Source organism: Phocoena phocoena, chromosome 17, assembly GCF_963924675.1.
Source record: "Phocoena phocoena chromosome 17, mPhoPho1.1, whole genome shotgun sequence".
Lineage (NCBI taxonomy): Eukaryota > Metazoa > Chordata > Mammalia > Artiodactyla > Phocoenidae > Phocoena > Phocoena phocoena.
Genome location: NC_089235.1, coordinates 15,773,448 through 15,845,536, shown reverse-complemented (window position 1 = coordinate 15,845,536; position 72,089 = coordinate 15,773,448). Strand labels below are relative to the sequence as shown.

At 36.2% G+C, this 72,089-nt stretch overlaps 1 protein-coding gene across 1 annotated transcript; it reads right to left on the bottom strand.

Moving 5' to 3' along the window:
• Positions 1-53,140: 53,140 nt before the first annotated feature.
• On the bottom strand, positions 53,141-71,808 carry XKR9 (XK related 9). The gene is made up of 3 exons (XM_065895693.1): positions 71,537-71,808; positions 59,976-60,196; positions 53,141-53,769 (listed from the first exon to the last, which is right to left on the bottom strand). Exons 1-3 carry the CDS (start codon positions 71,806-71,808, stop codon positions 53,141-53,143), a joined length of 1,122 nt encoding a protein of 373 aa, XP_065751765.1.
• Between the last annotated feature and the right edge of the window lie 281 nt (positions 71,809-72,089).

Below are 72,089 nucleotides of genomic sequence, written 5' to 3'. Positions count from 1 at the left end.
CTGTTGTTTAAACCACTCAGTTTGTGGTATTTTGTTACAGCAGCCTTAACAAACTAATACAATGCTAATGAAAAAACTTGAGAATAAAATTATTAAGCTAGGAAACAGAGAGCCAAATAAGAAGGGTTAGCCCTAGATAAAGGACAGAGCTATAAAACCTAATGAAAAAAAGAGAAAAGCAGGCATAGGCCTTAACTTCTCCAGATTCTAGACTGAAAACAATAATCTTGTCTTTATAGTTGTGCTAAAAACAACATATAAGTGTTGTGTACTTGCTATGTGCCAGACACCATGCTGACATTTAAAACAGGAAAAAAATAGGGGATAAAATTAACCAAGTATTCAGATATTCCTTCTCTAAAATACACCATGGCTGAAAATGGTCTCTTTTTTCCTAAATGAAAATGATCTTTTGTATTTCTTTAGTCACTATCTCAGAGTCATAGTGTATATAAGCTCATTTTTTCCAGTATTCTCTGCAGTATTATATTTAATCCAATCAACCTGTAAAAATATTGTGCTCTAACTTTTTTCATTAAAAAAATTTTCAAACAACTACAAATTATTTTGATAATATATTCTAGTAATTCACAATTCCACGGCAAGAAATTCTTGCTACAGAAACTGGATTTCAAGTTCTTGGAGAATGGAGACTTTATTTCTATTTCAGGCAAAGTAGTGAGATGGGTAAAGTTGATTTTCAGCATTGCTAGTGCCCTTCCTTCAGCATCACCCCAAGTCCTTCATATAAACCCCTGTCTACTTGGCCAAGGACTCAACCTTTCTCCCCATCGCCATCCAAAACTTCTTTCAAGGGACAATCTCATAAACCTACCTCACTGAGCTACGAAAATATTTTAAAACACTAAATAAAAATATCTTCACCCAAGCACAAGAATCTTTTCCCAGCAGCAATCTTCTCTTACAAGAAATTCTAGTCTCCTGTATACTTTTTACTAGCAACCATTTTTTAGAACTGGATTTCCCAAATACTTAGATTATAAATCATTCCCATCAGTGATAAGTAGAAAAAGAAGGAACCAGTGATTAGGAATAGAAAAGATTGAGTGGATGGCAGAGCAGGTATAGAACTTTTTGCACTGACCCCTCTCCAGAGATAAAGGCAGCTGAGGAAAAGTACCCTTGAGCTTTGAAACTGCACTCTACTGTAAGGAGGGAGGAATTTGAGTTACACATAAGAGCTGGTGGTGTGTTTTCATGCAAATTGCAGTGATTAGAGCCAAGGTATAGAATCTTTAATTTGATCCATAATTTAGGAAATATCTATTTAGTTAGGTCAAATATGTAAGATAAAGGCTACCCAAAGCTTGATAAATGTCAAGTCTCTACGTTATGCTGCATTTCTAGGACCACTGTCTGGGAAACTGGAGTCAACAATTCTGGATCCAGACAGGGCATCAGACACAAAAGAAACAGCCCTTTAGTATATGTGTTATCTCCTATAAGGCAAATTGAATATTCTTTTACCTCTCGTTGAAACTCTAGCAGATAGAGATCCTGAAAATGTTCCAGCAGCAAGCAGTGACTGATGGAATTAATTGTAAAGTATCCATTATTCATATCAAAGGGTTGAAACGCTGACTGTTCTCTTTATTTCATGTACTAAAAACTTCAATCTTTCTAATTCAATTTATCTGGTAATGTCTTATGTTCTTTAAGTGTGAATTTTCCTGTCAAAGAGATTTTCAGGAACTTGGCCCTCTCAATGTGTGTGTTGGGGGGGTGCGTGTGTGTGGGAGTGTGTGTGTATGTTTTGGGACTGTGGGGTGGATGGGGGGTCTACTCTGTTTGCATTTTAAGAGTAGGTAAAATCTTAAGTCTGGGGTGGGGAGCAGGGATGAATGGAAACAAGTCATGTTTGCTGCTAAAGCTAAACTTCCTACTCAGAACCAACCACTAAGTACTGAAAGTGCTCATTTCACTGTCCTGGGCGGTCCTTAAGTTAAAGCGATTATCTAACCTATATTCCTGCTGCCAGAATTTTAATCTATTCCTCTTTTCTTTTCTTAAAATAAATTATTATATTATTTATTACTAAATTAATTATTATAAAAATATAATCACTAAATTATGTTCCTAACTTTTGAGGCAAATTTAAAGAGTGTAATAGCTTGGGGAAAACTAGCAGATTCAAATATAAAGAAAAGAGTTCTTCATCTCCTACTTGTATTACTCATGGCCACAAGTATTCCTGTTCTTCCCAAACTATATGAAATAATTTTGACAAGATCTTCTATGACGGTTATGATAAAGGGACAAGACTTATAATTAAACCACTAAAACTGTCCTGATGAAATTTAGAGAAGGAAAATAAGATTGCTTTTAATCAACATACTGTTGCTTGGGGGAAAAAAACATTAAAATGTTACACAATACAGTGAATTAAACTGATTTTTAATCAGGTTGATATATGTTTTCCTTTACAATGAAGTCATGGGTTAAGTCAATTAAATTAATGCATTTATAATTCCCCTTTAATAAATACATACTAACGATATTCTTCCAAGTGTATGGTTTCTATTGGAATTTGTATTTCCTTAGGGGCCTCGGTAGAAGAGACATGACAAGGAAAAGGGTTTTATACGAACCAGCCTTCCTTTCTTTGAAGGCTGGAAGGTCACTTAAAAGACTCTGGGGTTTCTTCTCTACTTTCCTCCAAATCTCATCTTAGAGCCTGACACCTGTTCTGTCTGCAAAAAAGTGGGGCCCTAGAGGAATGATTAACTAATGGTTGGAGAATGTCAACATTCTCTTTAATGAACGGAGAGAAAAAAAGCCTTGGCAAGGACAATGGTACTTTACATTTGCAAAGAGCTTTACAGGATACAAAGTACCTTCACATCCATTATTTTGATTCTTAAAACAACTCTATGAGCTAGGTAGAGCAGCTGTTATTTCTATTTTACCTAAAGGAAATTAAGGCTCAGAGATGTTAAGAGACTTTCCTAAAGTCCTCAAATTGTTAAGTGACAGAGTCATAATTTGAACCCTTCTTTAAATTCCAGGAACAACACTCTTTTCATCACTACTCAGAAAAAGACTGAATACTAGAAAACCAGTGGATGGCTTCCTGGAAACATAGTCCAGTTTCTCAAAGAAAGAATGGCAACTTTTTATATATTAGTAACATACTGAAGACTTCTAAGAGGTATGATTCTCTTTCTCAATTTTCCTAAGATATCACTAAATATTTTCTTTCAAGGAAGCAACAGAGAAACAAGAGTGTTATCTCAACTTTCAATCTCAAGGTAGAAAACTCTTAGACATCTACAGGCATCTTATCAATGAGTCAGACAGGGAGGGAAGCTGGAGGTGTAATAGACAAACCAGGAAATCTGTTTCCATGCAGTGCTAAACAAACCGCTCAAGTGGTGAGAGAACAGGTCCAGGCTGCTGTTGATTGGGCAGTCAGCTCTCTTTCTTCAGGCTTCCTGGTGTATGTCCTTGCCTGTGAGCAGTGTTATGAAATAGTGTGATTTTAATCAGCTTTGACTGTACCTTGCTCTAAAGGTTTACTCAGTGCAGTCCTTAGAGGCACATTACCATTCGGCCCCATGCCAGGGAAGAAGTCTGTTCTTCATCAGCTTCAGAAAGACAGGAGTGTTTTTGTCTCACCATTCCAGAGCTAAAGAAGGACCTAAGACACAGATGGCCGGCCATGGACTTGGCCTTGCCAAACTGCAACCACACTGTCAATACACCAGTGTGTAACCCAATTCTCTCTCAATGACTTAGCAGAGGTATGTCAAAATGGCACAGTCTCTAAGACCACTCAAGCCCCATTTACATTTCCCTATAGCAATTTAGTGCACACAGAAGTCCCAGACCATCAAATGTATTCTGCACGACGCAGCACAAATGTTATCTAATGCTACCAATACATATGGCCATTTGCCCCCAGATTTCATAGATTTCTCCAGAATCTCTGAGGATCTTCAGATAGATTCATTCATTCATTTAACAAACAGTGCCAGACACTAACTATACTGTGGTAAACAGTCATAGTTTGTGTTGGTTTATCACAATAAATAAAAGTCATAATCTCTACACTCATGAAGGTTATGGTCTAGGTAAGAGATAGTCAATAAACAGGTACATTGTTAAATTAAAAGAATGTAATTATAAGGTAAGAAAAGTGCTCCAAAAGATAAATAAATAAATAAGGCAGTGTAACAAGAAGTAACCGTGCCTGGATGGGGAATGATTTTTAGGTTGACCATGGAAGGACTTTCTGAGGATTTAAGCTGAAAAAGAGATAATCATGTAAAAATTACATTAAAAACATTCCAAGCAGATGACCTGAATAAAAGTGCTAAAGCATAAAACAGAATGGTATCTAAAGACCTGAGAGGAGACCACTGTGGATGGAGTATAATAAGCAAAGAGAAGAACATTGAGATTAGAAAGGTAAGTAGAACATATTAGACCTCATAATCCACAACACAAAGTTTTGATTTTATTTATAAACCCAATGGGAAATCGGTCAAGTATTTTAAACTGAAGACTAACATAAATCTATTTACATTTTTTTAAAAGACCACTTGCTCTCCTCATTGGTATGTGGAAATGGATTGGAAGGAATGAGACAAGAAGAAAAACACCAGTCTGATGCCACTGTTGTAGTTTGGCTCCAGAGCCACACTCCTAACCATTGTGCACACTGCCTTTCAAGAGTTTCAGGGGTCCTGTAAAGGAGGGTATAGGGAAGATATGTTTCAATACGGTTTGAGGATGATGGGTATTACAGACTCTACTAGTTGCCCAGCCCTTCTCTTTTTCCTCAGTAATAGTAAGCCATTATTAACCGAGCCTATTTCTGCCCAGATGTAAAAAACAGAACTAAATGAAAAATCCTTACCTTGAAGCTAGGTGTGGCCATATTGACTAGCTTCCAAGCCAAATAAATACAAGTGGAAGTCTTGTATGAGACTTGTGAGAAGAGTCATTAAAAGGGAGGGGGTATGCTCTTAGTGTCTTTCTCCCTTTCCTCTTACTGCTCTCTTGAAATACATGAGATGGCTGGAGCTCCAGCAGATATCTTGCACTATGAGGTGACCCTGAAAATAGAAGGAATGTGTTAAGGAGCCAAACTACATGGTTTCTACTGAAGCTTTTAAAATTTCTGTGTGTTTTTGGGCAAGTGGATTAACCTATATGTGCTTTAGTTTCTTCTGAAAATAAGGACAACAATAATAGCTATCTCATAGGATTGAAGTGAAGATTAAATAAATTAATACTTCTTAAGCATATTCTAATGAGTTAGAATGGTCCATTATACAAAGGAAGCACTCAGTAAATATTGGTCATTATTATTCTCTTAGAAATTCTTCATGTTTTTTAAGACCAACTGGCTTCTAGGGTGGATATCTATTAACCCTCTATCTTTCTATCACAAACACCTCTCCTCTACCCAAATATCTGGCCTGGGATTTGAATGTACAGAAGATAACCTTGCATAGAACCAGACTCGTATCCACCCTTTGAGAGAAACAAAGCCCTCTGAATCTATTGATATCTTGAGAAAGATCTGTCCCATCCACACGCCTCCTTCCTTCCTCTCAACATGCAGCCTCCCTCACCACTGTGATCACCTGGTACAGACCTCCCAGTCACATTTTCAATTCCATTTCAAGGGTGTCCCAATAGACTTTGCTCCTATACTTTTCCTTCAGTAAACGTTTTTAAAGGAGTATCTCTGTCACTATTCTCTAGTTGCTCAAATTGAAAAAACTAATACCTGTTATTTGACTAACCAATGGACTTAGCTTCTATACCGGTATAATTTGCTAGGTAATTACATGTTAGGTTCAGCTACTATATAAAAACTCTCATTTTATTGATTTTTTATGTTTCCAATTTATTTATTTCTATTTTAAATTTTTATTTTATAATGGAGTATAGTTGATTAACAATGTTGTGTTAGTTTCAGGTGTACAGCAAAGTGATTCAGTTATACATATACAAGTATCTACTCTTTTTCAAATTCCTTTCCCATTTAGGGTAAAACTCTCATTTTTAGAGAAAAGGATATGTTTTGTAATTCCTTGGCCCTGTTTGTTATCCATGGAAAACGTGTCTACCACCAGCCTTTACTACACCTTATATTTCCAAGTTATTTCCCAGTTTTTATCTAATGATATCAGCAATATACCAGGTGTATGCTATGCCAGGTGTATGCTAAGACCTTACATGTACAATATCATTTAATTTCTTTTAATGATTACCCTATTTTGCACACGTGGAAACTGAGGCATAGAAAGGTAGTAAACTTGCCTTTGGCCATGTAATTACTAACATATGAAGCTGAGAACCTCAGGAGACCAAAATTAATTTTCTCCCAAAAGTTTAAACCTGAATAAAAAAATAATACAAAATGAAAATATATAGTGCGATCCTACATATTTTATTTTTAAGAAAGTAAACCCTACTATAATAATGAAAAAATTTTGGATGCATATATACTAATGGGTTAGTTGCAATTATCTCAGAAGGTAGGACTATAAATGATTTTCTTTTCCTTTTTGAGAACTGTTTCTGTTTTCCATCAGTAACAGGCATCACTTTTAGAATCAGAAAAAAGTGTTATTTTCTGTATTAATTGGAAGTAGGAAAGCACACTAGGGCAATTGTATTTGATTTTGAATGCCTAAAACCACAAGCTAGAATAAAGGTTTTCAGCTGGGGTTCCCCAAGGAGTATAAAATGCTCACAATTTTCCATTTTCTCTCTCCCACCTTTCACACACACACACACACACACACACACACACAACCCTCTCTACAACTGTAGCTGTCCTACAGTGTTAGATGCTATTATGTATGAGGTTGAACCTTTTGAAATTTCTGATATTCAACCATTTCTCATTTACAAAGATGACAACTTCATAGGATCCTATACAACTGAAACAGCAAAATCTGTAACCAGTGCGGATAGGGTTGGACAAAACAAATTATTAAAAAATTAATAAACAGCAATAACAACAAAATGCTACTATGATTGCTATTACTATACTAATAATAAATAACAGTATGTAACTATGAGTATATAAACATATCTTACATATATTAATTCATTTAATCATAATACAAACTTATGAAGTTAGTACTATTATTCATCCTTAGTTTCAGATGAGGAAACCAAGACATGAAGCAGTTAAGTAACTTGCCTGTACATATACATCTAGAAAGTGATGAGGCAGGTATTTGAACCCAGTCAGTCAGGCTTCAGAGTCTTATACTCGTAACCATCATGCTACATATACTATAAATCACAGTCTGTTTGTCTATTGTTATATACAAAGCATTCATTCATTAAAGTCAGGGATTTTTGTGTGCTTATTTTAAAATCAAAATAAGAAATAGTCTAACTCATGTTTTTTGGCTAGCAATCTAGAGTTTCTCTTCTGTAGTTTAAAAGCTGTTCACAGTCATCATGTGCTCAAATAATACACATGAAAGTAGTTAAAGGCTAAAAGCTCTTTACAAATGTAAACTATTATTATTATAAAACTGTTTTTATTCACAAGCCTCAAAGGACTTTACTGTCACTTAGACTCATTACCACCCTGTGAATTTAAAGGTTGTGCTGACACAAAAGAAGGTTTTGCAGTTATTGCCACTTGCTCTATATATTTCATTTTTACTTACCCTTATACAGTAAGAAGGTTTTAGGCATACTCATCCCTCAGTAGTAAGAGTATTAGTTAAATTATGTATTCATGAGTTTCTTATCATAGCATTCGAAAGCTGACCTTTACATAGTACTCTGCCAGAAAGTCTTCTAAACAATTTATATATATTAACTCATATTAATCCTATGAATAAGTACTATCGTCCCCCTTCCTGTTTTATAAATGGTAAGCTGAAGCAAAGTGGGGTCAATGAGTTCCCCAAGATCACACAGCTAGCTAGAATGAAAAAGCAGGCAACATGGCCTAAGAGTCAAGAGGTCGTATGTGGGGCTTCCCTGGTGGCACAGTGGCTGAGAGTCCGCCTGCCGATGCAAGAGAGATGGGTTCGTGCCCCGGTCTGGGAAGATCCCACATGCCACGGAGCGGCTGGGCCCGTGAGCCATGGCCGCTGAGCCTGCGCGTCCGGAGCCTGTGCTCCGCAATGGGAGAGGCCACAATAGTGAGAGGCCCGCATACCGCAAAAAAAAAAGAGCTCGTATGCTCTCACTTAGCACTGCAATAGGTGCAGTCCTTAAATTCCAAGGCCCTGGGATTAGAAACAATATATTTATGAGAGAATCAAAGAAGACCTAAATAAATGAAGAGATATGCCTTGTTCATAGTTCCAAAAGCCCAATATTGTTAAGATGTCAATTCTTCCCAATCAAAATCTCAGCAAGACTTTCTTGTAGAAATTGACAAGCTAATTCTAAATTATGTATAAAAATGTTAAAGACCTATAATATCCAAACAATTCTGAAAAAACTGATACTAAAGTTGAAGAACTTACACTCCTTGATTTCAAGAATTAATATAAACCTATAGTAATCAAAACAGCATGGTATTGGCATAAAGACAAGACAAATAGATTAATGGAAAAGAGTAAAATTCCAGAAGTAAACCCACACATGTACAGACAACTGATTTTTGACAAATGTTCAAAGGCAAAGTAGTGGAGAAAAGCAGCCTTTACAACAAATTGTGATAGAATGATTGCATATCAATATAGGAAAAAATGTATTTGGATCCATACTTTGCAATGTATACAAAAATTAACTCAAAATGGATCATAGATCTAAATTTAAAACCTAAAACTATAAAATTCTCAAAGAAACATAGGAGAAAATCTCTGTACCTTGGATTAGACCAGAGGTCAGCAAAAATTTTCTGTAAAGGGTCAGAGAGTAAATATTTTAAGCTTTGGACCAAGAAGAAAAAATGAGGATAGTCTATAGGTACATACATAATAAGAAAGAAAAATATTTCCACAAATTTAGTGGAACTAAATAACTAAGTGCAACTTATTTGTAATACAGGTCCACAATATTGATAAGAATATGAATAATGGAATTCTTTGAGGAGGATAATATTTCACTTAATTGGAGGTCAAAGTTAGTGTTTCCTAAAAACAAAATTAATTGCAGAGCAACATCAGGAAAACTAGCAGAGTAAGGACCTCCAAAAGTTTGCCCCTCCAGAAAAGCAGCAAAAAAAGTAGCAAAAAATGTCAAAATAAGCTTTTTCTTAACTCTGGAAATTAACCAAAGGCTTGCAGCAATCCAGGAAACATTTAATCAAAAAAAAAATCTAAATCTCAGTAAGAAATTAAGCTTTGTCTTAACTTGCACACGTCCCATACCCAGCCCAGCAGCAGTCTTGAAAAATCACAGCTCACATTCCCAGTACCAGAGGGAGCAGAACAGATTACATTCTCAAAGGATTATTGTTTGACGTCTGGTAGCTCCCCATTCAAAATGCTTGCATTTACAGTTGACCCTCAAACACAGCTTTGAACTGCACAAGTCCACTTATATGTGGAGATATATATATATATATTTATATTTATATAAATTTATTTATTTATTTTTGGCTGAGTTGGGTCTTCGTAACTGCACATGGGCTTTCTCTAGTTGCGGTGAGCGGGGGCTACTCTTCGATGCAGTGCGCAAGCTTCTCATTGCAGTGGCTTCTCTTGTTGCGGAGCATGGGCTCTAGGTGCGTGGGCTTCAGTAGTTGCAGCACACAGGTTCAGTAGTCGTGGCACATGGGCTTAGTTGCTCCGCAGCATGTGGCATCTTCCTGCAAGGCTCAAACCCTTGTCCCTTGCATTGGCAGGTGGATCCTCAACCACTGTGCCACCAGGGAAGCCCTCGTGGATATATTTTAATACATATACTAACAGGTTTACAATCCCCAGTTGGTTGAATTCACAGATATAGAGGACCAACTATGGGACTTCAGCATCCATGGATTTTGCTATCTGCAGCAGCTCCTGGAACCAATCCCTGCGTATACCAAAGGACAGCTGTGTTTAATCTCACTTGAACTGACCCAGTACTAAATGCCTCACCCTGAGGAGTATTTGTCAAATGTTTAACATCATAGATGCCTGAGGCAATGGATAACAGTCAGGGCAAACAATAGACTAACAAAAAGGTTTAAAAGGAAAACCTGGAGGAAAGCTTGATTAAGTTGTCCATATGTGCTTTGAAAAAAAGATCTGGCATATTCCTGAGAATACAGAAGGCCACATGAATACCCAGGGCTGTAAATATGCTAAGAAAAGAAGCAAAGTATAGAGTAGAGTTGTAAACTTCTTGGCTGAGTATTGAAGGCATGCCTCAAAAAGCACTCACCGTCTCTTGAAAAATACTGGGAGACTTAATGATTCCAGACATTTAAGGAATCTGTGTTTAATCATTAGCTGACCACTAAGCTAACCAATGGATAGTTCACCGGCCACACACAAAAGAAAAGATAGAAACTTTACAAAATTAGGTCTCAGAAAAGCCATGAAACAAACAAAAAACTACTACAACAAGTAGCAGTTATATCAAATCCTGAAAATGTGACAGAATCTAATTTCCAGAGTGCCACATATAGTACTTGAAATGTCCAGTTTCAACAAAAAAAACAAGACAGGCAAATAACAAGAAAGATTTATACAAACTCAGGAATAAAGTAATCAATATATTCTGTCCCTGAGGAAGTCAGACATTGGACAAACTAGAAAAAGGCTTTAAATCAGTTATTCTGAAAATGTTCAAAGAGTAAGGAAATCATGCCTAAAGAAATAAAGGAAAGTATTAAAATGATGTTTCATTAAATAGAGGATTATCAATAAAGAAATACAAATTATAAAAAGGAATCAAACAGAGATTCTAGAGTTGAAAAGGAAAGTTGGTTCTTTGAAAAGGTAAACAATATTGACAGAACTTTAACAAAGGAAAAAAGAGAGAAGATTCAAATACTAAAATCATGAATGAAAGGGGAAACATTACTACTAACCATACACAAATATAAAGGATTATAAGGGAATACAATGAATAATGAACAATTGTATGTTAACAAATTAGATAAATAAAGTAGATATTTTCCTAAAAAGACACAAATTACCAAAACTAATTCAAGAAGAAATTCAAAAGCTGTATAGACCTATAACAAGTAAAGAGATAGAGTTAGTAATCAAAAACCTTCCCACAAAGGAATACCCAGATCAAATGGCTTCACTGGTAAATTCTATTAAACATTTAATGAAGAATTAATACGAATTCTTTATAAACTCTTCTAGAAAACAAAAAAGAAGGGTACACTTCCTAATTCATTCTATGAGGCCAGTATTACCCTGATTGATACCAAAATTAGACAAAAACATTGCAAAAATATAAGGAAAGAGAAAGAAAACTACAGACCACTATCTCTTATGAATATATACACAAAAACATTTAACAGAAGTAGATTAGACACCACAACCAAGAGGGATTTATCCTGGGAATGAGGGTTGGTTCAATATACAAAAATCAATCTATAATACACCATATAATAGAATACAGGTTTTTAAAAGACAGTACAAAAAGAAAGAGCATTTAACAAAATTTATCACCTCTCATGATAAAAACATTCAACAAACTAGGAATAGAAGGGAACTTATTCAACTTAATCAAGGGTATCTGTGAAAAATCCACAGCTAACATAATAATTAATGGTGAAAGACTGAAAGCTTCTCCCCTAAGATGAAGAACACGACAATAGAAGACTTCTATTCAAAATGTACTGGAAGTTCTAGCCAAAGCAATCAGACAGAAGAAAAGAAATAAAAGGCATCAGATAGGAAGGGAAGGAGTAAAACTATCTCTATTTGCAAATGGCATTAACTTGTATACAGAAAATCCTAAGGTACCACTAAAAAACTATTGGAACTAATAAATGAGTTCAGCACGGTTGCAAGATACAAAATCAATATGCAAAAATTAGTTATACCCTGGCAATGAACAATATGAAAATGAAATTTATAAAGCAAATTAATCTAAAAAAAGCATCAAACAAAAATAAAATACTTAGGTATCACTTAACGTAAGAAGTATAAGAATTGTACACTGAAAACTACAAAGTCTCATTGAAAGAAATTAAATATGTCAATGGTGGATACAGATATTCTGTGTTCATTGATTGGAAGACTTAATATTATTAAGATAGCAATACCCCCCAAATTGATCCAGAGATGTAACAAAATTCCTTTTAAAATTCCAACTGCCTTATTTCACAGAAATGGAAAGCTTATCCTAAAGTTAATATGGAATTACAAGGGATCCAGAAAAGACAAGACAATCTAGAAAAAGAAGAGCAAAGTTTGGGGATTCACACTTCCTGATTTCAAATTCTACCACAAAGCTACAATAATGTAGTCTTGGCATAATGATAGACATATAGATCAATGAAATAGAAGTGAGATTCAAGAAGTAAACCCTATCATATTATGTGAAGTAAGTCAGACAGAGAAAGACAAATATCAATGATATCACTTATATGTGGGATCTAAAAAAAATGATACAAATGAGCTTATTTACAAAACAGAAACAGACTCACAAACATAGAGAAAAAACTTATGGTTATCAAAGGGGAAAGCAGGGTGGGGGTTTAAATAAGGAATTTGCAATTAACAGATATACACCACTATAAATAAAATAGACAAACAACAAGGACCTACTGTATAGCACAGGGAACTATATTCAGTATCTTGTAATTACCTATAATGGAGAAGAAGTTGAAAAAGAAATAGATAGATAGATCATGTATAACTGAATCACTTTGCTGTACACCTGAAAACTAACACAACATTGTAAATCAACTATACTTCAATTAAAAAAAAAAAAGTAGGGCTTCCCTGGTGGCGCAGTGGTTGAGAGTCCACCTGCCAATGCAGGGGACACAGGTTCGTGCCCCGGTCCGGGAAGATCCCACATGCTGCGGAGCGGCTGCGCCCGTGAGCCATGGCCGCTGAGGCTGCGCATCCGGAGCCTGTGCTCCGCAACAGGAGAGGCCACAACAGTGAGAGGCCCATGTACCGCAAAAAAAAAAAAAAAAAGTGCAGAGACAATACACAGAATGGGAGAAAATACTGCAAATTATATATCTGATTAGGATCTAATATCCAGATTATATAAAGAACACTTACACCTCAACAATAAAAAGAAAAATAGCCCAATTTAAAATGGGCAAAGAATTTCAATAGATATTTTTCCAAAGAAGATATACAAGTGGCCAACAAGCACATGAAAAGATGCTCAACATCGTTGTTCATCAGGAAAATGCAAATCAAAACCATGAGCTACCACTTCACACCCACTGGGATGGCTTCGATTAAAAAAAAAAAATTGTTGGGGAAAATGTGGAGAAACTGGAGTCCTCATATCCTGCTGGTGAGATTGTAAAATGGCACAGCTGCTGTTGAATCAGTTTGACATTTCCTTAAAAAGTTAAACATAGAATTATCATATGATCCAGTATACTAGTTTTCTAGGGCTTCCATAACAAATTAACATAAACGGAATGATGTAAAACAATAGAAATTTATTCTCTCACAGTTCTGGAAGCTATAAATCCAAAATCAAGCTGTGACTTCAGGCCATGCTCCCTCTGAAGATTTTAGGGAAGAATTCTTCCTTGGTTCTTCTAGCTTCTGGTGGTTACCAGCATCTTTAGCATTCCTCGTCTTGTCACTGTATCACTCCAATTTCTGCTTCTGTTTTCCCTCTGTCTATGTCTGTCTCCATGTGGCCTAATTCCCCTCTTCTTATAAGGCCATCCATCACAGGATTAGCATCCACCTTAACCCAGTATGATCTCATCTTAATTTTAATACATCTGCAAAAATCATATTTCCAAACAAGACCATAGCAAGGGCACCAAACATTAGAACTACAGCACGTTCTTTGGGGGGATACAATTCAACCCATGACAACCAGCAATTCCACTACTAGGTATATACCCAGGAGAATTGAAAATAGGTGTACAAACAAAATTTTGTACATGAATGCTCATAGGAGCATTATTCATAACAGCAAAGAGAGTAGAAATAGCCCAAGTTTCTATCAATTAATAAGTGGATAAACAAATGTGATATATCCATATAATAGAATGTTATTCAGCCATAAAATGCATGAAGTCCTGAAATATGCTACAACTGGAAGAACCTTGAAAACATATGCTAAGGGAAAGAAGCCAGACAAATGGCCACATAAACAATTTAATTTATATTAAATGTTCAGAATAAGCAAATCCATAGAGAGAGAAAGTAAATAGCAGTTAGAGGAAGGCGGAATTAGTAACTGCTGATGGGTATGGGGTTTCTTTTGGTGCTGATGTAAATGTTCTGGAACAGATAGTAATTGTACAACCTTGTGAAAATACTAAAAACTACTAAAATATACACTTTAAATGATGAATTTTATAATATGTGAATTCTATCTCAATATAAAAAATAAATTTAAAAAATTAATTGCAATAGTACATTTTTAATGCTAATCTGTAATGAGATTTTACACATTTTTATCTTTGAAAGTGTCTTTCACACTGATAGGTACTACCAAATACTGATAGCGATCCAAAATCATGTGATTTTGAGTATATTCATCACTTGAAAGGCATTTACAGAATTCTGTTAGATTCTTTTCTTGGTATTTTCCTTTCAGCATGTCATTACATTGCAGATTAATTACTTCCAAATGAAGGTTAGGTGGAAGCTCCTCAGTTGCACAGTTAAATGGATTTTGAAACATGGAAGTTCTCTTGCATTTGCATTACAGTCTTAAAATGCTTCTGGAAAAGATACCTGCTACAAATCTCTGTAGGAATGAAGGTCTCATTTCTTGTTTTAACATTGGACAGTATAGGAAGTGGATAAAGCAGTTTGACATTACTTGAGATTTCAACAACAAAAATCAAAATGACTTTGCCTCATTATAAGTTACTCATGTAAGCACTGTTTTCCTTGTAATTTTGAATTAAATTCATTAATAAACTTTGTTAAGTTGCAGCAAAAGCTAATTTCCAAAGCCATTCAGTGGTTGATAATAACAATTCAAAGAGCTTCTTCGCTTTCAGAAAAATTGCAACCTTAGCCCTGAACTCAGAAAAATCACAATAGAACTCTACCACTGCTAAATTATTGAACCATCGTGTGGAAGGCCAAGCTAGGATATTCCGCTTCTGTTTCTGACAAAAATTCACAGAACTCAAAACCATTAAGCCCATGAGAGTGAATGAAGTTCACTGTTAACACTACTGTTTGAAAAACAAATAACAGGTTCAAATATTTTCTGGAAAGTACCGCTGAATAACCAAAGGCTTTAAACAACTTTTATTTTCAAAAGTTTTGTTAATTTGTTCAACCAAACCTTTCCTGCTTCACTCATGTTTTTACCACCATCAGATGTAACACATTTTAGTACCTTCAGGTTGTACTAAATTAGTGTTTTCATAACTTATTTGAAAATATTCTCACCTGTAGTTGTTCCATGCAGACTCTCCATTGGGCTAATACTGTATCACTTCAAACTTGGTATTGATTCTTTGAAAAAAACAACAACAATTAAGGAATATCAGTAACATTTTTCAACTCGTCAAGAGCCAAGGGAACCTGCTTGACATCATTTGCCTTCTTTTTTAACTACTGATGTTCCTCCTAATGTCCTCAACTCTTTGAGCAACCGATTTTGCCAAACAACTAATTGTTTTAAACACATGTTTTCCCTAGACACATTTCTTCTTCAGCTGCTACAAACAAGATTTAATTAACTCACCATCAGAAATCTCTGCTTGGCTAACAGATGGACCACTTGAAAACTTACTTCGGTTGCAGCCTCATTTTTTTAACTTTGGAAAGAAATTTTGCCATGATGAGATATTTCCTATCAAAATGTCTAATTTTTCCTGACTATTCTCTCCTCTGAGTTGAGAATATTGTGGTGAATAGTCTGGTAATGTATAATCAATGTATATTGCATTCTTTCAGCACAGCTATTGGCTCATTCCACAATAAATAAATGCAGGGAGACCTTCAAGGTGGCGGAGGAGTAAGATGTGGAGATCACCTTCCTCCCCACAAATACATCAAAAATACATCTACATGTGGAACAACTCCTACAGAACACCTACGGAACGCTGGCAGAAGACCTCAGACTTCCCGAAAGGCAAGAAACTCCCCACGCACCAGGTAGGGCAAAAGAAAAAAGAAAAAAACAGAGACAAAAGAATAGGGACGGGATGTGCACCTCTGGGAGGGAGCTGTGAAGGAGGAAAAGTTTCCACACGCTAGGAAGTGCCTTCACCAGCAGAGACAGGTGGTGGCGGGGAGGGAGCTTCGGAGCCACGGAGGACAGCGCAGCAACAGGGGTTCAGAGGCTAAAGCGAAGAGATTCCCGCACAGAGGATCAGTGCCGACAAGCACTCACCAGCCTGAGAGGCTTGTCTGCTCACCTGCCGGGACGTGTTGGGGCTGGGAGCTGAGGCTCGGGCTTTGGAGGTCAGACCCCAGGGAGAGGACCGGGGTTGGCTGCATGGACACAGCCTGAAGGGGGCTAGTGCGCCACAGCTTTTTCCAGAGTCCTGGAAAAGGTCTGGAAAAAGTCTTGCCTAAGGGGCAAGAGACCATTGTTTTAGGGTGCGCAAGGAAAGGGGATTCGGAGCACCGCCTAAACGAGCTCCAAAGATGGGCACGAGCTGTGGCTATCAGCACAGACCCAAGACACGGGCATGAGACACTAAGGCTGCTGCTACAGCCACCAAGAAGCCTGTGTGCGAGCACAGGTCACTATCCACACCTCCCCTCCTGGAGCCTGTGCAGCCCGCCACTGCCAGGGTCCCGGGATCCAGGGACAACTTCCCCAGGAGAACTCACTGCGTACCTCAGGCTGGTGCAATGTCCCGCCGGCCTCTGTCGCCGCAGGCTTGCCCCACATCCGTACCCCTCCCTCCCCCCCCGGCCTGAGTGAGCCAGAGCCCCCTAATCAGCGGCTCCTTTAACCCCCTCCTGTCTGAGCAAAGAACAGAGGCCCTCAGGGGACCTACACGCAGAGGCAGGGACAAATCCAAAGCTGAACCCCAGGAGCTGTGCAAACAAGAAAGGGAAATCTCTCCCAGCAGCCTCAGGAGCAGCAGATTAAACCTCCACAATCTACCTGATGTACCTGCATCTGTGGAACACCTGAATAGACAACAAATCATCCCAAAATTGAGGAGGCGGATTTTGGGAGCAACTGTAGACTTGGGGTTTGCTTTCTGCATCTAATTTGTTTCTGGTTTTACGTTTATCTTAGTTTAGTATTTAGAGTTCATTATAATTGGTAGATTTGTTTATTGATTTGGTTGCTCTCTTCCTTCTTTTTTTATATACACACACATATATATATATATATTTGTTCCTTTTTCTCCTTTTGTGTGTATGTTTATGCTTCTTTGTGTGATTTTGTCTGTATAGCTTTGTTTTTACCATTTGTCCTAGTGTTCGGTCTGTCCGTTTTTGTTTTTCTTTTTTGTATAGTTTTTAGCACTTGTTACCATTGGTAGAATTGTTTTTTGGTTTGGTTGCTCTCTTCTTTCTTTCTTTCTTTGTTTTTTTATTACTTTCTAAATTTTCTACTTTTTATTTTAATGACTTCTGTATTTTATTTTATTTTTCCTTCTTTCTTTTTTTTCTCCCTTTTCTTCTGAGCCATGTGGCTGACAGGGTCTTTGTGCTCCAGCTGGTTGTCAGGCCTGTGCCTCTGAGGTGGGAGAGCCGAGTTCAGGACATTGGTCCACGTAATATCAAATGGTGAAAGCTCTCCCAGAGATCTCCATCTTAATGCTAAGACCCAGCTCCCCTCAATGACCAGCAAGCAGCAGTGCTGGACACCCTACGCCAAACAACTAGCAAGACAGGAACATAACCGCACCCATTAGCAGAGAGGCTGCCTAAAATCATAATAAGGTCACAGACACCCCAAAACACACCACCGGAGGCAGTCCTGCCCACCAGAAAGACAAGATCCAGCCTCATCCACCAGAACACAGGCACCAATCCACTCCAACAGGAGGCTACACAACGCACTGAACCAACTGTAGCCACTGGGGACAGACACCAAAAACAATGGGAACTATGAACCTGCAGCCTGCGAAAAGGAGACCCCAAACACAGTGAGGTAAGCAAAATGAGAAGACAGAGAAATACGCAGCAGATGAAGGAGCAAGGTAAAAACCCATCAGACCAAACAAATGAAGAGGAAATAGGCAGTCTACCTGAAGAAGAATTCAGAGTAATGATAGTAAAGATGATACAAAATCTTGGAAATAGAATGGAGAAAATACAAGAAACATTTAACAAGGACCTACAAGAACTAAAGACCAAACAAAGAATGAGATGAACAAAACAATAAATGAAATTTAAAATTCTCTAGAAGGAATCAATAGCAGAATAACAGAGGCAGAAGAACAGATAAGTGACCTGGAAGATAAAATAGTGGAAATAACTACTGCAGAGCAGAACAAAGAAAAAAGAATGAAAATAATTTCATTATTACCCTCAGGGGTAATAATGAGGAGTCTCAGAGACTTCTGGGACAACATTAAATGCACTAACATTGGAATTATAGGGATCCCAGGAGAAGAAGAGAAAAACAAAGGGACTGAGAAAATATTTGAAGAGATTATAGTTGAAAACTTCCCTAATATGGGAAAGGAAATATTCAATCAAGTCCAGGAAGTGCAGAGAGTCCCATACAGGATAAATCCAAGGAGAAACATGCCAAGAAACATATTAATCAAACTATCAAAAATTAAATACGAAGAAAAAATATTAAACTCAGTAAAGGAAAAAAAAACAAATAACATACAAGGGAATCCCCATAAGGTTAACAGCTGATCTTTCAGCAGAAACACTGCAAGCCAGAAGGGAGTGGCAGGACATAATTAAAGTGATGAAAGGGAAAAACCTACAATCAAGATTACTCTACCCAGTAAGGATCTCACTCATATTTGATAGAGAAATTACAAGCTTTACAGACAAGCAAAAGCTAAGAGAATTCAGCACCACCAAACCAGCTTTACAACAAATGCTAAAGGAATTTCTCTAGGCAAGAAACACAAGAGAAGGAGAAGACCTACAATAAAAAACCCAAAACAATTAAGAAAATGGTAATAGGAACATACATATCAATAACTCCCTTAAATGTAAATGGATTAAATGCTCCAACCAAAAGACACAGACCGGCTGAATGGAAACAAAAATAAGACCTGTATATATGCTGTCAGCAGGAGATCCACTTCAGACCAAGGGACACATACAGACTGAAAGTGAGGGGATGGAAAAAGATATTGCATGCAAATGGAAATCAAAAGAAAGCTGGAGTAGCAATTCTTATATCAGACCAAACAGACTTTAAAATTAAGACTATTTCAAGAGACAAAGAAGGACACTACATAATGATCAAGAAATCAATCCAAGAAGAAGATATAACAATTGTAAATATTTATGCACCCAACATAGGAGCACCTCAATACATAAGGCAAGTGCTAACAGCCATAAAAGGGGAAATCAACAGTAACACAATCACATTAGGGGACTTTAACACCCCACTTTCACCAATGGACAGGTCATCCAAAATGAAAATAAATAAGGAAACACAAGTTTAAAAGATGCATTAAACAAAATGGACTTAATTGATATTTACAGGACATTCCATCCCAAAACAAGAGAATACACTTTCTTCTCAAGTGCTCATGGAACATTCCCCAGGATAGATCATATCTTGGGTCACAAATCAAGCCTTGGTAAATTTAAGAAAATTGAAATCGTATCAAGTATCTTTTCTGACCACAACACTATGAGACTAGATATCAATTACAGGGAAAAATGTGCAAAAACTACAAACACATAGAAGCTAAATAATACACTACTAAATAACCAAGAGATCACTGAAGAAATCAAAAAGGAAACAAAAAAATACCTAGAAACAAATGATAATGAAAACATGACAACCCAAAACCTATGGGATGCAGCAAAAAGCAGTTCTAAGAAGGAAGTTTACAGCAATACAATCCTACCTCAGGAAACAAGAAACACCTCAAATAAACAATCTAACCGTACACCTAAAGCAATTAGAGAAAGAAGAACAAAAACACCCCAAAGTTAGCAGAAGGAAAAAAATATAAATATCAGATCAGAAATAAATGAAAAAGAAATGAAGGAAACAATAGCCAAGATCAATAAAACTAAAACCTGATTCTTTGAGAAGATGAAAAAATTGATAAACCATTAGCCAGACTTATCAAGAAAAAAAGGGAGAAGACTCAAATCAATAGAATTAGAAATGAAAAAGAAGTAACAACTACCACTGCAGAAATACAAAGGATCATGAGAGATTACTACAAGCAACTATATGCCAATAAAATGGACAACCTGGAAGAAATGGACAAATTCTTAGAAAAGCACAATCTTCCAAGACTGAACCAGGAAGAAACAGAAAATACAAACAGACCAATCACAAGCACCGAAATTGAGACTGTGATTAAAAATCTTCCAACAAACAAAAGCCCAAGACCAGATGGCTTCACAGGAGAATTCTATCAAACATTTAGAGAAGAGCTAACACCAATCTTTCTCAAACTCTTCCAACATATAGCAGAGGGAGGAACACTTGCCAACTAATTCTATGAGGCCATGATCATACTGATACCAAAACAGACAAAGATGTCACAAGGAAAGAAAACTACAGGCCAATATCACTGGTGAACACAGATGCAAAAATTCTCAACAAACTACTAGCAAACAGAATCCAACAGCAAATTAAAAGGATCATACAACATGATCAAGTGGGGTTTATCCCAGGAATGCAAGGATTCCTCAAAACACGGATTTTAATCAATGTGATACACCATATTAACAAACTGAAGAAGAAAAACCATATGATAATCTGAATAATGCAGAAAAAGCTTTCAACAAAATTCAACACACATGTATAAAAAAACCCTCCAGAAAGTAGGCATAGAGGGAACTTACCTCAACATAATAAAGGCCATATATGACAAACCCACAGCCAACATGGTTCTCAGTGGTGAAAAACAGTAGCCATTTCCTCTAAGATCAGGAACAAGACAAGGTTGTCCATTCTCACCCTATTATTAAACGTAGTTTTGGAAGATCTAGCCACAGCAATCAGAGAAGATAAAGGAATAAAAGGAATCCAAATTGGAAAATAAGTAAAACTGTCACTGTTTGCAGATGACATGATACTATAAATAGAGAATCCTAAAGGTGCTACCAGAAAACTACTAGAGCTCATCAATGAATTTGGTAAAGTAGCATGATACAAAATTAATGCACAGAAATCTCTTGCATTCCTATACACTAATGATGAAAAATCTGAAAGAGAAATTTAGGAAAGACTCCCATTTACCACTGCAACAAAAAGAATAAAATACCTAGGAATAAACCTACCTAAGGAGACAAAAGACCTGTATGCAGAAAAGTATAAGACACTGATGAAAGAAATTAAAGATGATACAAACAGATGGATAGATATACCATGATCCTGGATTGGAAGAATCAATATTGTGAAAATAACTATACTACCCAAAGCAATCTACAGATTCAATGCAATCCCTACCAAATTACCAATGTCATTTTTCACAGAACTAGAACAAAATATTTCACAATTTGTATGGAAACATAAAAGACCCCGAATAGCCAAAGTAATCTTGAGAAAGAAAAAAAGAGCTGGGGGAATCAGGCTCCCTGACTTCAGACTATACTACAAAGCTGCAGTAATCAAGACAGTATGGTACTGGCACAAAAACAGAAATATAGATCAATGGAACAGGATAGAAAGCCCAGAGATAAACCCACACACATATGGTCACCTTATCTTTGATAAAGGAGGCAAGAATGTACAGTGGAGAAAAGACAGCCTCTTCAACAAGTGGTGCTGGAAAAACTGGACATGTAAAAGCTACACGTAAAAGAATGAAATTAGAACACTCCCTAACACCATACACAAAAACAAATTCAAAATGGATTAAAAACCTAAATATAAGGCCAGACACTATAAAATTCTTAGAAGAAAACATAGGCAGAGCACTCCATGACATAAATCACAGCAAGATCCTTTCTGACCCACTTCCTAGAGAAATGGAAATAAAAACAAAAATAAACAAATGGGACCTAATGAAACTTAAAAGCTTTTGCACAGCAAAGGAAACCATAAACAAGATGAAAAGACAACCCTCAGAATGGGAGAAAATATTTGCAAACAAAGCAACTGACAAATGATTAATCTCCAAAATATACAAGCAGCTCATGCAGCTCAATATCAAAAAAGCACTGAATCCAAAAATGGGCAGAGGACCTAAATAGATATTTCTCGAAAGAAGATATACAGATTGCCAACAAACACATGAAAGGATGCTCAACATCACTAATCATTAGAGAAATGCAAATCAAAACTACTATGAGGTATCACCTCACACTGGTCAGAATGGCCATCATCAAAAAATCTATAAACAATAAATTCTGCAGAGGGTGTGGAGAAAAGGGAAGCCTCTTGCACTCTTGGTGGGAAATGTAAATTGATACAGCCACTATGGAGAACAGTATGGAGGTTCCTCAAAAAACTAAAAATTAAACAACCATATGACCCAGCAATCCCACTACTGGGCATATACCTTGAGAAAACCATAATTCAGAAAGAGTTATGTACTACAATGTTCATTGCAGCACTATCTACAATAGCCAGGACGTGGAAGCAACCTAAGTGTCTGTCGACAGATGAATGGATAAATAAGATGTGGCACATATATACAATGGAATATTACTCAGCCATAAAACGAAACAAAACTGAGCTATTTGTAGTGAGGTGTATGGACCTAGAGACTGTCATACAGAGTGAAGTAAGTCAGAAAGAGAAAAACAAATACCATATGCTAACTCATATATATGGAATCTTAAAAAAAATGGTTCTAATAAACCTAGGGGCAGGAAAGGAATAAAGACGCAGACACAGAGAATGGACTTGAGGACACGGCAATGGGGAAGGGTAAGCTGGGACGAAGTGACCGAGTGGCATGGACCTATATACACTACCAAATGTAAAATAGATAGCTAGTGGGAACCAGCCACATAGTACAGGGAGAAAAGCTCGGTGCTTTGTGCCCACCTAGAGGGGTAGGATAGGGAGGGCGGGAGGGAGATGCAAGAGGGAAGAGATACGGGGATATATGTATATGTATGGCTGATTCACTTGTTATAAAGCAGAAACTAACACACCATTGTAAAACAATTATACTCCAATAAAGATCTTAAATTTTTTTAAATAAATAAATAAATGCTTCACCACCTCATTTGTTAAGAAATTATTAATTTAAATTGTTATACTCCACTGTGCCTTAAAAGTATGATATTCAAATTCTGCTTTTCTCTTCTTTTCTTGTTGTGACATAATGGGAATGCCCTGGTAATTAAAAAGTAAAAATAATGTCATGGGACAGGGATATGTGATACACAAAATGATGTCAAGCTATAACTGTATCACTGCAATTTATAGTGCACTGAGCAGCAGTGGAAGGCAATGGGATCACCACATATGGTTTCTGGCACAACTACTCCATTCTGCTATCATAGAGTCACAGATAATACAAAAATGAATGGATGTAGCCACGCTCCAATGAAACTTTACTTGTAGACACTGACATGTGAATTTCATATAATATTCAGACATCAAGAAATATTATTCTTTTGATTTTTTCAACCATTTACAAGTGTAAAAAACATATTTACCCCCACAAACGAGTAAAAGTAAGACTGTGGAAATCTGAATAAGGTTTGTGGATTGTATTGATAGCTTCGTTATGATATTAAACTATACAGTTTTGCAAACTTCTACCATTGGGAGAAACTAGAGAAAGTTTACATCGATGCCTTCCTATTGTTTGTTATAACTTCACATGAACCTATAGTTATCTCAATAAAAATTTCTAGTAAAAAATTCTTAGGGGTTTCCTTGGTGGCGCAGCAGTTGAGTATCTGCCTGCCAGTGCAGGGGACATGGGTTTGAGCCCTGATCCGGGAAGATCCCACATGCTGCAGAGCAGCTAAGCCTGTGCACCACAACTGCCAAGCCTGTGCTCTAGAGCCTGCGAGCCACAACTACTGAAGCCCGCATGCCTAGAGCCCGTGCTCCACAACAGGAGAGGCCACTGCAATGAGAAGCCCGCGCACCGCAGCGAAGAGTTGCCCCTGCTCGCCGCAACCAGAGAAAGCCCGCGTGCAGCAACGAAGGCCCAATGCAGCCAAAAACAAACAAACAAAATAAACAACTTTAAAAAAAAATTCTTAGCCCACAGATCATGTAAAACAATCAGCAGGGCAGATTTGGACTACAGGTCATAGTTTGCTGCCCTCTGGATTAGGCTAAGATTTCTCAGATATGAAACAAAAAGAATAATCCATAAAAGAATAAATTGATTAATTGGACTTCAACAAAATTAAAAACTTCTACTCTTCAAATGACCCTGTTAAGAGAATAACAAAACAAGACATAGACTGGGAAAAAAATCTTTACAAAGCACATATCTGATAAGGGACTCATATCCAGAAGACATAAAGGGCTCTCAAAATTCAACATAAAAAAAAAAATCTAGGGCTTCCCTGGTGGCGCAGTGGTTGACAGTCCGCCTGCTGATGCAGGGGACATGGGTTTGTGCCCCGGTCCGGGAAGATCCCACATGCCGCGGAGCGGCTGGGCCTGTGAGCCATGGCCGCTGAGCCTGCGCGTCCGGAGCCTGTGCTCCGCAACGGGAGAGGCCACAACAGTGAGAGGCCCGCATACTGCAAAAAAAGTAAAAATAAAAATAAATTTAAAGAAAAAAATCTATATTTTAAATGGACAGAAGATTTGAACAAACACATCAACAAAGAAGATCTATAGATGGCAAATAAGCATATAAAAAGTGGCTTATCATCATTCATCACTAGTTAAACCCAAATCTAAATCACACTGAGAGATCACTGTACATCAATTAGAATGTCTAATATTAACAAAATGAACATACCAAGTGTTGGTAAAGATATGGAACAACTGAAAATCTTATGCACTGCTGTTAGAAATATAAAATGATACAATCATTTTGGAAAACAGTTTGTCAGTTTCTTAAAATTTTAAACATATAACCAGCCATTTCACCCATAGACATTTACTCAAGAGAAACGAAATATATGTTTATACAAAGACTTGTACACAAATGTTCAAAACAGCTTTATTTGAAAAGCCAAAAACTGGACACAACTCAAATGTCCATCAGTGCACAAATGGATAAGCATAGTGTGGTATATCTATGCAATAAAATACTACTCTGCATTAAAAATAATAAATTACTGATACATGAACAAGACTCAAATGATTATGATGAGTGAAAGAAGACAGTTTTTTGAAATATAGTTGACTTGCTACACTATATTAGTTTCAGGTTTACAACATAGTGATTCAATATGCTTACAGATTACACACCATACAGTCATTATAAAATGTTGACTGTATTCCTTGTGCTGTACATTACATTCACTGTGACTTATTTATTTTATAACTGGTAGTTTGTACCTCTTAATCCCTTTCCATTTCCCCCTCCCCTTACTCCTCCCTATGTGGTAACCATTAGTTTGTTCTTTATAGATGAATCTGTTTCTGATTTGTTATATTTATTCATTTCTTTTATTTTTAGATTCCACATATAAGTGAAAACATACTGTATTTGTCTTTCTCTGTCTGACATATTTCACTAAGCTTAATACCCTCCAGGTCCATCCATGTTGTCACAAATGGCCAAGATTTCATTCTTTTTTAGAATATTATATAGTATTATATTATAATGTCTTTTAAAGTATATATTATAATATTATGATACAATCTTTTAAGTAATATTCCATTGTACATATGTATACTACATCTTCTTTATCCATTCATTTGTCGATAGGCACTTACGTTGCTTTCATATCTTGGCTATTGTAAATAATGCTGCTATGAACATTGGGGCGCATATATCATTTCAAATTACTGTCTTCATTTTCTTCAGATGAATACCCAAGAGTGGGATTGCTGGACTGAATGGTAGTTCTATTTTTAATTTTTTGAGGAACCTCTACACTGTTTTCCATAGCGGCTGCCCCAATTTACATTCTTACCAATGGTGTACTAATGTTCCCTTTTCTCCACATCCTCGCCAACAGTTTTTATTTGTTGTCTTTTGACAATAGCCATTCTGAAAGGTGTGAGGTGATATCTCATTGTGGTTTTGATTTGCATTTGCCTGATGATTAGTGATGTTGAGTATCTTTACATATGCCTGTTGGCCATCTGTATGTCTTCTTTGGGAAAATGCCTATCCACGTCCTATGCTCATTTTTTAATTGGGTTGTTTATTTTTTGATTTTGAGTTGTATGAGTTCTTCATACATTTTGGAATTAAACCCTCCTCAGTCACATCATTTGCAAATAGTTTCTCCCATTCAGTAGGTTCCTTTTACATTTTGTTGATAGTTTCCTTCACTGTGCAAAAACTTTTTAGTTTGAATAGGTTCAATTTGCTTATTTTCAATTTTGTTGCCTTGCCTGAGAATACAGATCCAAAAAAACATTGCCAAGACCAATGTCAAAGACCATACTACCTATGTTTTCTTCTAGGACGTTTTTCTTTTTGAGATTCCCTTTTATTAATTGTTTTAATATTTTATACAATTTTTAAAGGTTACACTCCATTTACAATTATTACAAAATATTGGCTATATCCCCATGTTGTACAATACATCCCCGGAGCCTATCTTACACCCAATAGTTTGTATCTCCCACTCCCCAACCCCTATGTTACCCCTTCCCCCTCCCCACTGGTTTGTTTTCTACATCTGTGGCTCAAACTCTTTTGAAATGTCAATGTCATGGTGGGGCAGGGGTGGGGGAAAGCAGAAGTTCTCTTCTGATTTAAATAGGCTAGAGAGACATAATTAAAAAATGTAATGCATATACCTTGATTGGATCCTGCATCAATTAAATTAAAAGGAACAGAAAAATATCAATAGTTGCCAAGGGTTCTGGAGGAATGAAAAAAGGGATGAATGGGTGAAATGCAGGGTACTTTTAGGATAACAAAACTATTATACATGAAACTGTAATAATAATACATTTCATTATGCATTTGTTAAAACCCACAGAACTATACAACGCAAAAAATAAACCTTAATGTAAACTATAAACTATTGTTCATAATAATATTGGCTCATTAATTGTAACAAATGTTCCACACTAATGTAAGATGTTAATAATAAGGGAAACTGTGGGGACAGAGGTAGTGAGTATATGGAACTCTATGTATGAGTTCAATTATTCTGTAAATTTAAAACTGTACTAAAACAATAAAGTTTATTAATTATTTATGAATAAACAATAAAGGAACAAAGAACAGATAGAACAAATAGAAAACAAACTATATTGTTAGAATTAAGCACAAATATATTGATAAATACATTAAATGTAAATGGTCTAAGCACTCCAATTAAAAGGCAGAGATTGTCAGACTGAATAAATACCAAGACCCAACTATATGCTATCTACAATAAATTCACATCAAATTAAAAACACTGATAGATTCAAATTTAAAACATGTAAAAAGATATAACATAATAAAGATAAGAGTGAAACACAATAAAACAGAAGACAAACAAAAGAGAAAAATCAATGAAATATAAGCCAGTTATTTGAAAAGTCTGATAAAATTGAAAAGAATCTCTAGTTTAAAAGAAAACTCAGTTACTAATAATGCTAGGATTACAAGAAGGAAAATCATTAAGATCCTACAGATACTTAAAAGAAGAGACTATTGTAAAACAATTTTAGCAAAATATTTTTGATCAATTAGATGAAATAGACAAATTCCTTAAAGACACAAATTACAAAAACTGATTCTAGAATAAACAGATAATCTGAATAGCCCTCATATCAATTACAGAAACTGAATTAGAATAAACTCTTCTCATAAATAAAATTCCAGGCCCAGATGACTTCACTGGTGAAATATTTTAAATACAAGAGAAAGAAATATTAGTTCTTTAAAAAGAATTCTTAGAAAATAGAAAAGGAAGGACATTTTCTCAGCTGATTTTATGACACAAGTCTTTCCCCAATAACAGTAAGAGGCATAAACATCATTCTCAATGGTGAAAAATTGAAACCATTCCCTCTAAGATCAGGAACAAGACAAGGTTGTCCAATCTCACCACTATTATTCACCATAGTTTTGGAAGTTTTAGCCACAGCAATCAGAGAAGAAAAAGAAATAAAAGGAACGCAAATTGGAAAATAAGAAGTAAAATTGTCACTGTTTGCAGATAACATGATACTATACATAGAGAATCCTAAAGATGGTACCAGAAAACTACTAGAGCTAATCAATGAATTTGATAAAGTAGCAGGATACAAAATTAATGCACAGAAATCTCTTTCATTCCTATACACTAATGATGAAAAATCTGAAAGAGAAATTAAGGAAACACTCCCACTCACCATTGCAACAAAAAGAATAAAATACCTAGGAATAAACTTACATAAGGAGACAAAAGACCTGTATGCAGAAAAGTATAAGACACTGATGAAAGAAATTAAAGATGATACAAACAGATGGATAGATATACCATGTTCTTGGACTGGAAGAATCAACATTGTGAAAATGACTATTCTACCCAAAGCAATCTACAGATTCAGTGCAATCTCTATCAAACTACCAATGTCATTTTTCACAGAACTAGAACGGAAAATTTCACAATTTGTATGGAAACACAAAAGACCCCGAATAGCCAAAGCAATCTTGAGAAAGAAAAACAGAGCTGGGGAATCAGGCTCCCTGACATCAGACTATACTACAAAGCTACAGTAATCAAGACAGTATGGTACTGGCACAAAAACAGAAATATAGATCAATGGAATAGGATAGAAAGCCCAGAGATAAACCCACACACATATGGTCACCTTATCTTTGATAAAGGAGGCAAGAATATACAATGGGGAAAACACAGCCTCTTCAACAAGTGGTGCTGGGAACACTAGACACATAAAAGCTACACGTAAAAGAATGAACTTAGAACATTCCCTAACACCATACACAAAAACAAACTCAAAATGGATTAAAAACCTAAATATAAGGCCAGACACTATAAAATTCTTAGAAGAAAACATAGGCAGAACACTCCATGACATAAATCACAGCAAGATCCTTTTTGACCCACTTCCTAGAGAAACGGAAATAAAAACAAAAATAAACAAATGGGACCCAATGAAACTTAAAAACTTTTGCACAGCAAAGGAAACCATAAACAAGATGAAAAGACAACCCTCAGAATGGGAGAAACTATTTGCAAACGAAGCAACTGACAAAGGATTAACCTCGAAAACATACAAGCAGCTCATGCAGCTCAATATCAAAAAAACAACCCAATCCAAAAATGGGCAGAAGAGCTAAACAGACATTTTTCCAAAGAAGATATACAGATTGCCAACAAACACAGGAAAGGATGCTCAACATCACTAATCATTAGAGAAATGCAAATCAAAACTACTATGAGGTATCACCTCACACCAGCCAGAATGGCCATCATCAAAAAATCTATAAACAATAAACGCTGGAGAGGGTGTGGAGAAAAGGGAAGCCTCTTGCACTCTTGGTGGGAAATGTAAATTGATACAGCCACTATGGAGAACAGTATGGAGGTTCCTCAAAAAACTAAAAATGTAACAACCATATGACCCAGCAATCCCACTAATGGGAATAAACCCTGAGAAAACCATAATTCAGTAAGAGTCATGTACCACAATATTCATTGCAGCACTATTTACAATAGCCAGAACATGGAAGCAACCTAAGTGTACATCGACAGATGAATGGATAAAGAAGATGTGACACATATATACAATGGAATATTACTCAGCCATAAAACGAAATGAAACTGATCTGTTTGTAGTGAGGTGGATGGACCTAGAGACTGTCATACAGAGTGAAGTAAGTCAGAAAGAGAAAAACAAATACCATATGCTAACACATATATATGGAATCTAAAAAAATTTAAATGGTTCTGAAGAACCTAGGGGCAGGACAGGAATAAAGATGCAGACATCGAGAATGGACTTGAGGACATGGGGAGGGTCAAGGGTAAGCTGGGACAAAGTGAGAGAGCGGCATGGACCTATATACACTACCAAATATAAAATAGATAGCTAGTGGGAAGCAGCCGCATAGCACAGGGAGATCAGCCCGGTGCTTTGTGACCACCTAGGGGGTGGTATTTGGTAGGAGGGAGATGCAGGAGGGAGGGGATATGGGGTTGTATGTATATGTATAGCTGATTCACTTTGTTATACAGCAGAAACACACCATTGTAAAGAAATTATACTCCAATAAAGATCTTTAAAAAAAAATCTTTAAACTGGAAGAAAATACTGAGGCCTGGGACTTCCCTGGTTGCACAGCGGTTGGGAATCCGCCTGCCAATGCAGGGGACACGGGTTCAAGCCCTGGTCCAGGAAGATCCCACATGCTGTGGAGCAACTAAGCCTGTGCGCCACAACTACTGAGCCTGCACTCTAGAGCCCAGGAGCCACAACTACTGAGTCCACGTGCCAGTAATACTGAAGCCCACGTGCCTAGAGCCCATACTCCACAATAAGAGACGCCACCGCAATAAGAAGCCCGCGCACCGCTATGAAGAGTAGCCCCTGCTTGCCTCAACTAGCGAAAGCCTGCATGCAGCAACAAAGACCCAAGGCAGCCAAAAAAAATTTTTCTTTTTAATTAAAAAAAAAGAAAAAATTAAAGAAAAAAAAAGGAAAATACTGAGGCCTTCAACAATTGTACTAAACTTGAGTATACCTTACATAGTCCATAGAGCAGGCTGATCAAATCCTAGATGAGTGGTAAGTCTGAGTCATTGTATATACTTTGAACACTACACAATGTCTATTGAAATGTCTATTTCATACAAGTAAAGTTTTTTGAATGTCTATTGTAAAAGGAAAAAAAACAATAAGAGGCAAAAACATTACAAGAAAAGAAAATTTAAGACTAATATGTCTCATATACACAGAAGCAAAAATCTTAACAAAATATAAACAAATTAAATCCAGTAATACATAAAAAGTCTAATACATTATGACCAAGTGGGTTTTTCCCAAGAATATAAGATTGGTATAACATTTGAAAATAAATCAATGTAATTCACCGTATTAGCAGAATGAAGGAGAAAAGACATCTGAGCACCTCAATAAATGCATAAAAACATTTGACAAACTTCAATACCCGTCCTTAACTTTTAAATCTCAGAAACCTGGGACTAGAAGAAAACTTCCTCAACTTGATAAAAAGCATCTACTAAAAACCTACAGCTACTAAAAACCTACAGCTAACATCACACTTAATAGTGAAGACAGTATGTTTCCCCCAAAGATCAGAAACAAGGCAAAGATATCTGCTCTAACAACTTCTGTTCAACATTGTGCTTGAGGTCCTACTAGTGAAATAATGCAAGAAAAGAAATAAAAGGCATACTATTTGAAAAAGAAGAGGTAAATTATCTTACCATGCAAAAGAAATTATTATATACATAGAAGATACTGAGAAATCTGCCCCCAAAAGCTACTAAAATTTAATAAGTGAATTTAGCAAGTTTATGGGATGCAAGGCCAATATACACAAATCAGTTGTTTATATATCCTAGCATGAAAATTAGAAGATGAAATTTAGAAAATAATTCCATTTGCATTAGTTTGAAAAATGAAATACTTAGGGATAAATTCAATAGTATACACTGAAATTATAAAATATTGTTGAGAAAAAATTAAAGACCTAGATAGATAAGGACATATTGGAAAACTCAACTGGGTGAAGATATAAGTTCTCCCTCCCTAAATTGGCCCAAAGATTCAAAGCAATCCTAATCAAAATCTCAGGAGGCTTCTTTGCAAAGGCTGACAAGTTAATTACAATATTTATATGGAACTGTAAAAGACCTAGAACAGTGAAAACAATTTTGAAAAAGAACAAAGTTATAGGAATTACACTACTTATTTCAAACTTAGAGCTACAGTAATCAGAACAGTATGCACTGGCCTAAGGATAAACATATATAGCAATGGACCAGGACAGACAGCCCAGTAATGGATATATAAAGATGATAGATAGATAGGTAGACAGACAGATGGATGATAGATAGATAGATAGGCACACAGATAGATAGATAGATAGTTAATTTGCTATTTACAAATGTGCTAAGATAATTATATGGGGAAAGGACAATCTTTTCAACAAATTATTCTGGAACAACTGGAAATCCATATGGGAAGAAATGAAATTCAATCCTTACCTCATATCACACACAAAAATAACCCAAAATGGCTCACTAAACTAAATGTAAAAATTACAGACCTTCTAGAAGAAAACATAGGAGAAAAATCTGTGAGACTTTGGGGTAGGCAAATACTAATTTGCTTTGACCAATAAAATGTGAATGGATATAAGGAGGAAGCTTTAAGAGCCAGGATATGATTTAACATGCTCCCTTTGCCATGTAATCATGAAAGTGTCTGTCCAAATGGAACCTCTGTCAGAGATCCTGCCAATCAATTGTGGATATGTAGCATGAGTGAGGGTTAAACCTTTGTTTTGTTAAGCCACTGAGATTTAAGCATTCTTTGTTACTAAAGCATATTCTAGCCTGATTAGTAATAAATGGATTGGTTACACAATTCAAGTGCTATTTTTCTTAGAAATGTAAAGACTTACTGACACTTCTCATACAGAAAGCTGGCATATCATCAGTTGAGAACTTCCATCAAGCATGAAATTAGAAGTATAACCTCAATGAAGAAATGTGCTATTAAAGGTGATATGTGTTCATCTCCTGGGCAGTGCAAAGAAAAACTGAAAAGTGCCATTAAAGAGTCCAAAAGAATGGCATGGAGTTATTTCTAATGAACCACTGCTCTAAATTTTAAAGCTCCATATTTTTATTCTGCATAAAGGCAACCCCATACTAACAGCCATGCTCTGCCTTCTTACTAAATCTAACAAAAATTACAAAGAAATGAAGAGTCCATTGCAACCAACTGGCTTAAGGACTAATTAAATGGCTTGACTTTATGCTGGGCTTTAATTCCAAATATTACAATAACACACTCATTTTTGTCCATTCATTATCTTTGTAGGTAGCAAATAAATGTTTTTGACCCTGAACACTTCCCGTTTTAGCTGACAAATGGAAGTTAGAAATTGTATGCCAACATTTCACCATGAAGCTATCAATTTCCTTCCCAGAGTCTGATCCACACACATTCCAAAAGATTAACACACAAAATTTAATCCAAGTATTTCTTCACTTTCCCCAAACGCACACGTTGAGGGCGCTTTACGGCAACCAGGATCATCCAGTTTTGCATGTGGAGCTTGTTAAGTGCTGAGCCAAAAGTCAGCCTGATGGGAAGAAGAAAAAAAGCTGAGCTGCTCTATGACTACACCAGTAGACTGTATTCAGTTAACTTCTTTCAGGCATAATCCATCATTGACAGAGCCAATTTGTTAATGCACGTTCTCTGGCTGAATTAGGCCACAGACCTGCTGCCCAGCATACCATTATATCCATAGACATGTCAAATAATACTCCTTTTCAGTTGGGCAACCCAAACTAAGAATCCCTCAAAGACAGTTATGAACTGCTTACCTCACCGTATCTATTGGTCAGATCTGTTTATAACCACTCAAGGAACATTTTTGAGCACTCAGTAATCATAATATTCGGGCTTTTTACAAAGTAACAAGACTTCTGTTATAGCACAATGACTATGTGACAGGTTTATCACAAAAATATGTTCCCCTTACATGCACAAATAACCTTTTTATATAAAACAATAATAATAACAATTCTCAAAACACTTATTCAATTCGAACTAACAATGCTTTATTCTTGCCATTAAAATTCTTTAAACTTTCAATACCAAAATATTCCCCTTAGAAATGGGGAAATTTGAAACATTTTCAAGTCCTAAAAAGCAAAGACTTGCAACTCATAAATTAAAAATCAAAGGACTGATTTTGCTGTTCATCTCACAAGGGTTTTTTAATTTTATTTTTTTAACATTTGTATAAATATTTTTTTTAAGTTGCCATGGTATTTCAGTATGATGTTATGACCAGGAGATATCACAATCCAGAGTACTTGTAGTACATCAAATGAAACCTTACACATTTTTACGCTCCTATCAGTATCATAAATGTTATAGAACTCCTGGCTTTGTTAGCTTGTGAAGACTGTGCTAACCAAGGCATTTCATGCTGTTATAAACTAGATTAGATTGCCAAGAAATCTGTTTTTCACCCAAAGCCCTGCCTGTTATTAAGTTGGGCCATTCAAATTCATTTTGGGGTCAACACAAGTTAAAACTCAAATTATTAGGTTCCTTTGTCATGGAGTATTGTCCCAAGCATACAACATTAAAAAGAGATATACATCATTTTCTTTCGGTTCTCTTTCACATGCTTTTTGTTCAGAGATCAGCAAAGATCTAAACAGACAGCAAATACGTGCTAATATTTACATTGTTCCAGTTATCACCTTAGAGTCTGGGATGACAAAAGTGAATAAGACACAGTCTTGGTCTCAAGTTGCTTATAGTCTGGTAGAGAAAACATACTGTAATGATGCAAAGAAAGAGGTATTCTCTTGGTATTATGGCATTAACTTGCCATGTATAATATAAGTTTGGTGCTTGGCTGGACCATCTTAAATAAAGTCTAACTATAAAAGTGTTCAACACCGGTGTCCGTACGTTTGTTCTCTACATCTGTGTCTCTATTACTGCCCTGCAAAGCGGTTCATCTGTACCATTTTTCTAGGTTCCACATATATGCGTTAATATACAATATTTGTTTTTCTCTTTCTGACTTACTTCACTCCGTATGACAGTCTCTAGATCCAAGGGGGGAAAGTGGCGGGGGAGGGGGTGGTGGTGGGATGAATTGGGAGATTGGGATTGACATGTATACACTAATATGTATAAAATGGATAACTAATAACCTACTGTGTAAAAAATAAATTAAATTAAATTAAAAAAACATAATTGGATGCATACTGAAGGTAGTTCTGACAAAATTATCATTATCTTATACAATTTCCATATTCTCATATACATATACATATTTGGAGAACTTGGAATTTCTTTATTCTCCTGTAGGAAGAACCTTATTATCCAAGAGATTTACAAAAGAAATACCTGCTATAGGCAAACTGTTCAAATTTTGAGAAGTCATAAGGCCGAAAATAATGGAAGTTCAATCCCATCAAGAATAAAGACTTTTAAAATGTCATTCTCACCTCTTACACAATATACTAATAACTTCTAAAAAATAAAATTTAAATTCCTTCAAAAAAAAGTGTTCAACATTACACATGAGAAACAAAACATTTTTATTTTGTATATTTTATTTTGTTTATTTAAAACCTATTTTGAGTATTTTCTTAGGTTTTTTTATAAGCCAATTTTGATTTATTTTTAAAAAGTTATCTTGCAAAGATTTGTCAATATTCAGAATTCTCTTTTTGCCAGGTCCTAAAAGATTCATTCTACAGCAGGACTGGGCCATTTGCTTTACCCAAATCTTAGGAAATGGGGCTTGACAAGTGAGAATGGATCATCTGAAGGTCAATGTATAAGCTGTCATTAGTGGATACAGTCGAGGGACATTTTAGGTACTACCAGCCTACGAATCAATCAGTACAGGCCACATTTTCTTCTGAGCTAGTCTAACCCTATCTTTACTTACAGGCTAATGTCACATGCAAGACAGATGAACTAAAACAGTCACTTGATCCATAGATAGCACACATAATATTTTTTGAAATATATTACCAGGCTTTCTTCTTTTACATATACCATTTAGACATCCTAAAGTATCCATCTTCCTTGAGAAATGAGGTGAGGAGGTCAGAATTATTGCAGCATTAATATAAAGAGAAATAAAAGTTTGTAATCACTTGGGCCACCAAATAGAATTTTCAAGTCAACAAAGATAGGAAATAATCTGGCAAGTCAGGCTTTGTATGAGAGAAAGGATTTTTAAGGTTCTTTTATGGGTGAAGAGGCAGATCTGGCTGACTTGATCAGAGATTTTTACATAACAGAAGTCCAGATAAGACAGCAAGAAGTGTGAAAGCCTATTCCTTCTTTTGCAAGTGGCTTTTGGGAAGAGGAAGGAAGACAGAGGGAAGGGAAGCAGCAAAAGAAAAGTATCTCCTGACCCACCCTCTCCAAGCTGAAGTCTCAGAGGGGGAAAAAGAATCTTCAGGTGAGATAAAGGGAAAGTTGAAGGCAAAGGGGTTCTTTGCCCTTTGGGTCTCAGGAACAAAACCACTGCGCAAAAGGCAACACTATGCTAACACGGCACAGCCCCAGCAGAGTAAAGAAGGCAGAAAAGGATAGTCAGGCAGAAAGAAGCCTAATTATCATTCCTAATCTCTCATTTAGCGGAGTAAACTCAAAGATTTCCACATGCGCCTGAGGAAAGAAGAAGTTAACAGGATAGCAGTTATGACAGGGCTTTCTATGCTGTGGAGCCAAGAGACCCACAGAAGCAGCTCAAGGAGGCAGTCAGTGTTCTCTGCAGTTCATGGCAAGAGACTTGAGACAAAGGCAGCATCAGTGAGAGCTGAGGTAAAGCCACGACCCATACGATGAACCAACAGGTCCTGACAAAGCTGAGTCTAAATTTACAGGAGTTGTATCCACTGCAGACTTCGGAAGCAAATGCCAATATATTACCCAGAAATGGAGTCCACTAAATACAGCTCACCAGTTATCAGCCAGTGTATACTCAAGATCAACACAAGACTAGGGCATAAGTTCCCCTCCCCCAACACACTTGAAGACTAATGTGAACCGCAGCAACACCACTGTTTGCATTTGTACTTCAAATAGGAGACGGAGACAGCTCACTGGCCTTATACTTATTGATACTATAAGATGGCAGGAGAAAAAGAATTTCTTTTTATTTTTTTTCAATAAGTTCTAGATCTGCTTTTTCCTAATTTCTAATCTGAAATTTCCATGTAGGCTAAAAAGTTCAAACACCTATAAATTGAATGCATGCACTGTTTATGAAAATTATTTATTATAAATAGAAGGAAAACATTACTGGGACCTCCCAAGGGCCAGAGCAGCCAATCATAAATTCTATTTCAGGTGAAGCCTACAGGGGAATTTTGACCTCAAACCCAAATCTCTAGAAATGCTGAAAAGTAGCAGAGCACAAACTGACAGGATACCCATAGGTTCTTAAAGAACTTCAGCTGAATGATCCCTGCTCTATCCTACAAAGGCCCAGAAGGTCCCATGACCAAGTATAAGTAAGCAAGACCACTGCCTCAGGACATTTTTCAAAATTAATCACCATTCTTCTGAAGCAGTGGTGAACCATGTTCCACCCCTACATGTATTAAGCTTTCCCCCAAATTATAGGTAGAGAATATACCAGTGGGAATCCCTTAATTTACCTTACATCCCACAGTTTTCCGTCTCTAATCTTTTTCTCACAGACCCCAAGCTGAGATTCCTTCATATAAATCCCTTTTTACATCCTCCAATCACCAAATTATTCTGGATCTGATCACAAGATTATTCAGGATCAACCTTTCTTTACCCAAAATCTACCACATATGGTGCATAATTTCAGTAGTGCCTCTATATTTTTTCTTAAAAGGATAACAAGAGCATGAAAAACTTATTTCTAGTTCGTAACTCAAATAAATAAAGTACAGCAGACTTGAGAATATTACTAGTGACTGAATTTCCTAAGACTCGGGGACTATAAGGACCCCTTAAGATCAGGGACCTTATCTTATTTATTCTTGTGACCTCAATGGCTAGAACTCTACTTGGAACATGATCAATGTTCTTTAAATACTTATTGAAGTGAACAGCTGAACTCAACCTGTTTATAAATTAACTTTTTCAAATAATATCATGACTTAGGATGACTCCAATACTTAGCATAAGGAATGACACTTTTAATAAAATTTTAAAGGGGATAGTGAGGTTCCTCAAAAACTTAAACACAGAATTATCATATGATCCAGGAATTCCACTCCAAAAAAGTTGAAGGCAGGGACTCGAACAGATATTTGTACATGAATGTTCATAGTAGCATTATTCACAATAGTCAAAAGGTGGAAACAACCCAAGTGTCCATTGACAGATGAATGGATAAACAAAATGTGGTCTATACATATGATGGAATATTATTCAGCCATAAAAAAATAAAATTCTGATGTATGCTACAATATGAATGAACTCTGAAAACATTACAAGTGAAGCCAGATACAAGAGAACAAATATTGTATGATTCAACTACATGGGATACCTAGAATGGTCAAATTCATAAAGAAAATAGAATAGAGGTTACCAGGGCAGGGTGAGGGAGGAATGAAGAATTACTGTTTAATGGGTACAGAGTTTCTGTTAGAGATGATGAGAAAGTTCTGGAAGTAGATAGTGATGATGGTTGCATAACATTGTGAAGTATTTAATGCCACTGAATTGGATACTCAAAACTAGTTACAATGGTAAATTTTATGTTATGTATACCATAACAAAAAAGAGGATAATAACTTTTAAATACTAGAATAATGCTTCATAAGGGGCTTTATAATAATGTACAAAGCGGGCTTCCCTGGTGGCACAGTGGTTGAGAGTCCGCCTGCCGGTGCAGGGGACGCAGGTTCGTGCCCCGGTCTGGAAGGGTCCCGCATGCCGCGGAGCAGCTGGGCCCATGGGCCGTGGCCGCTGGGCCCGCGCTCCGCAGTGGGAGAGGCCACAATGGTGAGAGGCCCACGTGCCACAAAAAATAAAAAATAATGTACAGAGTGAAGGCTCCAAGGTATACATGCTGTGTAAATAACATATCTTACTTATTGACGTGAAACTCCAACAGGAACAAAGACTAATCTGTTAAAGAGTAAACAAGTAAAATTTAAAATAAAGATCAATGATGATTCCCTTATCAGAAGCCTTAGCAATTTACAAACTAGTATGTGGGCAGTGTATGTTTTGCTCTTACTTAGAAGTAAATTGAATAAGAATGGATATATGTTGTCATCACAGAATTTGAAATAGCTATGATACCTGCTAAAGATTCATAACTGAATAAGTATTTTTAAGTCACTAGATTCATTTTGTAACAAGTACCTTAACAAGTGAATACTAAAATCTTTATTTGAACTTAAAAACATGAAGGAATATGGTGAAAACAAGCAAGTTAGAACACTAAGTCCTCTAAGGAGTTAAAATAAGCTGTGCTCTTTGAGCAGTCACCCTCTAAAATCGTGTCTTCCTAAATCTGATTCCTTTATAGAGTGTTTTTGATGATAGGCAATTCTTTGTTGAAAGTTAAGTGCTCTTTTATATGAATAAATAGAGAAGGCTTTGGTTTGAACTAATACATTATTTTGACAAATGTTTATTGGAAACCCAATTATGGGTTCATAAATCAGGGTTCTTTGTGGTCCATCAGGTAAGCTCACCAATGCCACCAGATGTCACAGTACATACCAATAGGGTAATTAAAACAACTCCTTGGAATGCTGTCTTCTCCTACACAATGACAGAAGGAAAAATAGCTTATTATCTTTAATTTAACTTACTAAAAATGTAAGTTGCAAGATGTCATGATCATACCTTCCAGGGGAAAAAAAACATTTGTTTTCTATTTACTGTTGGATTAAAAGGACAAGGTTAAGAATGATGTACGATCTGTCAGACAGATGATTTTCAAACATTCCTCACAATAAAAAGGGAAAAAAATCTCATCTGCATATATCCCATGACTGAACTATGTCCTTAGAAAAGTGATTCCTTTTTCTTTTTTTCCTTCCCTTCCTTGTCCTCCACTCCCCTTTTAAAATAGCTGTTATTTCCTGAAGAAGTGAGTCCTGTTAACAACGCTTAGTGTACCTGGGCCAATACACATTCAGCTGTATCATTGCATGGACCTGAGCTGGATGAAAAATTCCTTGATAAAAACTTATATTCTTCATTACCAGAAAGAAAACAGTTGGCAAGACAATTCTGGCAGAACAACAAACCCATTTCAACTGAAAATTGGAAAGACTTTTAATTCTCAAGACTTTTGGAAGTCCCTATATAGCCCAAATGTACTAATCATGAAAAGGGAAGGGATGAAGTATTTAATGAAAGCAGGCATTTGCATATTATAACCAAGAGTGGGAAATTTTCTTGACGTTTGATTTTCAAATCCCAGTGAAAGATGTAGAAAAATCAGACCTGAGTGATTAGCATAAACCTAAGAATTCTGTCTCTTACCAATATTGCCACATTTGTTAAAACTATCTCTAACTATTTTAAATTTTTCCTTGTTATATAAGTCCTTAACTGACTCAGTTTTGCTTTCTAGGTAGGCAAAGTATCTTTTCCTTTATAGAGAGAATGATACATATGATTTAAGATATTTGAGTATATTCCGTGACGGAAATAGAAATTTTATGTTTCCCTATACAATACAGTTAAAAAGGGCTTCTGCCCTTTTTGTTTACACATCACTATTTAGCAGTGGAAACTCAGAGATCTCTGCCTGTCACAAACTGCTAGACAGACCTCTACATAATTCATCCCTAACAATCACAAGTAACACAGGCCAGAACATCAGGGATTTGCCTCTTGACTAGCCAGGCAGCTCCATGTGAAGTGCCAGTAGGGTAAGGCCACACATGCAGTGCTCTGCTATTATTCTAACTGCACTGCCCAAGCCTGCTGGCTTGGCTATTGCTGATAATATAAACAAGAGGGTGAGCAACAACTTAAAATGCTAACTGTTGAACTACTCTAATCTCAACCCCAAGAAATTATGTCATCAAGACTGACTGACTTAAAAAGGACACTGTCTAAATACAGCTGTTATTTGTGAAAGACAAAAAATGTTACCATTGTATCATAGAAAAGTGTTTAGAAAGATAGAAAGAACTGAAGTGGGAGCTGGGTCTCCTAGAGCATCCTAGATTCAAGTTATCTGAGCAGCTCCATTATGAAGAAGAGTTATGTTTAAATGGGTGCCTGAAGGGCCCTGAATTCCCACAGTGGATCAAGGAACTGTCTTATTGGCTTGAGTTTTATGAATCTTCATAATGTCAGGCTAGTGGACAGTTGTCAAGAACAACACACTGCTGTGAATAGTGGCATGTCAGAATGAAGGGCTCCACCGAATCACTCCCTAGTGAAACTGTGAGAATTATTAAAAAGCAAGCAATTAAAGCCTCTGGAAGTGGTCCTAAGTGTAAACAGCAAATGAAGAAACATCTATTCAAGAAAACCTAAGAAAGTTTCTAGAAGAAAGGTGAGAATCTGTGGTATTTGAATCAAGACCACTCTCCCCACTCCACACCCGGCACAATGAAGCAGACACTCCACTCAAGACTCCTGCAGCCAGAAACACAGGGCTCCCTCTTAGTGCTTTCTTCCTGAGAGTTAGCAAGACTTCAGTGTTCCTCATCTTGCACCCAGCTGCCTGTTGCTGGGGATAAGTCTCAGGCAAGCGCAGTCAAGAGGTGGGGTCTCCCTACTTTCACCCCACTCCCACTTATGGAACTGAGGCAGTGGGGCTATCACACAGAGAGAAGCTTGCCATTGTCCCTCCCCACTCAGCTCCAGGGCCCTGGCTCAGAGATTTTACCTGGGGGAGAAGCAGTCATCAACAGATAGCTCCTGATCTCTTCCCATAGAAACTGACTTCATTTGCAACAGAGCTTGGAGAAATTAACCTAAGAGCACTCTCAAGAACAGTGGAGGCTGTGATGAAAGGCACCTGGGAGGAGATTTCTGTGTGTAATAAAGAAAAAGTTTAGAGTAGGCTGGCTAATTTGCAGGAGAGAACTGGGCAATAAGACAGCTAGGGGGAGTCTTTCTGGGGTCAGACAAATATCAAACACTGATCTCAGAAACTTTTCTGTCCAAAAAGCCATAATTTGATTGGATTCATTTGTAGAGTAATTTATGCTCCAGGGCATTTTTGTAAAAAGTAGAGCAACCAGCCAACACTTAGTAGAGTTTTAACAGCTGAGTGTGGTCAGGGACAGAGAGGAAAAGACCCCTACGAGTGCTGCAGTCATCCCAAAGTGACTGTGGGCAAACCTAAAGCTGTGCCTAGCAGCATCAGAGGCTTAATACTGCGGGTGGAGGGTGGGGGAAGGATGACGTCACTAAAATGATCCAGCCAATCACTAAACAAATAAGCAAGCAAATAACAATAACAAGCCTCAGAATGAAGGGACCAGTGCCCAGAGTTGCTACAACATATTATCTAAAATGTCTAGTTACCAATAAAAATTATGAGGCATGCAAAGAAACAAGAAATTATAACCCCCTACTCCAAAAAAGATAAAAGGCAACAGAAACTTTCTATGAGAGCAACCAGATGCCTGATTCAACGTAAAATCTTTTCAAAGTAACTATTATAAATATGTTCACAGAACTAAAGGAAACCATATTTAGAGAAATAAAGGAAAGAATACTGACAGTGCTGTACCAAATGGAGAATGCCAATAAAGAGAGAGAAATTTTTTTAAAAAGAACCAAATGGAATTCTGGAATTAAAAGTACAATAACTGAAATAAAAAATTTGCTAGAAGGGATCAACAATAGACTTGAACTACCAGAAGAAAAAAATGGTAAACTTGAAGACAGATTGATAGAGATTATGTAAGCTAAAGAACAGAGAGGAAAAAGAAGGAAGAAAAATAAACAGAGCTTCAGAGAAATGTGAGAAACCACTAAGCACACCAACATACAGATACAGGCAGTACCAGAAGGAGAGGTGAAAGAAGATCCATGACCAACTAGGATTTATTCCAAGGATTCAAGGTTGGTTTAGCATTTGAAATCAATTAAGGTAGTACATCATATCAATAGAACAAAAATCACATAATCATCTCAACTACATAATCATCTCAAAAGAATCTGAAAATAATACGTCACCCCTTCATGATAAAAACATTAAACAAACCAGGCATAGAAGGGAACTTCTTCAACCTGATAAAGAGCATCTATGAAAAACCCACAGCTAATATCATAATTAATGGTGAAAGACTGAACTCTTACCCTCTAAAATGAGGAGCAAGACAAGGATGTCTGCTCTTACCACTTCTATTCAACACTGTATGGGAAGTTCTAGCCAAGGGAATTAAGCATGAAAAAGAAAAGGCATCCATACTTGAAGGGAAGGAGTAAAACTATCTCTATTTGTAGCTGACATGCTCTTGTATATAGAAAATCCTAAAAAATCCTACCACTAAAAAGCTATTAGAACTAATAAATGAGTTTAAAAAGGTTGCAGGATTCCAGATCAATACACAAAAATCAGTTGTATTTCCATACATTGGCAATGAACAATCTGAAAATGAAATCAAGAAAACAATTCCATTCACAATAGCGTCAAAAAGAATAAAATACTTAGGAGTAAATTTAACAAACGCGTAAAATTTATACTCTGAAAACTATAAAAAAATTGTTCAAAGAAATTAAAGATCTAAATAAGTGGGAAAACATCCTACATTCAAGGACTGGAAGATTTAACATTGTTAAGATGGCAATACTTCCCAAACTAATCTATAGATTCAACACAATCCCTATCAGAATGCCAGCTGACTTCTTTGACAAGTTGATTCTAAAATTCATATGGAATTGCAAAGGACCCAGAATAGCCAAAACAACCCTGAAAAAGAAGAAATAACTAGAAAGACTCACACTTCCCAATTTTAAAACTTACTACAAAGCAACAGTAATCACAACAGTGTGGTACTAGCACAAGGACAGACATACAGACCAATAGAATAGAATTGAGAGTCCAGAAATAATCCGATACCTCTTTGGCCAACTAATTTTCAACAAGGGTGCCAAGACCAGTCAATGGGGAAAGACTAGTCTTCTCAATAAATGGTGCTGAGACAAGTGGATAGCCACATGCAAAGGAATGGCACTGGATTCTTACTTCACACCATATACAAAAAATAACTCAAATAGATTGAAGACATAAAGGTAAGAACAAACACTATAAAACTCTTAGGAGAAAACATAATGGCAAATATTCACAACCTTGGATTTGGCAAAGGATTCTTAGGTACGACGCTAAAAATATGAGTAGCAAAAGGAAACACTGATGAATTGCACATCATCAAAATTGAAAACTTTTGTGCTTCAAAAGACACCATCAAGGAATGGGAGCAAATATTTTCAAATCATATATTTGATAAGAGACTTGAATCTAGAACATATAAATAAACCTCACACATCAATAATAAAAGGACAAATAACCCAGTTAAAGATTGAGCAAAGATCTGAACAGACATTTCCCCAAAGAAGATATACAAATGGCCAATAATACCTGTATGAAAAGATGCCTGACATTATTCATCATCAGGGAAATACAAATCAAAACCTCAATGAGATACCATTTCTACCCACTAGGATAGCTAAAATCAAAAAGTCAGATAACAATTGTCAGCAAATACGTGGAGGGACTGGAACCCTCATACACTACTGACAGTAAAATGTAAAATGGTGCAGCTGCTTTGAAAAACAGTCTGGCAATTCTTCAAAGAATCAAACATATGATCCAGCAATTCCACTCCTAGGTATATACCCAAGAGAAATGAAAACATACATCTACACAGAAACTTGTACCAAATGTTTATAGAAACATTATTCATAATAGCCAAATAGTGGAAACAATCTAAACATCTATTAACGGACAACCAGATAAACAAAATGTGGTATATTCATACAATGGAATATTATTATACATAGAAAGGAATGAAGCACTGATACATGCTACAACATAAATGACCCTGGAAAATGTTACGTTAAATGAAAGAAGCCAATCACAAAAGACCACATATGATTCCATTCACATGGAATCCCAGAATAGGAAAATCTATAGAAAGTAGATTAGTGGTTGCCTAGGGCGGGGAGCAGTGGAAGGGAAGATGGGGAGGCCGGGATTGGGGAGGGTGGGTTATTAGTTAGTGTTCTCCAGAGAAATGAAACCAATAGGATGTGTATATATGGAAAAAGATTTAAGGGATTTACTCATGCAATTATAGAAGCTGATAAGTCCAAAATCTGAAGGGTGGCCAACAGCCTGGAGAAGCAAGATGAGCTCATGCTGCAGTTCAAGTCCAAAGGCCAGAATTCCCTTTTGCTCTGGAAGAGGTCAGTCCTTTGCTCTATTCGGGCCTTCAACTGGTTGGATGAGGCCCACCCATGTTATGGAGAACAATCTGCTTTACTCAAAGTCTACCTATTTAAATGTTAATCTTATCTAAAAACATCTTCATAGAAAACCCAAAATAATGTTTGACCACATATCAGGGTACTCTGGTGCAGCCAAATCTACACACCAATTAACCATCACAGGTGCGATAAAGGTACTGAAGTTCTTTTTGAGGTGATGAAAATGTTCTAAAATTGACTGTGGTAATGGTTGAACATGTCTGTAAATATTCTAAAAAACACTGAACTGAACTGTACACTTTAAGTAGGTGAGTTGTATGTGACATATCTCAATAAAGCTGTTAAAGAAAAAAAGAACAGACTACCACAGTAATTTTCCCACAATTTTTTAAAAAGTGCTTTTTATCCATAGACCACCAAAACACACAAATCACTCTCTGGAGTGGTGACCAATCAATTAAGAAACAGGTATTTACTAAGCCTTATCCTACCACCATGCTGAATACATAGACAGCGCTCAGAAGTACAAACTGCTGGATTGATTAATTGCTCCGAAGAGGAATAAGATGACTTTCCTAGTAGTCTATTGAATGAGATATATTCACTTTTCCAGGGGTTCACAAAAAGTAACAGTACTTTGTTGTTATTGGAAACTCCTGAAAACTCTATGCAAAGACCTCCAAGCGGGCACAGAAATACAATCCCTGATCTATACAAGCTTATAGTCTAGTTAGCAAGCATACTGTTAGACACATAACAAAAGCTATAAGTAAAACTAATGTTTAATCGTAAAGCAACCATAACTAAGGGGTTCTGTGGTCCAGAAAAATAAGAGAAATAATACCAACAAATATTTAATGAAATCCTACCATTCATTAAGTGCATGCGCACATCTACACCCCACACACACATATTCATGTATACTTCCAAAGGCCAGAAAATGATTTGCAATTTAAGCTTCATCCTGATTTCAGTACTAACTAGTTGTATTTAGCAGTCCCTGTAGATTATACTTTCTACATATCAGGAACAATACTTACCACACAAGAAAAAACTAATGAAAAACTAAGATGTTACGTGCAAAAAAATTAAACTTCTTTGCCATATAATTCCAAACTTTTTATATGAGTATTACTATTTTATACGTGTGGAAGCAATTTTACAAAGGTATAACAATGGCATCAAAACCAAGTTCAAAATATACTGCATGCTAGTGGAAGTATGTCAAAAATAGAAAATTTCAGCGATAGTTACAATCTATAAAATACTATCATATATAGTATCTCACTGATTTTTCACAGCAGCCCAGAGAGATAGTTGTATTATATAATTCTCGCTCTACATATATAGAGACTGAGACTTAGAGAGATTAAATCATCAAGGTCATCCAGGTAATAATGTCAAGGCACGGAATAACTCAGGTCTTTGGGCTTTCAAAGCAAAAAGGAAAAAGAAAACATAACAACACCGTGCAAACTACATCTTTTGATTTTTCTCTAGTCCTTTTGTACCATCAAACAATATATCTAGGAGAAAATAATTACAAATTCCCTATACTCTGTGAATCTTTATGTTCTGTGAATTGAGGTTAGTGTATACTAGGTTTAACATTTTTTTAAAAGTACTTAGGTCTCATTTTCACACAATAAAAAGTGCATGTCTTAAAACAATAAATACCACTTAAGTATAGAACTATCTCCATAACAAACTAAACCTATTATCAAAATGTAGTCTCTTTGGGAAACCACAAATTGTTCATGTTAACCCCCAAAACTACTAGGTATATATGCAAATGCCCACTTAGAAAAGTCCAACTTTTAATTTACTGTGATCACAAAACAGGCATCAGCCAGAGTTAGAATTGCATTATACTTCTATGACCCCCGCAATCATGAAGACAAGCTTTGATTTATATTACAGTTGAGAATGAGCCTCAAGATATTGTACAGGAAATTAATGTTTGGCTTCGGTTTTCTTATGGCTTGCGCCAATACTGTAACTGATAGCATAAAGCAGGGAACCTCTAAGCTGTACATCCAATTTGTCTGTGGGTCCATTGCCCCCTAGTGGCTATTTTAGAACTAGTTATTAACAGTTACATATAACTGTTGCCTTCAGAAGTCAGCAACAGTTCTCAAAGCCGGATGGGCAGATCAGCAGCCTTAGCAACATCCAGGAACTTCCTAGACATAACGAAGTTCAGGCCCCACCTGAGACCCACTGAAAAGAAGCTCTGTGGACGGTGCACAGTAACCTGTTTTAATGGACGCACACTAACATTTGAGAACCACTAGTCTAAGGGAAGCATTCTATTTGTATTTGAAGTAAATGTGGAAGTACATAGGTGCATGTAATGGTTAATGTTATGGGTTAACTTGACTGGGCTAAGGGATGCCCAGATAGATGGTAAAACATTGTTCCTGGGAGTGTCTGTCAGGGTGTTTCTTGAAGAAATCAGCATTTGATTGGGTGAACTGAGTAAAGCAAATGCCTGGCCCAGTGTGCGTGGGTGTCATCCAATCTGTTGAGGGCCTAAATAGAACAAAAAGCCAGAAGAAGGGCAAATTCGCTCTCTCTGCTCAAACTACAACATCTATCTTCGCTTGTCCTCAGACATTGGTTCTCCAGGTTCTCAAGCTTTTGGAGTCAGATCATTGTTTACATCATTAGCCCCATGATTCTGAGGCCTTCAGACTTGGACAGAATTACACCACAGGCTTTCATGGTTCTCCAGCTTGCAGAGAGCAGATGGTGGGGCTTTTCAGCCTCCATAACCACGTGAGCTACTTCTTATAATAAATCCCCTCTTACAGGCATCCATATATATCCTATTGGTTCTGTTTCTCTGGAGAACCCTGACTAGGGCAGTGCATATGAGTGCTCTTTTATGAGACTATTGCTCATAATTATTCATAATTATTCCTAGGCCCTTCATATGTGTGCAATAATCTAGAAAAAGCTGACACTTAGTTGGTGGGGGATTTAAAAGTGCTATAAATCTATAACTGAATGATATAGAAAATAGGATAAAATGAATAAAGGTAAATTAATTCCATATTAAAAGTTCACTTTAAGAGCTGGCTAACTAGCCAAAACATCTGACCAGGATCCAGGATCGATGTTGGTATGCTTAACCACTACATTGTTTCTTTGATATAAAATCAATGGAAAAATGTTTGCTGAATGGAATGAATATTCAAGCCAGGTTTGGATGGGGCATTTAATATTCAGACTCTTTAGTAGGTGTATATTATTTTCTACCCATTTTTCCATTACATAAATTGCTACTTCCCACTACATACATTGTTACTTGAATTATTCAAACTATCAGTGACACAACCTCGGCCCCATGCTGAACTAAGGCCAAAAAATATTGGGGCCAGACTTTTAAAAAATTGTTTTGTGGGCAAATAAGTAATTTAATAATAGTTTTAAAATCATGTTTAATTTAGTACAGCTCTAGGCTGCTGATGGTCAGTTCATCTATTTATCAGATAAAGAACAGAATGAAAGTAAACTAGACTTGACGTCAAAAGTTATGAGATTTGATCTGTGTGAACTTTGGTAAGTTACTTAAATTCTTTGAGGCTTGCTTTTCCCAGCTAAAGGGTAGTGATAATAATAATAACTATATTGCCCAGTTTTTTGTGAGGGTCAAATAAGTAAGGATATGAGAGGATTAAATGTTAAACAAAAGGAATTTACACATCATTTTAAGCAAATATCACAGAAAGAATACAAACATTACAGAAAGATTGCTGAAAATGTTACTGATTAATAAAAAAGATGGGTATAACTCCCACTGTTTAAACTCTCTCACAAACAACCATGGTAAACTCTGGACAAAATATGAAAAAAACTACCTGAAAACACTTGACAGCAAAAAAGCAGGCAGACATTGGAAAGCAGTCAACATTGGGGAGAAGGAATGGCACTGAGTGAAGATAGACCCCAGTCAGTACACTGTGTACACAAACCCAGATAGAAAAGCTGCAGTCTTAATGGTTTAAAGTCCCAGAGGACAGAGTATGGAGTGATCACAGCAACTGAAAAGTGATGGTGAAAATCCTAGAAAGGAGACAGCCAACACAGAGACAGCCTCATTCCATATATTAACTCTTCCCCAATCTCTGACTGACTTTGAACTATATATACATGAGGAGTAGGCTCCAAGTAGTACACTGAAGGTTAAACAAATAAAGGTTGTTTAGAGTTCAGAGTTTAAAGTTCAAGTTAAATGCCTGCTAAAAAAAAAAAAATACTCCTCTAAAAAACAAACAATCAAGAGGATTTAAAGTACATCACTCATAGCATCCAGGACACAATTCAAAATTAGTGGACATAAGAGGGAACAGGAAAATGTAACCCATACTCAAGAGAAAAGATGATTAATGGAGACCAATCCTGAGATGACCCAGATATTGGAATTAACACACAGGGATTTTAAACATCTATTATAAGTATTATCAAAGATATAAAGGAAAACATGCTCTTAATAAGGAAAAATATAAAACCTTAGCAGAGAAATAGAAGCCATAAAAAAGAACCAAATGAAAATTCTAGAACATAAAAATATCTGAATTTTTTAAAAAAAATTCATTGGATGAGCTTAACAGATTAAATGAATGAATGAAAAAGTCAGTGAACTTGAAGACAAATCTAATATGAAGGACTGAGAAAATAAATTGGAAAAAAATGAACAGAGCCTTCGGGGTCTATGGGATAATATCAGTAGGTCTACCACGTGTTAGTGAAGTCCAAGAAGAGAGATAAAGTGATAGAAAGAATATGTGAAGAATACCAGAAACATTAAACATGGTAAAATGTACAGCTTCAAGAATCTCAGACAACCCCAAGTAGGATAAATACAAGCTATACCCATAAACATAGTAGTGAAACTACTGCAAACCAAAAACTAAGGTAAAGTCTCAAAACAGCCAGAGAGAAACAACAAATTACATATCGAGCGACAATGATTTGAATTATTACTAACTTCTCAACAAAAACAATGAATACTAGAAATTAGTTGAATTATCTTTAAAATGCTTAAAGGAAAAGGGGCTTCCCTGGTGGCACAGTGGTTAAGAATCCACCTGCCAACGCAGGGGACACACAGGTTTGAGCCCTGGTCCGGGAAGATCCCACATGCTGCGGAGCAACTAATTCCGTGTGCCACAACTACTGAGCCTGCGCTCTAGAGCCCGCGAGCCACAACTACTGAGCCTGCGTGCCACAACTACTGAAGCCTGCCTAGAGCCTGTGCTCCACAGCAAGAGAAGCCACTGCAATGAGAAGTCCGCACACCACAACAAAGAGCAGCCCCCACTCACTGCAACCAGAGAAAGCCTGTGTGCAGCAACAAAGACCCAACACAGCCAAAAATAAATAAAATAAATAAATGTATTTTTTAAAATGCTTAAAGGAAAAAAGTACTGTCAACCCAGAACCCTATATCCAGCAAAAATAATCCTGTAAGAATGAAGGAGAAATAAAGACATGTTCAGATAAAGGAAAAAGAAAAAAGAATTCATCATCAACAAACCTAAACAGAAAATGCTAAAAGAATTTCTCGTGGCTGAAGGGAAATAACACATGGACATTTAAATCTTTAGGAAGGAATAAAGAGCACTTTCATTTTATGACTCAAAGTCATTTGGTCTTTTATGACTCAGAGGTTCTGACTCAAGTGCTGCTAAATGAGCCTAACTTTTCCCATCTTCACTGTCTCAAATACACATGTATACATACACACTAAAACATGCAGAGAGAGGGAGAAATACAGTAAGTGTGGTTCACACATACCAAGATCATGTGCCCAAAGTAAACTCTAGATTCTCTAACTCCTGCAAGAATAAATGGTTCTTCCACATTGCCTAACTTTCTCTAAGAGTAGTGCAGGGGACATCTGATTGAGTTTTATATACTCTATGTAGGTATATAAATATAACCACTTCTGTTATTCAGTATTTATTTGTTTCATTTACTGTAAAATCAAAATTGAAAACAGTAAACATTCAGAAAGTCAGTTTCTATAAATGCTCAGTACGTAACCTTCTCAAGGAACATAACTCTATTCTACATTTGTTTTGTATCCACAAAAGTACCTAACAGAATGCTAGGCACAGAGTTAATGTTTAACATACTTATTATTTTCTAATAGCTTTGGTAGTTGAACCCTTCTCCCCAAAAGCTATATAGCAATTTTATATTAAGTTACAAGACTAAATATAGGAATGGACATTTTTTTATCTTGGTGATAGAGAAGGCTATTGTTTGGGGACTCACTCATTAAGAGCTGACCCAAGGAAAAGAAAGGGTAAAGAACTGAAAAAGAAAGGATAATTCGATGGAAAATGTGTCATTATTTCCAGGAGTTCAACCTAACACAACTGGTTTACGTATTACTCCTAGGACCAAAATTTAGTTCTTACTAGAAGGAATAATACAGAAAACTATTTAAATATGATTTGGTTACTTCAAGTGGTTTCCCCATTTTTTAGTCAAGTTTTTGGGTGTTTTGTTGTTGAGTTGCAGTTATTTCTATATTCTGGATATTAACCCCTTATCAAATATAGACACTTCCCCAAGGAAGATACACAAATGGCTAACAGGTATATGAAAAGTTGCTCAATATCACTAATAATTAGAGAAATGCAATTCAAAACTACAATGAGGTATCACTTCATACCCATTAGGATAGCCACTATCGCCACAAAAACAAAAAACAGCAACAGAAAATAAGTGATGGTGAGGATGTGGAGAAATTGTCATCTTTGTGCACTGTTAGTGGGACTGTAAAATGGTGTAGACATTATACTAAAACGGTATGGAGATTCCTCAAAGGATTAAAAATAGGAAAACCATATGATCCACCAATCCCACTTCTGGGTATATATCCCGAAGAGTTGAATGCAGGTTGTTGGAGAAACATTTGCAAATCCATGTTCATTATAGCATTATTCACAAAAGCCAAGAGGTGGAAGCAACCCAATGATGGATAAATAAAGAAAATGTGGCATATATATATATATATATATATATATATATATATATATATATATATACAATGGAATATTATCCATCCTTTAAAAAGAAGGAGGGCTTCCCTGGTGGCGCAGTGGTTGAGAGTCCGCCTGCCGATGCAGGGGACATGGGTTCGTGCCCCGGTCTGGGAGGATCCCACGTGCCGCGGAGCGGCTGAGCCCGTGAGCCATGGCCGCTGAGCCTGCGCATCCGGAGCCTGTGCTCCGCAGCCAAACGGGCCGCGGCAGTGGGAGGCACGCGTACCGCCAAAAAAAAAAAAACAAAAAGGTTAAGATGGGTTAAAACGGTCAATTTTCTGTTTTTTCTTCCTCTTCCCTCCTTTCCCTTTTCCTCTACTCAATCTGTCCCCAACTCAAAATATATTCACTGAATCAAGAAAATAGAGGAAAGAAGAATGAGTATCCTGCTCTTCTCTTCCTTTTATTTCCCCACTACGAGTACATCAGTTTTAGTTCAGAAACAATGAGGGAAAAGTTGGAGGGAAGTTCAATTCCAGCCTTCTAATTATGGGAATGAGACCATTTCTTTCAGTTCAGGCTCAAGATGGCAACTCTACCAGGCCATAGGCAAATATATCTAAGTACCCAAGATCTTCAAAACCAAGTGAGAAATTAACTTAGATAATAAGAACATTATTATACTCTCTAACATTCATAATTAATGTACTAGAACTGCCCTCAAATTAGAGAAGGCAAAAATAAGACATAACACACATATACACAAACTTTTTCTTTACTAACCAATGAAACAAAAAATAAGAAAACCTATCTCTTAAGTGAATACCTTATTCCATTAGGAAATACTTCATTCTACAATCTCTTTGAACTGGTTTTCCATCAACTTCATCCAGTTTTGTTTCTTCACTTCTGTTTGGGTGTAAAGTCCCGTAATAAACAATAAGAAAAATAATTCCAAGGAGAAGAGTAAGAGCTATAGTGATGCTGACAGGTATAAAATAGTCTGAATTAAAAACAGAGAGTGGGTAAGACCAGAACACAATCAATATCCCCAATGTGGCCAATACCCTTGCAACATAATAACAAGACATTGGACATTTGGTATTCTGTCCCTTAATATTAAAAAATGTAAAGACAAGAATGAATCCAACGACAATCCTGTACATGAATTCCATACTTATGGAAGCACAAAAATCAGTTTGTTCTTTAAATGCCCACAATATACCTAAAAACCAAAGAAATAACAACAGGAATAAAGCAATCTTAACATTTAAGAATAAAAGAAGCACAACACTCAACATCCAAGATAATAATGTAAACAACTTGTAAAAGAGATATACGAGTTTAGGACAGGGTCCATTAAGGAGGTTTTTATCAGGTAAGGATTTTCTTAAAGCTACTTGATAATCAACAGTCGACCAAGAAATAGCACAGCAAGAGACCATGATGGCTGCATCTACAAAACAAAAAAATTTTTAAGATATAGTTATAGGAATAATAATAGCAATATTAAATTACTATATGCCATACATGCTTCATCTGTATATACACACCCATAAACACATCAGGTACTTTATATACTCATCTCATTTAATCCTTTGAAATAGATATTAATATTCCTGTATTACATATGAGGGAATTAATGCTTAGAGAATATATATACATTTCTTGACCCAAGTCACACAGCCACCAAGTTTCAGAGAGATGAGATTTGAACTGAAATTTGCCTGATTCCAAAGTTGGTGTGCTTAACCACTACATCAGACTGCTTTATAAGATTGTGAATAAATTCACTGGACAAATTTTATTGAGCAACTGGTACAATGGAAACTGCATACTCTGGAAGTTCTCTAAGAGACTACAGTTATAGTCCTAGCTTTTCCAGTCTTTTTGGCTTTGACCTTGGGCATATACCTAATTCACTAGGAAATGACATCATGAGAGAGAAGAGGGCAGGAAGAAAGGAAGGGAGAGAGGTTAAACAGAAAATTTAATGTAAGTATGAGGTATCAACAGCTCAATTTCCCATATCTTTAAGATGATGGATCAAATGAACAAACACGATCTAAAACTTACAAATTTCTGTAGGTTTGGCACCTTTATCCCATTTTTTCCCCAACAAATAACAGAAAAGTAAGTTCATTACTACTTTGGAAAGGCATGTCATTAGCCCCACTCTCAAAGCTGGAGACTGAGATTAGCTCAAGATGGTAGAGTAGAAGGATGTGAACTCAAAGCTGGGGACTTATAAAACTGAAAGCAAAGATATTAGAGAATTAGAAGGAAATAATTTGGAGTAAAATAGAGAATGCTCATCATTCCCATTTAGCCTCACTGGAGGGCTATATATTAGGATAGGAAGGCAGAGTTAAGATAGATCCTCTAGTGAAGACGATTATAAGTGTCTTTGTCAACTCTCCTGGTTTTAGCATATACCACTCTGAACTGCAAAATTAGTTGGGCTTCTTTTCTTTCTTCTTTAATTCAAAAATATTTGAATTAAAACATCACTTTCCCCTAAATTTCCCTGTGATATCTTTTTTATAATTGGTTTTAATTTCTACCAAACCAGTACATATACATTGCTTTTGAAAGTTGGTAAGTGCTAAAGAACTTATAAGAAAATAGCAGTAGACTGCTCTACCCCTTCTCACCTCTTAGCCATGACCCTCAGAAAAAATTACTATCAACTCTTCTACCTTTACTTCTGACATGTATTGCCATATTTCTAAATAAAACACATATTGTGTTATTTCTTAATTTATCTACTTTAGACTCTGATTATTAATTTCCTACATGGGAAGGGGAAATTTTTGCACATGCACACATATATACACACCCTCCTTCCATTTTCCTCTCCCTCCTTCTACCCAAAAGAGTAACATCACAATTTTTGGTAAAATCAATATTCAGTGTTTACCCTATTATGACTACATAAGTACAGCCTCTTTGACTGCTCAGCCAAGTACTACATTCTGATCATATTTCCTTTCTTTTAAAACTTTTCATTGTTACTTACTTTGCTTAGTTTTTCATGACTCTTATCAGTATTTCTCAGCAAATTCTTCAAATTAATTAATTAAACTCCCCTATATACATCTATTAGGGTTTTTTTGTTTGTTTTTTGTTTTTTAATAATATGATCTTCTGCTTAAAGGTGGCTGCTGTCAAGGTTTGCTTCCTGTCTTCCCAGAACTTCCCTTCACCTCTCTTCAGTGCTGACTTCCTGTTTCCTGTTCCAATATTTCCTTCTTGCTTCGTTCTCACGGTTTGATCAAGCATTCTCCAGACATTCCTGAGAAAAGTTGTACCTAAGCTAAACTTTTGAGACCATGTATGTCTCAAAATGTCTTTGTTCTACCTTCATGTTTGATACACAGTTTCAACAGAAATAGAATTCAAAGTTTAAAAATGTTTTCCATTGAAACTTTGAAGTCATTGATCTATTAAATTCTAATCTCAAGTGTTATGGTTAAGAATTTCAAAGCCATTCAATTTCCCTATCCTTAAATGATCTTTATTTTCTCTCAAATCTTCTAGAATCTTATCTTCACCTTTGCGTCTCTGAAATGTTATAATGATGGACTTGGTATGGGCCGTTTTTATCAACCTTCCAATCTAGTAACCCACATCCTTCGGAGATATGCTGTTTTTATTCTTTGATGGCTTCCCTAGAAATCACAGCATGCATATTAAACATATCAAAGTTTAAAGTTAATCAGTATTTTTACCTCACAGGTTGATCATGAAGGTAGTGAAGCTTAAATTTCAGGGACCTACACTTGCCCAGACTCCTTCCAAGCCTGGCAAAGCCCTGGCAATGTGTTCACTTTGTCATATATATTTTATAAAAGTTGGAAAAATAAGGTATTTTCATTGCAGTTGCTAAAATTCCCTGTCTCTTACGTTTCCTCTCTCACATTTTCCCTAGGTGCACTGAAGCAAGCTGTGGTCATTTTGGGGATCTGGCTAAAGGGAAATTGAGTTGAGAACAGTTTAGGCTTAGGGGGATATGTTTACAAGATTTGCTTGAATAATTATGATTAGTAAGTAACAGATCTAGGATTCTCAAGTAGTTTGCCTGATCTTAACACTTCACTATCTTGCTGTCAACAGGCCTTTGATTCCTTAATATTAAGGCATGATGGTCTATCCTCATCCAGCTGGCACTATTAGTTTCACGTTATTTCCCATTTCCCACTTACCTACCTGTTTCCAATATTTTTTCTCATTTTGCTAATCTAATCTGTACATTATACTCTATCCAAAAGGAATTCCTTGTCTTTGCCAAACCACGCCTTTGCTTATGCGTTTCTCCCGATATGAAATGACCTTGCCCAATCACATCTATACAGATTCTTATTAATTTCTTCTGATTTGACATTATTGACACCAGTAAAGAAAACAAAAGACTCCCACTATTCACTAAAGGACACATTGACAATAAACAAGTGTTGTCAATTCAAACAGTATTTAAAATTAGTTACTTCATCAAAAAAAATCTTGATATACTCTGATCTTATACCACATTATTGAAGACATTGGTAGAGTTGTCCCCAAATGTGACAACAATCAAAAAATATACTTATAATATTATGAATACTTTGTGAAGTTGAAACTTCTCTAAATTAAAAATAAACAAAAAACTAATTTCTATTAACTATGCTAGAAAAAAAGATTGAATTTTTCTTTTCTCTCTGTGGAAATTATATCATAAAATCATTATCAAATCAAAACCCAATCAGAGTACACAGCCAAAAAAATTAGATAGAAGAGTATTAAAATAATAAAAATATATTACTTTTCTTTCTCTTGTGAAATTTGTGGTATTGGTCAGCTTTCTTATCCCTGTAATTTACTGTTCTTTATTTTCTTTTTTAAAAAATGCTTACTTTCATGTCTTTTATGAATTGAACTGTATTCTTCCAAAATTCATATGTTAAAGCCCTAACCCCCAATGTGACTATACTTTGAGATAGGGTCTTTAGGGAGATAATTAAGGTTAAGCAAGTTCATAAAGGTGGGGCCCAAATCTAATAGGACCGGTATCCTTGTAGGAATAGAAAGAGATACCAGAGATCTCTCTTTCTCTCCATACACAGAGGAAAGACATGTGAGGACACAGCAAGAAGGTGGCCATCTGCAACCCAAAGAGAGTCCTCACCAGAAACCAACCCTACTGGCACCTTGATTTTGGATTTCTAGTCTCCAGAACTGTAAGAAAATATATTTCTGTTGGTTAAGCTGCCCAGTCTATAGTATTCTGTTACGGCAGCCCAAGCACACTAACATAATTCTGTTTTCCTAATATTACATTCTTCTTTTCAAAAATAGGGTCTAATTGTTTTTGTTTTACACGCGGATCCACTTTTGCTTTACCTTTCTCCTGAACTATACAAGGAATTTAAAACAGTTTAACTCCATCCATCTTCCACCTGACTTTCATGCTACTGCTTGTCTTCATTCTATCTTTTTCTTAGCCACATAGCATTATTTCTGTTTATGCAGTCAAGTTTCATTTAGAGGTAGGTAACTTCACTTTTACCCTGAGGAGGGTGACTTTTGGAGTGCCAGTTTTACGGATTAGGATTTTCTACCAGATGTCCCTCCCTTGTGAAGACCCTGAGTTTTGTCTCCAGTCCTCCACACCCTGGGAAGCCATCAAAACTGAATCTGCTTGTTTATAAGGTTCAGTAAAAACCCTCAGGGCATAAAGCCTTCACAGTCCTACTCAACCCTGCTGCATTCCCACTTTCATGCATATTTTTGCCTGTTGTATCAGATTGTTTTAAGCTTTTATGAAGACTTTTGAAAATACTTAACCAATTGTTTTAGATAATTTCAGGGGGAGAGTTGATTCAAATAATCTAGCCTTTTAGTGGTGGTGGAACTGATTTGAATAACCCAAGTTTTCTAACTGCTTTCCATCTCCTAAATATTTGTTGACATTTCTAATCTGCTATTCTACTCTGCATTCTCTTTGTCCTTATGGGTTTATACCGTTTTTACTTGTTACTCTCCTCTTTAGCATGATTTCAGAAGGAACAAAGATAAAAGAATTTGTTCAGTCTTCTGAAGTAGTTCTATATATAAACTGATTTTTTTTACATTTTGAATTATTCTTCCTGATTATCAAAACAATACATGGTTATTACTGTAGAAAATTTGGAAATTCAGAAAAGTATAAGGAAGATGAAATAGATAAAATCATTCACAATCCCACCACACAGAAGCAGCCACAGTTAACATCAGTAGATCTACCATAATACAGGTTGTAAACTCTATATGCTGAACTTTAGCTTTCAGGGACTAATAAATCCCAACCCACAAATTCTTTGCATCACAAGGAAAAAGAGGTCTCATACACAGTAGGTTCATTTCAGTGGTGCACTAACAATCAAAGTAAAGGTAAAAATATTAGAAGGGACTACAATCTAGAGGTTTGTGGGAAACTGGGACCAAGAAGACTGTTTGGGGAAATGAAGTGTTCTCACAGGTGAGTCTAGCATAGAGGGAACTCCAGGGGAGAGGACAATCTGTTACTCTGAGGTGAATCCAAGTCTGCATGGAATCCTAGTCACTAATGAAAACTGGGACTATTTTTAGCAAATAAATAGTTCTTTTAACATCTCAAATTAAACACCTATTAAAAGATTTTCTTAATGGAAATACCAAATTGTCCTTTAAAAATGTACATTTAACCCTAATGAGGAAATCTGCTATAAAAGAGCAACATATCAACCGATTTGCAAAACTTTCATTAGTTTTGTAGCACTTGCACTTTCACCCAATGATTGCGATTCTGGAATTTACCCTATGGCTAAACTTCACACATGCAAAAGAATGCATGCATAAGACTATTCACTGCAGCTTTTTTGCAACAGTAAAATATTAGAAACAACCTATATTAACATAAAGAGGGAGCCTGTTAAATAATTCATGATACATCCATAATTTGTAATACTATGCTGATAAGAAAAATAAATGAGGGCGCTTTTTCTGTACTGATATGTTTAGATCTCCAAGATATGTTAAGTGCAAAAAACAAAGGTGGCTTTTATGCTACCATTTCTATAAAAAAGAGAGAGAGAGAGAGAGAGAAGGAAAGAGAAAGATAGGCTTTTACATTTTTTTTCTGAAAGAATCATCAGAAAGCTGACAATAATAGTTTGTTTTACTACTGAATGTAAAATAGTTGGCTGGTGGGAAGCAGCAGCATAGCACAGGGAGATTAGCTGGGTGCTTTGCGATGACCTACAGGGGGTGGGATAGGGAGGATGGGAGGGAGGCTCAAGAGGGAGGGGATATGGGGCCATGTGTATACATATGGCTGATTCACTTTGTTGTGCAACAGAAACTAACAGTATTGTGAAGCAATTATACTCCAATAAAGATCTGTTAAAAAGATAAAAATAAATAAAATGTTCAAAAAAATAGTTTGTTTTCTGGGCAGACAAAGGAAGGGAAAGGAAGAAGGGGGAGGGAGACAGTATACCTTTATATACCTCAAAGTATCTTTGAACCATGTACTTCTTTTTCAAAAAAAAAATACATAATTCTAAAAAGAAAAACAATAAAAATAATTCTAAAACCTGCCAAAGAGTTACACAGTTGACATAAAATATCAGTGGCATCCATCTAACACAGGCTATTAAGACCTACACTGAGTGAAATTTTCTTGACCATGTTCCAGAAGGATGTAGAGCTGAAGAGCAAGTTGTGGGCAGCCTTCCAGGTAGGTCTCAAATAGCCTGAGCATGCTCAAGTCTGTCACCCTGTCTATAACTTCTTTATGAGGATCGATTTGTTCTTCCACGAAGTTATCCGTTTTGCTGGTGTACTTGAAAGCCACATGATAACCCTTTTTCAAGGCAAACCAATACCTGTAAAGTAAACATGAATATTTATCTTCAGTAATAGATTCTTTATAACATGTGTGTTAATTTACATAATAATTTTGGGAAAAAAGCAACATGTGTTTAAGAATAGAATTTTCCCACAAACTTTCTCTACTACAAATTTCTCTCAACTATGTAAATATTTCATTGTAGCTTTATTGAGGTTTAAGACGCCACAATTTTTATTGCATGTCTGATGTGCCAGTGTGTGCTAGCACTGTTAAGCATACATGATCTTCTTTCATCTTCACAGTTATTATGAGAGATGAGTAGGTATTATTCCCAAATCACAGACAGGAAAAGTTAGGCTGAGAACAGTAGAGTGATTTGCTGAAAGTTACGCAGAGAGTAAGGGGCAGACCTAAAGTCCAAACCTATATCTTATCATTCCTAGTCTTAACCACTATTTTCTGAAAGACAAACTGCAATTTCCACTTCATGCAATTTATCTTAACTAAAAGACAAATACATGCCCTTATGATAATGTCAAGGTTGAAGATGAGATTCAATCTCCTTTCAGTTTAATCTAGCAAATAATTACTGTTGACCCTTGAACACGTGGAGTTAGGGATGCCAACCCTCTGCAGTCAAAAAATCCACACATAATTGATAGCTGGCCCTTTGTATCCTCAGTTCCACATCCGTGGATTCAACCAACCTCAGATCGTGTAGTACTGTAGTCTTTACTACTGAAAGAAATCCGCATATAAGTGGACCCACACAGCTCAAACCCATGTTGTTCAAGGGTCAGCTGTACTCCATAATCTACAAGGTGCTAGGCTCTGTGACCATTACCACCCTGGAAAACATAAAATTTCAAAGTCTCCTAAAACATCCTTGCTCAGGCTCTTCTTTACAAAGAATTTTTAAATGAACATGACTTATCATCATCCAAGTAAAATTAATAACAAAAATAACTGAAACACTTATTTCAAAAATATCTGAGGCTAGCAATAAGACAACCAGGATTCTAGCCCAAAGCTTATCAAAACTCTTTATCTACACCTCAGTTTCCCCATATATAAAATGAGGGCAGTGATATATATCCTGTTTCAACTTGCTCCTTCTGTCAATGTTTCCCATTTCAGTAAATGGCACTAACATGCACCATGTTGCTCAGACCAAAAATGTGGGAATAATTTCCAACTTCTTTCTTTTTCTCATACCCTATAAAACTTCCTCAGCAGGTTCTGTTGGTTCTTAGCTCTAACTTCAAATATATCCAGATCTAAACACATCTTATCACTTCCACTACCTCCATCCTAGTTTCAGCAGCCAATATCTCTGGCCTGGATTACTTTGATAGCCTCATAATTGGTCTCTCTGATTCTACTCCTGCTTCCTATACATCCTATTCTCTACACAGCATCTAGATTGAACCTGTTAACCATAATTTAGATGTTATCCCTCCACTCGAAATGTTCCAATGATTTCCATCATACTTAGAATAAAACACAAAGTCTTTACCCCATCTTACAAAGCCCTCCATAATCTGCCTTTCCCTCTAATTTTCCCACAATTTCAGTGTACCTTTCTTACTGTTTTTCCCAAGTTAAAGGCCTTTGTCTTTGCTACTCCCTCTTCCTGGAACTCTCCTAAACCCCAGAGATTTTGCAAGTTTACTCCTTAACTTCATTCAGGTCTCTATTCAAATACCAGTTCCTCACAGAGGTCTTTCCAGATCACACCATCCATCACATTCTATCTCTTTATCCTACATCATTTTTCTTTATCATCACTTGACACATTTTTGCTTATCTGTACCTTCTCACAAGAATGAAATCTGCATGAAAGCCGGGACTTCGTTTTGTTCACTGCTATATCCTGAGAAACTAAAATAGTACCGGTACATAGCTGCTCTAAGAAAATATTTACTGAATGAATGAATAAATGAGAGCTCATGACAATCTTTCCATAAAGATAAAGAGACAGTAGATATGAAAGGACTTTGGAAAGTTGAAAGTAAAACACAAATATAAGATATTCTCATTTTAAACAAGATGTATACATATATGGGTATGCAAAGATTCTTCACCTAGCAAATAAAAGTATATTTTTACCATCACAGTTTTAGAATAACATGGTCCATTATATTCAATGTGGACTAGATGCCAGGGTAGAATGTCTGCAAAAATGATGAAGACATGACCTCCACTTTCAATGACCTTACAACCTAATAGGAAGGTCAAGCCTATAAACTGCTAGCTGCAATACAAGGGAGAAGAAATAACCACTCAACAGAAATGTAAATACTATGTTGTAAAAGTATAGGGAAAAAAATGATTAACACTGTCTAGGATTTATAGGTGAGATTTATAAGTGAATTTATGTTTGAGCCTTTTCTGGGTATCTGGCACAATAGGGAGTTCCTGTATGTATATTATGTAAGACTGATATGTAATACAGTATGTTCTTAAAGGTATCTATCCTTTTAAAGCAGGAGGATAGATACTGCTAATTGAAAAACTTGAAAAATTCACAAATATTAACAAGTACATGCCTAGAACAAAATCAGTACAGACACATAGAGTGAGAAAGCCACTAGAGTACAGTGATGAAGTGTACAGACTCTAAAAAAGCCGGGACGCTTGGATTCAAATCCTTGCTCCATCACTTCCTAGTGATGCCTCAGTTTCCTCATCTGAAAAAGGGGGTAATCATCATATCTACCTCATTGGGTTGATATGAGGATTAAAGGAGTTAATACATGTAAAATGTTTAGACCAGTAACTGGCACATGTTAAGTGGTATATCAGGGCCTGTTAAACAAACAACAACAAAAGAAAGATGGAGCTGTTTACAGATGTGCACATTAATATTTCCAGTGACTTTAGAGAGGAATATTTTCCAATTTTGTAGCAATTAATAGCAAACCTATACAAAGTTCTGCTTATCTGAGGATAATTTCATGAGAAGGGGAGTATGAATATAATTTTTTAATCAATAGGATATTGTTTCAGTTTTATGGGAGAAATGATGAAGAGGCCAAAGAAAAAGAAACAGAAGGAGCTTTCTTAGCATATCTTATCACAATGTATTCTTTTATTTGAGATAAAGAGGAAACAGCTTCCAGTGATGAGAGATTCCCTTGTATCAAGCTCATCTTCCTACTGATGACAATGATAAATTACAGACAAAATATTAAAGAAAACAAGGCACTAAAGAGCAACCAAAAGTAGAAAGAAGGATGAGGGCACTTAACCCTTGAAAGAAGGGAACCACACTGCATGAGATGCATTTATCTGGCTTTTCCTCTACCAGCATCCCACAGTCCAAATGGCAAAAAGTAGATACAGCTCAAGCAGAAAGTCGAATTATTACTGGCTCAAAGAGTGAGAGAACTAAGGTTGAATCTGCCAGAGTGGTTAGAAATTAAGAGGGATCCTAGAAAAGAGGGAGCCACAGAGTAAAAAACCTCCCAAATCTGCATATACCCTCCTTAAATCCTTGGCCAACCCCTTACTATGTATATCTAGGGTGAGGCTCCAAGGAACTGAGGAAAAATGGCAAGAATGAGCAGAGATTTTGGCAGCTATCTACCACAGGGAAGAGTTTGGAGTTTAAGTTCCACCAAACTGGAGGGGCTTGGTAAATACTTCAAGCATCCCACTGAAACGCCAAAAGGGTGATACGTTAGGAGTAATGACCATACTTCAGGTCTGTAAGACTTCCCCTAGGACTAAGAACAAAAGCAAAATAGACCTTCCCTAGCAAAGCCTAAACCAAGCCTCTGTATCACGTCAAGGTAATTTGCCAATAATTTAACTATCTGCTTTCTCTTCAACGGAAGATAACAGAAACCAGAGTCTCTACAAGGTATCAATCACAATGTCCACTATACAATAAAAAATTAAATGATATGCAAATTTAGAGGAAAATGTAACTTACGCTAAAGAGCATAATCAGTTAATAGAAACATAGCCACAGATGACCCAGATATTGAAATTAGCAAACAAAACACAGAGAGAAAAAATTAGTGAAAAAAATTAACAGAACCTCAATAACAAAGGTGTAATTGAAGTTCCAAAAGAAACAGAGAGAGAGAATGGGGCAGGAAAAAAAAAAACTTGACAACATACTGGCGAAAAATATTTTCCAAATTTGATCAAAAACAACATAAAGCTCAACGAACCCAAACAGAAAAAATAAAAACAAAACAATATGTTGGCCCAGAAGACAACTATATCAATAATTACAGTAATATATGAAATGTAAATGGATTAAAAGTTTCAATAAAAGATTGTCAAACTGGATAAAAAAATCAAGATTCAACTCTATATGATTTGGAAGAGACTCTCTTTAAACATAAAGACACAGATAGTTTGAGGGACTTCCCTGGTGGCACAGTAGTTAAGAACCTGCCTGACAATGCAAGGGCCACGGGTTCAAGGCCTGGTAGGGGAAGATCCCACATGCCGCGGAGCAACTAAGCCCATGTGTCACAACTACTGAGACTACACTTTAGAGCCTGCGAGCTGCAACTACTGAGCCCATATGCCACAAATACTGAAGCTCACGCACCTAGAGCCCATGCTCCACAACAAAGACAAGCCACAGCAATGAGGAGCCCGCGCACTGCAACAAAGAGTAGCCCCCACTTACCGCAACTAGAGAAAGCCTGCGCGCAGCAACGAAGACCCAACGCAGCCAAAAATAAATAATAAAATAAAATTTAAAAACAAAAAAGACACAAATAGTTTGAAAGGAAATCACAAAAAAATAGTTAGTATGGCTATATTAGTATCCCAGACAAAATAGATTTCAAATCAAGGAGTATTAACAGAGATAAAGAGTCATGTCATAATGATATAAGAATCAATTTTTCAAGAAGACATCTGAATGTACCTGATAATAGCATTTGAAGATACACGAAGCAAAAATTGTCAAAGTACAAGGAGAAAAAGATAAGTCCACAATATTAGAGTGTTTTAACACTCATCTCTCAGTAATTGAAAGAAAAGGTAGGCCAAAAGAAAAAAATCAGTAAGAATATAGCAGATTTTAATAATATGTTTAATAATAATACGTTTTATAATAATGTTTAATAATATGTTGATACATACTGCCCTAATTTATACATTTATAGAACACTACACTCAACAAGAGCAATTTACAAATTCTTTTCAAATGCACATGGAATATTCACCAAGTTAGACTATATGTTGGGCCATAAAACAAATCAATAAATGTAAAAAGACTATAATCACACAAATTATGTTGTCTGATCAAAACAACATTTAATGAGAAATCAACAACAATAAGATACCTCGGAAAATCCTCAAATATTTAGAGATTTAAGTAAAGGGCCCAGATCCTCAAGTTTCATAAATATTGCACCCTAGGAAATTTGAACATTACCAGATGACCTCTCTCTAAAGCATTTTAAATAGAAGAATAGGTAAGAAAAAATGTTCAACTATTTAATGCCCATTTAAGAAACTCCATAAAGAAGGGCCCAGGGACCTGCGGAAGGAAGGAGACTCATCTCCATTGTACTTTCTTTCACACGATTTGAACTTTTTTTACCAGTTATTTTAAAAGAGCAACAATAACTTCCATATTTTAAATAATACAAATGCCTTTCATATACCCATCAAAGGAAAAGTCTCCTTTGGCAAGGAGAAAGGTTTTATCACAAATAGTACATAAAATGGAAATACAGAAGTGTCATCTAATTTATATTCTGGAAAATGAAATGTTCTACTCCACAGACCCCTGAGCAGTGAGAACATACTTAGTAGCAACAGGCACTTACACCTAATAAATAATTCATGCTGACATTCCTTGTCTTTCATCTACCAACACAAACTCAATTTATCTATTCTGTCGGGAAGTGAATCTGTAGTTCAGTAAATCTCAGGTTTTTCCATACTTAGTTTAGACAGACCCTTGGATAATTTTCCCATTTTTATGAACTTATGTTTTAAATTAATTATGTTTTAATTTGTGCTCATTTCTCACTATTCATCTCAGTATTCTGCCACTTCCTGCACTAAGAAAATACAAAGAAAAAGAAAAACAAAAAGAGGGAAGTGTCTGTTTATCAAGAATCTGTTTATCACTAATAGCAAACCTAATTCAATTTTTCCTTTTCTTCTTTTTTTGTTTGAATAGGCAAAATATTCAAATAATTCAAACATTTTTTTAAAAGTTATTTGCTGAAAAAACTCCATGCCACTCCTATGACCTAACTACCCAGTTTTCACCCTCCCCTATGACCATGAGAATTCACAGTTACTACTTTCATGTGTACCCTTCTAGAGTTTCTTTATGCATATACAAGCAAGCATAAGTATATATGCCTTTTCACCACTTTGTTTTACACAGACTGTAGCATATCATACCTGCTGTCTGCACCTTGTCTTTTCACTTAAAAGTACATATTGGAGATCTTTCCATTTCAGTACATAAACTACTTTATCATTCTTTGTAATAGCTATGTAGTGTGCCATTGCATAGGTATACCATAAACTCTACCAACAGACATTTCAATTGTTTCTAATATTTTGCTGTTACAAAGAATACTACAATTGAAAAGCTGTGCATATATCATTTTACATGTCTGCAAGTATGATAAATTCCCAGAAGAGGAACCTCTGGCCTAAAGGTATGTGTATTTGAAATATGGTCAAACTGCCCTCCACAGGGATGGTGGGCAATCCATACTCCCATAACCAATCCATACTCCCATCAACAAAGTATAAGAATACCTGTTTTCCCATGCCTTACCAAGAGAGCGTATTATCATTTGGATTTTTGCAAGTCTGGTAGGTGAAGAATATCTCAGCGAAGTTTTAATTGGCAATTTTAAAATTATGAACAAGGCTTAGCATCCTTCAGACAACTTAAGAGCCATTTGCATTTCCTCTTCTCTGAACTATCCTCACTGTTTTCCCATGTTTCAATTGGATGGATGACCTTTTTCTTTTTGACTTCAGAAGCTCTTTAAATACTAAAAGTCTAGCCCTTTTTCTATTCAAAATTGCAAATATTTTCTCCTGTTAAAGCTGTTTTCCTTTTTGCTTTGCTTTTGTTTGTTTGGGAGATTTTTGCTTTTTTTAATTAGCATGCATTTTTTATTATCAAATCTATAATTTTTATAGCTTAGGGATTTTAAGTTATGGTTAGAAAGGCTTTCCCCATTTCAAGGCTATAAAGGAATTTTCCCATGTTTTCTTATAATATAAGTATTTTTACATTAAATATTTGATTCATTTGAAATTTATCCTGGTGTCTGGTATTTTACCTAGATGTATAGTCCATAACATGCAATCTGAAATTATCCCAACTCTAAAGTGAATCAAAACCGTTACTGTTCTTATGCTGCATATACTGGCCATTGCTTCCTCTTACTTCCATTCTGGTCAATTTCTACAATCTGTGGTCTGTCCACTTGAATGGCAAACAGGGGAAAAAACTATTTTCTTGTCCTTGTGGTTTGGGATTTAGTGTTGGGGGTTGGGGAGGGGTGGGGTGCCTAGTGCTGCTCCAGAAACAAAACTTTGCCAGTTTATCCTTTCAGATTTTCTTCTGGTTAGGAGGAGTTAGAGCACATGTTCTGTCATATCAAAGACTGGGAAGCTGAAGACATAAACTACAACATTTTAAAACTCTCCCAATACTGTACTCATCTCTATGTTTCTATCAATATACTTCTAAAGATTTCACCTTTATCACAGAACAGGCTAAACTCTTTTCAAGATTACGTGCCATGTTAGAGCATGGGCTAACCCTGAACTTTGTGTGAAGGTCGAGTTATAATTCACATATTTTTTTCCAAATGGCTACCTACTTGTCCCCACATCCCTAACTACTAAGCAAAGAAATCAGTAAGAATGAAGAATCTCTGTATGTACAAGGGAACTCCCATAAGACTATCAGCTGACTTTTCCACAGAAATTTTGCAGGCCAGAGGGAGTGGCACCATACAGCCAAAGTGATGAAAGGAAAAAACCTACAAGCAAGAATACTCTACCCAGCAAGGATATCATTCAGATTTGAAGGAGAAATATAAAGTTTTACAGACAAGCAAAAGCTAAAAGAGTTCAGAACCACTAAACCAGCTTTACAAGAAACGTTAAAGGAACTTCTCTAAGGAAAAGAGACCACAACTAGAAATATGAAAATTATGAAAGGAAAAATCTCATTGGTAAAGGCAAATATACAGTAAAGGTAGTAGATCAACCACTCATAAAGCTAGTAGGAAGGTTAAAAGATAAAAGTAGTAAAATCATCTATATTCACAATAAGTAGTTAAGGGATACACAAAACAGAAAGATGTAAAATATGATGTCAAAACAGTAAACATGGGTGGTAGGAAGCAAAAATGCACGGTTGTTAGAAAGTGCTTGAACTTAAACCATCATCACCTTAAAATAATCACTTATCAGTATAATGATCAGATTGTTATACATGAACCTCATGGTAATAACTAACCAAATATCTATAATAGATATACACACAAAAGAAGAGAAAGAAACCCAAACATAACACTAAAGATAGTCATCAAATCACAAGGGAAGAGAGCAAAAGAAGAAGAAAGAAACCAAAAAGAACTACAAAACAACCCCCAAACAGTTAACAAAATGGCAATAAGACATATCTAACAATAATTACTTTAAATATAAATGGACTGAATGCTCCAGTCAAAAGACATAGACTGGCTGAAAGGACACAAAAACAAGACCTGTATATATGCTGCCTACACGAGACTCACTTCAGATCTAAAGACATACAGACTGAAAGAGAGAGTATAGGAAAAGGTATTCCATGCAAATGTAAATCGTAAGAAAGCTGGGGTAGCAATACTTATATCAGACAAGATAGACTTTAAAACAAAGACTGTAACAAGAGGCAAAAAAGGACTTACATAATGATAAGGGGATCAATCAAAGAAGAAGATATAACAATATGGGTATACATATGTACCCAACATAGGAACACCTAAATACATAAAGCAAATATTAACAAACATAAAGAGAGAAATTGACAGTAACACAACAATAGTAGGAGACTTTAACAACCCACTTACATCGGTGGAGAGATATAAGATCCAGACAGAAAATCAGTAAGGAAACACTGGGTTTAAATGACATTAAACCTGATGGACTTAACAGATTATATATAGAACATGCCATCCAAAAGCAGCAAGATATACATTCTTTTCAAGTGCACATGGAACATTCTCCAGGATAGATCACATGACAAGCCACAAAACAAGTCTCAATAAATTTAAGAATACTGAAATTATATCAAGCATCTGTTCTGACCACAATGGCATGAGACTAGAAATCAACTATGAGAAAAGAATGCAAAAAACAAAAACAATATGCTACTAATCAATCAACGGATCACTGACAAAATCAAAGAGGAACAAAAAATACCTGGAGACAAATGAACATGAAAACACAATGATCTGTGGAACACAGCAAAAGCAGTTCTATGAGGTAAGTTTATAGTGATACAAGCTTACCTCAGAAAACAAGAAAAATTTCAAATCAACAATCTAACATGTAACAGTCATGTTAGATACAGCAAGAAGGTCTACCTTAAATTTGTTTGGAGTCCCAGAAGGAAAAGAGACAGAAATATGGTAAAGAAAATGTTAGAAAAGATAATGGCTGAGAATTGTGCAGAATTCATGGAAGATAATAATCTATAGTATCAAGAGAACCAGCAAATCCCCAGCAGGAGAAATAAAAGTAAATGTATACCTGGATATATCACAAACTTTAGAAACCCAAAGATAAAGAGAAAAATCATAAGAGCAGCCAGAGGGAAAAAAAGAAGACAAAATACTTTTAAAGAGCAACAGTAAGATTGACATTTAACTCTTCAATAGTGACAATGGAAACAAAAAGATGAGAGAATATAATATACAGAGAGAAAATAACTACTCATCTAGAATTCTACTGCCACTAAAATCCTTCTCAGGAAAGATGACTATTAAAATGGCCCGGGGCTTCCCTGGTGGCGCAGTGGTTGGGAGTCCGCCTGCCGATGCGGGGGACACGGGTTCGTGCCCTGGTCCGGGAAGATCCCACATGCCGCGGAGCGGCTGAGACTGTGAGCCATGGCCGCTGAGCCTGAGCATCCAGAGCCTGTGCTCCACCAACGGGAGAGGCCACAACAGTGAGAGGCCCACGTACCGCAAAAAAAAAAAAAAAAAAAAAAAAAATGGCCCAACTTCAGGCCTTCCCTGGTGGCGCAGTGGTTGAGAGTCTGCCTGCCGATGCAGGGGACACGGGTTTGTGCCCTGGTCCAGGAAGATCCCACATGCCGCGGAGAGGCTGGGCCCGTGAGCCATGGCCACTGAGCCTGCGCGTCCGGAGCCTGTGCTCCGCAACGGGAGAGACCACAACAGTGAGAGGCCCACGTACCACAAAAAAAAAAAAAAAAAATGGCCCAACTTCAAAACCTAACTGTAGCAAAATAATACGTTATCCTCTTAATATGTCTTTTTTTTTTTTTACACCAGTCTTTAAACTTTTATTTCACACCATGCAAGGTCAATTATAACATTAAAAAGTGACAACAGCTATAAGCTGCAATTTTACATTTATACATTGTAAATGTCCATTTTCAAAAGCTGAATTACCATGTTGCCATAACAGCTAGGCTTCAATTCAACTATTTATACAGATAAAATTTACTATGAAAAACAATGATTTTATATCTGTCTTTAATTCTTCTCTTTACCTTTAATATATATATCACTTTGAACAGAATTAAATCTCTTAAGATAATGAAGAAAAGGTCATATGAAATTAGGTATATGGAGAATCACAGAATTCTCAAGGCTTATTTAGATTCTATTTTCTTTAACCAGAAAACAGGCTTTAAACAACATGATTCTTAAGGTTGTTTTTAGTTCTGTGGATGATTCTGTACCAAGCTAACCACATGGTTACTGCGTTATTGCAGTAAAAATTTCACTTCATTAACTCAATGGTACAATTAACTTAAAAAATTAAGTGCTCTATCAGAGTTGCAAGTGAAAGGCTATATTTACATAATCAGTCTTAAAATATAAAATAGATGAGAAAAGATTCACAAGACATAGAAATGAGTCCTTTTCCTTCTCATAAAAAAGTAATAACATATTAGAAAAAGTAACTTAATTAGGTAAATTAAAAGATTATGTTAATGAACCTGGAAAATTCTGGGAGTTCAATGACTCACACAAGCACTGCTAGTGAGAAGCAAGTAACCCTTGTGCTACATGCAAATAGGGAACCTTTGTACATTTGACTACCCAGATACAGAAAGGTAGCTTCTGTCTGAATAAAAGAATAATAGTGTTAATGATCAAAAGTATATGCTCACCTTGTAAAAACTCCTCCTTGCAAGCAATGAAGTAGAAGAAAACAATGCTGACTTTCTTGGCCTGATTCCTTTAGATCGTCCTTGAACCAAGAATAACTAAAACACTGGACCACAAGTGTTCCAAAGAGCATAAAGCTCACTGTTAAAATACCGAAAACATACTGTCCCTCATAGAAAAACCTGACAGACACCCAGATATCCACAATTAAATCAGTTACATAGATTATAATGCCAAGAACCGACATCATAAAATTTAACTTAGTATATTTCATTATGAATCACTATATCTCTTGGTTATGTACCTCCTTCTCTCACACAAAAAGAAAGAAAAAGAACAAATATTAGTGCATCCTTTCGTGTAGCACTGAATTTTAATTTCTACTCCCTAAATCTATTTAAAAGAAAGAATAAATATTATGAAATTGGAACACTAAAACCAAAGTGACTAATTTTAACTTTCTTTTCTAAACCTCTAATCCAGTTGTTACAAGGCTTTATTCAATCTTCTGTCTCACAGTGTTCTTCATTACAGCTGCCAACACCTAAAATGAAA

What these genes read in the sequence shown, in the direction of transcription:
- XKR9 (XM_065895693.1), bottom strand. Translation starts at nt 71,808, where the DNA reads ATGAAATATACTAAGTTAAATTTTATGATGTCGGTTCTTGGCATTATA. An exon ending in CAAGGAGGAGTTTTTACAAG is followed by an intron (nt 60,197 to 71,536) that starts GTGAGCATATAC and finishes TTTACTTTACAG; the next exon opens with GTATTGGTTTGCCTTGAAAA. An exon ending in TCAAGAAAATTTCACTCAGT is followed by an intron (nt 53,770 to 59,975) that starts GTAGGTCTTAAT and finishes TTTGTTTTGTAG; the next exon opens with ATGCAGCCATCATGGTCTCT.